Source organism: Homo sapiens, chromosome X, assembly GCF_000001405.40.
Source record: "Homo sapiens chromosome X, GRCh38.p14 Primary Assembly".
Taxonomy (NCBI): Eukaryota; Metazoa; Chordata; class Mammalia; order Primates; family Hominidae; genus Homo; species Homo sapiens.
In genome coordinates this window covers 140,231,083-140,303,171 of record NC_000023.11, presented here as the reverse complement: position 1 = coordinate 140,303,171, position 72,089 = coordinate 140,231,083, and the positions used below count along the sequence as shown (strand labels likewise).

The following is a 72,089-nucleotide window of genomic DNA, read 5'->3' as shown; positions in this document are numbered from 1 at the left end:
ATTTTTAGTAGAGACGGAGTTTCACCATGTTAGCCAGGATGGTCTTGCTCTCCTGACCTCGTGATCTGCCCGCCTCGGCCTCCCAAAGTGCTGGGATTACAGGCTTGAGCCACTGCGCCCGGCCTATTATGTTTGCTTCTATCTGAATAAAAATGTTATTTAATATATGATAATATTGAGTGAATGATAGCTGAAGTGGATGGCTATATGGGTCACCCAGAGTAAAATGTTCAGGATGTCCCTCAGAAGCCAAAATAGTTGATAAATTCATCATAGTTGATGGCATGGGATTGAAGAAAATTGTGTGGGGTAGATGGGAAGCAGTGGTGATTGAAGCCCGTGGGGAAATGGAATACCAACAGCATCTAAGATAGCCAAGATGTATATAGCAAATACTTTGTGCCAGACACTGGACAAGGGCTTTATGCTCATCATTTATTTCTTTCCTCATAACAACCATGTGAGGTAGTTTCTATTATTGTCCCTTCTTTTAAAAATGAAGAAACTGAGTCTCAGAGAGGTTAAGTAACCTTTCTAGTGTTACATAGCTAGTAAGGGTCAGAGCCAAATATTGAACCAGGTTTGTATGACTGTAGTCCATGCTGTCTACATGACACTAGAGGCCTGGATCAAGAATTAGGAGAGGCTTCTCTAAGGCCTGTAGACTTATTAATAGCATCAGAAGATAGAGTGACAGCAACATAGAGATAACACAGGAAGACAGGAAATGGGCTCAAACATCTAGCAGTCAAGTCCCTGTTACTCAGATCCTCCTGCCTCAGCCTCCCAAAGTACTGAGATTACAGCTGTAAGCCACCAAGCTTGGCCTATGACTAGCCTCTTTTACTTAGCATAATATTTTCAAGATTCATTAACTGCCAAACAATATTCCATTATGTGGATATAATATATGTTATTTATCCACTCATTAGTTAATGGACATTTGGACTATTTATTCTCTCTAGCTATTATGAATAATTCTGCTGTAAATATTTGGATACAAATTTTTATATAAGCATATGCCTTCATTTCTTTTGGGTATATATCTAGAAATGGAATTGCTGGATTATATGGTATGTTTAATCTTCTGAGGTAAGGTTTCCCACAGTGTTTGTAATATTTTACATTTCCATCAGCAATATATAAGGGTTCCAATTTCTCCACATCCTAGCCAACACTTATCTGCTTTTTAAAATTATAATAATCCCAGTGTATATAAACTAGTATCTCATTATGGTTTTGATTTGCATTTCTCTTATGAGCATCTCTGGGGAAACTATAGCAGCAGAGCACTGACCACTCTCATTCTGTTGTCATGATAATGAGAGCAGAAGCTCTGGTTCAGGTCAACCTGAATGTAAATCTGGGCTGTGCTACTTTCTCACTGTGTGACCTTGGGAAGGTTAAATTGCTCTGGGTCTCCATTTTCTCATCTGTAAAACAGAGATGATGAAAATAATGATGATGTTGATAAAAAATAATATTAATAATATAAAACATGCCTTAACAGAATGTTTATAGTAACTAAGTGAGCTAATGTATGTAAAATGCTTACCAGAATGCTTAGCAGATAGTAAATATTTTTAAAAATGTGTATGTGTGTGTATATATACATGTGCATTGTGGAAAGAAAGCAAGAGACAGAGAACATGCATGTACATGTGTCACTCATGTATCACTCGCTAGGGCTCTTTGGAGCATGGAGCCCTGTATAGCACATTTTGCGATACTAGACTCACCTGTATATAACTCTTCAGGGCTGAGAAGGATGCTAAGTTAAAAAAAGCAAGAGATGGAAGAAAGAACATCAGAGGGGTTGAACAGGGTTGAATCCTAGGAAATAATTGAGCTGAACGAATACCTTATTTGGGGGCAAGGGAAATCTGAGGTATGGGAAAAAGAACTGCCAAGAGATGGGTTTTATTTGAACTCAAGAGTCAGGCCTGAAGAACCAATCAGAAAGGGCACACCTTCCATAAAGTCCAAGAGCAAAAGACAATACTGTAGAAGACCATAAATCAAAAATTAAAAGCTCAGCCAGTCTCAGTGGTTCACACCTGTAATCCCAGCACTTTGGAAGGCTGAGGCAGGAGGATCACTTAAGCCCAGGAGTTCAAGATCAGCTTGGGCAACATAGTGAGACTCCCATATCTACAAAGAAAATTAAAAAGTTACAATTAAAAACTCAAGATTAAAAAAAGATGATAGTATAAAAAAGTATGAAGACTAGAAGAAGAAAGCTAGGTGCATACATGCAGCTCCAAAGGTTTTACATAACTGAAGTTTAGCTGTGAATTGGAAACTGTGCTTCCTAAGAAAGGGGAGGGGTAACTAAGCAAAGGGAACCTCCCTGCAAGTGTAGCTTGATGAAGCTTCATGACCATGCTTTGCGGTTTTATCCTTGGTTTGTGTTTATTTTCCTAATACCATAAAAGTTTCTTATGCTCCAAAACCAGGGTCAGCAAACTATGGCCTATAGGCCAAATCGGGGCTACCACCAATTTTTGTAAATATAGTTTTATTGGAACAGAGCCACATGATTTTTATGCATTGTCTGTGGCTGCTTTTGTGTAATAATAGGTGGGTTAAGTCAGACACTCTATGGCCTACAGAGCCAAAAATATTTATTACTGGCCCTTTTTAACAGAAAAAGTTTTCTAGCCCTGGTCTAAAATCACTGGCAGAATGTAATATTTTCCCCATGGTTAGGACTAAGAAAGAGTACTTAAGGAATTAAGGAAAGAATTACATCTCTAAAGTCATCATTTAAAGAACAGACCCTTCATCTTCCTAATTAGATGAGAACAGGCAATGAAAACATATAAACTCAAATGATGATTAACTTAAAACCAAAGCAAAAAGTTTTTAGATTCTATTATAGGACTCTTGATACCAGATATCACTCATTTTGGTTTGTCAAAGATTAAGATTAGTAGGTCTGTGAACTACTGACCTCATTTCATACAAACAAATATCTGTGATGTTGACCAGAATACCAAACTTCATTGAAATCTATATCACAACTGCTGAAGATCTTCCTCTTTGAAAATACCATCCTCTATTGGATTGCCTGACCATGTCACTCAATAGACAAGAATGACTTCCAATTTGTCCGCACATTGTTTATGGTTAAATGTCACTTCTGAAGCATGTGGACAATCTATTCTCTGCAGGTTAAACTCTTCCTGTATCCATCCATGCATACCCTCTCTCCAAAAGAAACTGTCATGCTAATCAATTGCTTAGTAAACTCTTGTTCACAGTGAGCAAAGGAGCTCGTCAACTCAATCCCACTCAAATAATCACATGGCCCATATTAGTGAGGTCAGATGGCTGAGGTTTGCCTAACTTGAAAAGGAGGAGCAACTAGGTTCTGGCAAGCAACCTAGGTGGCAATAGTGAAAAGAAGGGATGCCAGTGGGTAGCACTCTCCAAGGAGGCTCTGGCAGGATGTATTTGACACCATGAAGCTGAGGGGTACAAAACCAGGATGACAGTTCCTACAATGAGATAAATGAAGACACCCACGAGGGAGAGAACAACAATGGCTCCTGCCCAGGGCGGCTGCGGTCTGCCCACCGGATAGGAGGAGTGCCTGACTAATTGCATTGCTGCCTGTCTCCATATAGCACCGTTTGTTTATTGAAGGTCCCCTTCTTTGTCCTGAACAAATTGACCTATTTGCTTCACTTTGTGAATTTAATTTTCATCTGTACATTTGCAAAATACCCCATCGGTGTTCATTATGGTAAATTAATGTTAGTAGTTCTGTAAGACAACCATCAGACCTCATTTTCACTAACTCTTTCCAACCTCTCCCTCACCCCCGTTCTTTGACTAATAGATATCATTTCAACAGTTTGACTAACTGCCGTGTTATAGAAAAGGCAGTAATTTATACTGATGTAATGGCCGTGATAAAAATCATTTGTGTGCTGATTTTATAAATTAGGGTGGAAATGTGAGTGCCTCTGAAAAATGAAGTGCTACCACATGGATTCCACTGTTGCTAATGCTTCATACCTTTCTGCTTCATTAAACCAATTTCACGGGGAGATGAGTTAGAGGAAGAAGCTGTGCTGCTTATGAGACGCAACAATGGTTTATTGAAATCAATGGGGCTAAGATTAAATTAAGTGCTACTCAAGAAATATGGAAATATAAAAATATTCAGGCTTCTAGATGGGTAATTCAAAAATATGATAAGTTAGCTCTTTGATGCTCCCAAAACTGGCTCATCATAATTGCATAGAACTGGGTCCACAGCCTACTAATTAATATTGAAGAGTTTCTTGAAACTAGCCTTATGAGTGGGAGAACCCAAGAATGAATTTATCCCATTTCCATTTTGAAATAATGTCAATTCAAAATTTTCTTTCAGATCTATTCTGATGGACTTGGATCTTTAAAATGCTTCCTCACTGGTCTGCTCATTCTTGAGAAGTAAACACCAGTGTTAGATAAAAGGGGTGGAGCAGGGGCAAGATGAAGGCACGTGGCAGAAAGTAGGCCATTTATTGGCAATTGTCAATTAGCAAACCTCAGTAATTGTTCTGCTCTTTTGTTTAAGAATTTCAGGTGAGCACAACACCAGCCGAATACAGATTTATGCTGCTCAGCATTTTGCTACTCCTTTTTGGATAATGCCCTAAACTGGAGGTGGAGACACTGAAAAATAAAGGATTGCTTGCCATGCCCTTAGGAACAGGTACCAAGGAATTAAGATGGAGCAATTTCCACTGTTCATTTAAATTTCCTACTATTTCCCCCATGCTGATGAATTTAAAGTTTTCACTTTCTAGCAACTAAACCCTATTTGTTCCCTGAATTGTGAAGGATGTAAATACAAAGGGATTCATTCACTAAATAAGAGGCTTGTGAATACTTGCTGTTTTTTTTTTTAATGCAAAATTTCAAAGTGCAGCTGAGGAGCTGCCATTTTCCTCCCCCCTCACAATGAGATCTCTGTGCATAAGTGACCCAAGTCCCGGGGTTGGGTCCAGCTCTCAGATTAGCACAGAAAACACGTACAGACAAGACTTTCAACACACCCCCTCCCACTGATGATAAAAGGAGCTCCCAAAAGTGTTTCTCTAGGATAGGGGGAAAGGATTTTGTGATTACAATCCTGAAGACTACTATGTGCCAAGAGTCAGAGAACATATCCCCACTCAAAGGGGAAAATAATTGATGTGAGGTCTGCTGCTACCATCCTGGAATTCGAGGCTCTACAGACTTAGTTCAAATAGCTAACATAAGCTAACATAGCATGCCTACAGTTGTAACAAACACTTTTCATCACACTGTCATAGAGGGGATTGCAGCAATCCCCTTCAGAGGCTCACCCATTGCTATTAGTTGATAGGCATATCCACCAACATCAGTAAGGGAAAATGCGCTGTCCAAATGCCTGGACATTTTAAACTTTTGAACATTATAAAAAAGTATATACTAGCTCAAAAGTAAAGAACAAACTGAAAGAAAATTAACTTTTAAAGAAATGTCATTATTTGGCTTAGATGCGTCTGGAGCAGGGCATGGTTAAAACTTGGCCTTCAACTAACTGGTGACCTTAAGCCTCAACTTTCTGGTCCATAAAATGAGATCTCTAAATTCTGTTCTGGCTAGAAGTTTCTATTGCCTGATTTGTACAAACTCTCTTAGAAGAGGCCCACAACAAGCCAGATGTTAATAGTCACAGAGTTGTTCCCTACCTATGACTCAGAAAAATTACATCAGTGAAAAGTATTTCATGTTAATGCCACCAAACATGTTTTAATCCTCAGAGGTACAGTTTTAAGGATAAAAAGCATTATATTGGGGTGGGGGAAAAACAGCATTCCTCAAAAGATAAAGATGCCTCTACTCATGTCCTTCCTTTGACTAGTCTCCCCACCACTGAAGAATCGAAGTTTCTGTTACCCCAAATTCTGGTTCTCTCTGGGTCCAGCAGCACTTGGAGCCAAAGAACACTGCTTTCTGACAGAGCAATATGTTCCACTGTGGCTAGAGCTCTGGGGAGGATGGGCAGCACTGAGAACTAAGGAGAGATACTTCCCTGAGCAGACTATAGGGATAGAAGAGACTCGTTTCCATTATATATGTAAATTTAGGGAAACTGCAAACAAATTGAAAGATTTGCTAAAAGTCATGTCATGAGTTGGGAAGCAGATGATTGGGAAATAAGTTCCACAATTTCTTAACTTCATTCAGGCCAGGGTCTGGCCCCAAAAAGTGACACAGATGAAATGGCTAAGACTCACTGGTTAGTAAAAACTGACCAGTCCTGGGGACAAATATGCCAACTCACTCATATCATGTAATCATTATGGTTGTCCTTAGCCCTTCTGTCCATCTTCTACTAAGCACTACTTTCTCAAATCGCTTTTCATTTATCTCTGAGCTTGTGCTTCAAACTAAATGTTCTATTTAGTCTTTACCTCTGCTGCTTCCTTCTTCCCTTCTCTAATTTTTAATGTTATTTTCTTTCCCACTGCAGACTTTTTTTTTGTAAAAGTGAAAGCATGGTAGCAAAAAGCAGTGAAGTCATTTTATATGTTTATTTCCTACACTTATTTCATGTACTATGGCACATAAACATCAACAACTAAGTGCACTCAAATAGTTACCATCTCTAAGAAACTGAAATTGCTGAGGAAGGCTAACAGGCCTACTTTTAGATGCGTATTGTATTGGCCCATTCTCACACAGCTATGAAGAAATACCTGCGACTGGGTAATTTATAAAGGGAAGAGATTTAATTGACTCACAGTTCCACAGGGCTGAGGGCCTCAGGAAACTCACAATCATGGTGGAAGAGGAAGCAAGCACCTTCTTCACATGGTGGCAGGCGAGAGAAGAGTGCACGCGTGTGTATAAAGTGAAGGGGGAAGAGTCCCTTATAAAACCATCAGATTTCATGAGAACTCACTCACTATCATGAGAACAGCATGGGGAAAACCACCCCAATGATCTAATCACCTCCCACTAGGTCTTGCCCTCAACACCTGGGGATTACAACTCAAGGACTGGATGGGGACACAAAGCCTAACCATATCACATATTTACCCACTCAATTCTAAACCAGTGATTCTCAAACTGGAGCATGCATTAGAATCACCTGGTGGGCTTGTTAGAGAGTAGACTGCTACCCACTTCTCCAGATTCCTGATGCAGTAGACTTGGGATGAGGCTCCAGATTTTGCATTTCTAAGAAGTTCTCAGGGGATGTTGATGCTCTCAGTCTGGGGAACACAAGACAGACAAACACTATTGCTCTACCCAGTTGTTTTCCATCTTTGCTGAATACTAGAATCAGCTTGGGATCTTTTCAAAAACCCAAAGCCCATTCTGCATCTTATATCAATTAAATCAAAATCTTTGGGGGGTGGTACCAACAGATCAATACTTTTCATGGCTCCCCAGTTGATCCCAATTTACAGCCAAGTTTGAGAGCCAATGCTGTAGACAACAAAGGTGGGTTTTTTAAAAAAAGTTTCTGTTTCGTTTAAGCAAGTGAGGAGAATATAATAATTACCTCGTGTTTACTAGTGCTGATATTTTTTAAAGAGTGCCTTCCTATCCAAGTAATATTAATAAATGGCTTGTTACAGTTCCAAATATTTGTGTTCAATGTTAGGAAGGTGGTATGAGAAACAAGGACAATTAAAAGTACAGATAGTCTGAGAGAGTGGCCAGAAATTTGACAAGGCAAAGTCAGGCCTTGATGCTTCCAGAAATCTCAGATCAGAATATCCAAGAGAGGGCTGTGGAAGTATTTCTCTGACAACTGCCTGAGAATTTATGCTTTCTTTTAAGCCAAAGGAGGTTCCTTAGACCCATCTTCTTGGCTCTACCCCCTTGGCTCATTGTACAGAACTAATAAAAACTTTCATCTGTCCTTGACTAAGATGTCTCATTGCCAGTATTGGCACCAGAACAGTGGTTCCCAATTTTGCACATAAGCATCATCTGAAGAGCTTAAAAAATACTGATGCCCATTTCCCACCCTCAAAAATTGTGATTTAGTTAGTCTTAGGTGACCTGGACTCTGGAATTTTCAGTTTTCCTGGTGAGTCTAGCATGCAGAGATAATTTGGGAACTAATTAGAGCAATGAGTTCTGTTATAGCCCCCTTCTGTTAGAGGTTTTGATTGCCTGCTCTGTTCATTTTGGACCCCAGATGCTTCACTTGTCCTAGACACCTATTACAAAACTGTTTGAAGACATTCTTTCACTTGAGGTTTGGTATAATGACAGAAGGGATAGCTGATAATGAAGGAAATCTCACTGTACAATGAGAAAGTTAACCTAGACAACTAACTCCTTGATACTTAAATGATGGTCCATGACTAGCAACATCAGCATCACCTGGAAAAGTTTTAGAACTGCAAATAGTTGAGGCCCATCCCAGACATGACGGCTACTCAGGTGATTTGTATACCCATTAAAGTCTGAGAACCAGTCTGCTCCTTCAGCTTGGGTCTTGTCTCCTGAAATGGTAGCCCCAGCCCTTCTGTTCATATTCTATTAAGCATTACTTTCTTAAGTCAGTTTTCATTTATCTCTGAGCTTGTACTTCAAACTAAATGTACTATTTTGTTGTTACCTCTTCTGCTCCCTTTTTCCCCTCTCTAACTTTCAATGTTACTCTCTTTCACACTGCAAGGGATTTTTTTTTTTTGTAGAAGTAAAAGCATAGTAGCAAAAAAAAAAAAAAAAAAAGCAGCAAAGGCACTTTATAAGCCTGTTATATTTTCTACAATTATTTCATGTACTATGACATATAAAATCAACCACATTAGTTACACTCATATAAAACTAAGAGTGAATTCTAATGTAAATGATGGATTTGGTTGCAAAAGTTGTGTCAGTGTAGGCTCACCAATTGTAACAAATGTACTACTCTGGTGGGGGATATTGATAATGTGGAAGGCTATGCATGTGTTGGGGCAGGGAGTACATGGAAAATCTCTGTACCTTCTGCTAAATTTTGCTGTGAACTTAAAACTGCTGTAAACATAAATTCTACTAAAAAAGTTTTAAAAGACACAACATGCCAAAACACATGGAATGCAGCTTTGGCAGTGAAGAAAGGAAAATTTATAACAGTAAATAATTACATCAGAAAAGAAGACAGGTCTAAGTTTCTACCTCAAGAAATGAGAAAAAGAAGAGTGAAAGACACTCAAACAAGCATAAGAAAGGAAATGGCAAAGGTGCAAGCAGAAATCAATTAAACTGAAAACAGAAACAGTAGAGAAAATCAATGAAACACAGCACTGATTCTTTACGGGGAAAATCAATAAAACTAGCAAACCTGTAGCAACACTGACAAAAAGAAGACACAAATAAACATCAGAAATGAAGCGGAGATATCACTAAAGAACCTGAGTTTATTAAAAGGTAAATAAGAGATTACTACAAATAACTTTAGTACCATAAATTTGACAGGAGAAATAGACCAATCCCTCAAAAACTACAAACTACCAAAACTCAAACTAAGATAAAATACACATTCTGAATTGTCCTATTACCATAAAGAAACTGAATTTGTAATTAAAAACACCCAAAAAATAAAATATCCAGGCCCACGTGGTTTCACTGGAGCATTCTACCAAACATTTAAAGAATCACCAGCAATCTTATATATATTCTTTCAGAAAATAGAAGAGGGAACACATCACAACCCATTTTCTGAGGCAAGTATTACCCTGATTAAAAAAAACAAAAACAAAAACAAACAAACATAAAAACACCTACAGAAAAATAGTATTATATACTTTGATTCAAAAGTACTTAAAAAAAAAAGCAAATTAAATATAGCAATGTATTGACAGGGTTTAGGACACACAAACCCAAAATATGGAACTTTAGCATACTGAATATTTTAAGCTGAAGGAATTTGAGAAAGTGACAGAAGCAGGAAGGGCCCTCTCACCTACCTACTTCTGCTTTTCTCTTCTAAAGAAGGTCATAAAACCTAGAAAGAATTGTTTTACTCTCCCCTGAAGCAGGTCATAAGACTGTAATGTGACAGTGCGAACTTCACAGCCAGAGGAAAGGAACTTCCTTGTCTCTGAAAACAGAAACACAGAAGAATCTGAACAAACAGGACTTGTGAAGCTACCCCAGTTAATTACCTTTAGATCATACACCCTTTGTCCAATCATACTTCTCCACAACTGTCTACTCTTCATTTAACTTAAGCATAAAAATACACAGGTTTCCCTTTTTCTTTTTAGATCATCATTTCTGAAGGCTCCAATGTCACATAATACTTATGTTAAAATTTTTGTCTGCTTTTTTTTCCTTTTAATCTGTCTTTTTCAGTTTTATTTTTAGACCCAGCCAGAAACCTTGAGAGTTGATGAAAATCTTACTCCCCAACAGTATAAAATAATTATACACCGTGACTGAATTCTTTTTACTTCACCAAATTTGCTTCAATGTTGAAAAATCAACCATAAAAAAATCAACCAATGTAATCCACCCTATCAACAAGTTAAAGAAGAAAAAAATCAAATGTCATGTAAATTGACTCAGACAAAGCAGCTGACAATCCAACAGCCATTCATAATTAAAAACAAAACAGGTGGTTCAGTGGACTCAATCATTCTAGCCTGCTGGCTCTGGGGAGTACAGGTGGTCTGGATGAGGAGGAGTGCCCCACAACGCAGCACAGTTGCTGTGCTAGATCGTTGCCAGACTGCTGCTGTAAGTGGGACCCTGATCCATCCTTCCTTACTGGGCAGGGCTTCCCTGAGGGACTTTCACCAACTCCAGCTGTGGTTATAATTCTGATCTCTCCCTGGGATGGAGCCCCCAGGGGGAGGGACAGCCACTGTCTCTGTGGTTCAGTCAACTCAGCCTTTTCAGCCTGTGGCTCTGGAGAGACCAAGTGGTCTGGATGAGGAAGAGTTCCCCACAATGCAGCAAACCAGTTCTACCAAAAAGCAGCCAGACTGCTGATTTAAGTGGGTCTCTGATCTCATTCCTCCTGACTGGGTGAGACCTCTCAAGAGGGGTCTCCAGACACCTCCTACAGGAGCACTCTGGAAACAGGTCAGTATCCCCCTGGGATGGAGCACCCAGAGAAAGGAGTAGGCTGCCATCTTTGCTGTTTTGCAGCCTTCACTGGTGATATCTCCAGGTACAGAAAAAATGGAGGCAGCTAGGGTCTGGAGCAGACCCCCAGAAAACTGAAGCAGCACTATGGAAGAGTGGCCTCACTGATAAAAGAAAAACAAACAGAAAGCAACAACATCAACAAAAACAACCCCATAAAAAAAACCCCATTCAAAGGTCAGCAACCTCAAAGATCAAAGGTAGATAACCCCACAAAGATGAGAAAGAATCAACAGAAAAACGCTGAAAACTCAGAAAGCTAGAGTGCCTCTTCTCCTTCAAATGACCACAACACCTCTCCAGCAAGGGCACAGAATGAGACTCAGGCTGAGATGGCTGAATTGACAGAAGTAGACATCAGAAGGTGGGTAATAATGAAATTCACTGAGCTAAAAAAGCATGTTGTAACCCAATGCAAAGAAGCTAATAATTAAAATAAAACTATACAGGAGCCGATAACCAGAATAGCCAGTTTAGAAAGAAACATAACTGACCTGATTAAGCTGAAAAAACACAACATGAAAACTTAACAATGCAATCAGAAGTACCAATAGCAGAATAGACCAAGTGGAGAAAAGAATCTCAGAGCTTGAAGACTGTCTTTCTGAAATAAGACAGGCAGACAAGAATACAGAAAAAAGAATGAAATGGAACAAACAAAACCTCTGAGAAATATGGAATTATGTATAAAGACCGAACCTATGATTGATTGGAGTACCTGTAAGAGATGGGGAGAATGGAACCAAGGTGGAAAACACACTTCAGGATATCATCAAAGAGAACTTCCCCCAACCTAGCAAGAAAGGCCAAAACTCAGATTCAGGAAATCCAGAGAACCCCAGTAAGATACTCCATGAGAAGATCAACCCCAAGACAAATAATCATCAGATTCTCCAAGGTCAAAATGGAAGAAAACAATGTTAAGGGCAGCCACAGAGAAAGACCAGGTCACCTACAATGGAAGCCCATCAGACTAACAGTGGACCTCTCAGCAGAAACGCTGTAAGCCAGAAGAGATTGGGGGCCAATATTCAACATTCTTAAAGAAAAGAATTTCCAACCCAGAATTTCATATCTGGCCAAACTAAGCTTCAGATGCAAAGGAGAAATAAGATCCTTTTCAGACAAGCATAATGCTGAGGGCGTTCATCACCACCAGGCCTGCCTTGCAAGAGCTCCTGAAGAAAGCACTAAGTTGGAAAGGAAAAACTGTTACCAGCCACCACAAAAACATACTGAAATACACAGACAAGGGACACTCTGAAGCAACCATGAAACAAGTCTGCAAAATAACCAGCTACCATCATGATGACAGGACCAAATTAACACATAACAATATTAACCTTAAATGTAAATGAGCTAAATGCCCCATTTAAAGACACAGAATGGCAAGCTGTATAATGAGTCAAGACCCATCAATATACTGTCTTCGAAAGACCCATCTCACATGCAAAGACACATATAGGCTCAAAATAAAGGGATGGAGGAAAATTTACCAAGCAAATGGAAAACAGAAAAAAGCAGGGGTTCTAGTTTCTGATAAAATACACTTTAAACCAACGAAGATCAAAAAAGATAAACAAGGGCATTACATAATGGTAAAATGTTCAAGTCAACAATAAGAGCTAACTATCCTGAATATACATGCACCCAATACAGGAGCACCCAGATTCATAAAGCAAGTTCTTAGAGACCCACAAAGAGATTTAGACTCCCACACAATAACAGTGGGAAACTTTAACACCCCACTGACAATATTAGACAGATCATTGAGACAGAAAATTAACACAGATATTCAGGACCTGAACTCAGCTCTGGATCAAGTGAACCTTATTGATATCTATAGAACTCTTCACCTCAAAACAACAGAATATACATTCTTTTTATCACCACATGGCACTTTAAAATTAATCACATAATTGGAAGTAAAATACTCCCCAGCAAGTGCAAAAGAACTGAAATTATAACAGTTTCTCAGACCACAGCACAATCAAATTAGAACTCAAGACTAAGAAATTCACTCAAAACCACACAACTTCATGAAAATTAAACAGCCTGCTCCTGAATGACTCCTGGGTAAATAATGAAATTAAGGCAGAAATCAAGAAGTTCTTTGAAACTAATGAGGACAAAGAGCCAACATACCAGAATCACTAGGACACAGCGAAAGCAGTGTATTAGTCAGGGTTCTCTAGAGGGACAGAACTAATAGGATAGATGTATATATAAAGGAGAGTTTATTAAGGAGTATTGACTCACACGATCACAAGGTGAGGTCACAGAATAGGCCATCTGCAAGCCAAGGAGCAAGGAAGCCAGTCCGAGTCCCAAAGCTGAAGAACTTGGAGTCCAATGTTCAAGGGCAGGAAGCATCCAGCACAAGAGAAAGATGTAGGCCAGAAGACTAAACCAGTGTAGTCTTTCCACGTTATTCTGCCTGCTTTTATTCTGGACACACTGGCAGCTGATTAGATTGTGCTCATGCAGATTGAGTGTGGGTCTGCTTTTCCCAGTCCACTGGCTCAAATGTTAATCTCCTTTGGCAACACCCTCACAGACACACCCAGGAACAATACTTTGCATCCTTCAATCCATTCATGTTGACACTCAATATTAACCATCACAAGCAGTGTAAGAGGGAAATATATAGCACTGAATGCCCACATCAAAAGGATAGAAAAATCTCAAATTTACAACTTAACATCACAACTAAAAGAATGAGAGAACTAAGAACAAACAAACCCCAAAGCTAGCAGAAGGCAAAAATTAACTAAGATCAGAGCAAAACTGAAGGAGACAGAGACACAAAATGCCATTCAAAAAACCAACGAAACAAGAAGCTGTTTTTTTTGTGAAAAAAAAATTAGTAAAATAGACTGCTAGCTAGACTAATAAAGAAAAAAAAAGAAGAATCAAATAGACACAATCAGAAATGATAAAGGGGATATCACCACTGACCCCACCGAAATACAAGAAGCAACCATCGGAGAATACTGTAAATGCCTCTATGCACATACACTGGAAAATCTAGAAAAATTGATAAATTCCTGGACACATACACCCTCCCAAGACTGAACCAGGAAAAAACTGAACACCTGAATAGACCAATAACGAGTTCTGAAATTGACTCAGCAAAAAATAGCCTACAACCAAAAAAAAAAAAAAGAAAAAGAAAGCCCAGTACTAGATGGATTTAGAGCTGAATTCTACCAGAGGTACAAATAAGAGCTGGTACCATTTCTACTGAAACTACTCAAAACAATTGAAAAGAAGGGACTCCTCCCTAACTCATTTTATGAAGCCAGCATCATCCTGATACCAAAATCTGGCAGAGATACAACAAAAAAAGAAAACTTCAGGCCAATATCCCTGATGAACATCAATGGGAAAATCCTCAAAAAAAAAAAAAAATACTGGTGAACCGAATCCAACAGCATATCAAAAAGCTAATCTAGCACTATCAAGTTGGTTCCATCCCCAGGATGCAAGGTTGGTTCAACATAAGCAAATCAATAAATGTAATTTATCACATAAACATAAATAAAGACAAAAACTAAATGATTATCTCAATAGATGTAGAAAAGGCCTCCAATGAAATTCAACACCTCTTCATGTTAAAAACTCTCAATAACCTATGTATTGAAGGAAAATACTCAGAATAATAAGAGCCATTTATGACAAACCAACAGTCAATATCAAACCGAATGGGCAAAAGCTGGACGCATTCCCTTTTAAAACCAGCACAAGACAAGGATGCCTTCTCTCACCACTCCTATTCAACATAGTATTGAAAGTTCTGGTGAGGGCAATCAGGCAAGAGAAAGAAATAAAGGGTATTCAAATAGGAAGAGAGGAAGTCAAATTATCCTTGTTTGCAGATGATATGATTCTATATCTAGAAAACCCCATTGTCTCAGCTGAGAAGCTTCTTTCTGTCTGTCTTTCTTTCTTTTTCTTTTTATTATACTTTAAGTTCTAGAGTACATGTGCACAACGTGCAGGTTTGTTACATATGTAAACATGTGCCACGTTGGTGTGCTGGACCCATTAACTCATCATTTACATTAGGTATTTCTCCTAATGCTATCCCTCCTTGCTCCCTCGACCCCATGACAGGCCACAGTGTATGATGTTCCCCATCCTGTGTCCAAGTGTTCTCATTGTTCAATTCCACCTATGAGTGAGAACATGATGTGTTTGGTTTTCTGTCCTTGTGATAGTTTGCTCAGAATGATGCTTTCCAGCTTCATCCATGTCCCTACAAAGGACATGAACTCATCATTTTTTATGGCTGCATAGTATTCCATGGTGTATATGTGCCACATTTTCTTAATCCAGTCTATCATTGATGGACATTTGGGTTGGTTCCAAGTCTTTGCTATTGTGAATAGTGCCACAATAAACATACGTGTGCATGTGTCTTTATAGTAGCATGATTGATAATCCTTTCGGTATATACCCAGTAATGGGATTGCTAGGTCAAATGGTATTTCTAGTTCTAGATCCTTGAGGAATTGCCACACTGTCTTCCACAATGGTTGAATTAGTTTACACTCCCACCAACAGTGTGAAAGTATTCCTTTCTCCACATCCTCTCCAGCACCTGTTGTTTTCTGACTTTTTAATGATCGCCATTCTAACTGGTGTGAGATGGTATCTCATTGTGGTTTTGGTTTGCATTTCTCTGATGGCCAGTGATGATGAGCATTTTTTCATCTGTCTGTTGGCTGCATAAATGTCTTCTTTTGAGAAGTGTCTGTTCATATCCTTCACTCACTTTTTGATGGGGTTGTTTGATTTTTTCTTGTAAATTTGTTTAAGTTCTTTGTGGATTCTGGATATTAGCCCTTGTCAGACGAGTAGATTGCAAAAATTTTCTCCCATTCTGTAGGTTGCCTGTTCACTCTGATGGTAGTTTCTTTTGCTGTGCAGAAGCTCTCTAGTTTAATTAGATCCCATTTGTCAATTTTGGCTTTTGTTGCCACTGTTTTTGGTGTTTTAGTCATGAAGGCCTTGCCCATGCCTATGTCCTGAATGGCATTGCCTAGGTTTTCTTCTAGGGCTTTTATGGTTTTAGGTCTAACATTTAAGTCTTTAATCCATCTTGAATTAATTTTTGTATAAGGTGTAAGGAAGGGAACCAGTTTCAGCTTTCTACATATGGTTAGCCAGTTTTCCCAGCACCATTTATTAAATAGGGACTCCTTTCCCCATTTCTTGTGTTTGTCAGGTTTGTCAAACATGAGATCGTTGTAGATGTGTGGTGTTATTTCTGAGATCTCTGTTCTGCTCCATTGGTCTATATGTCTGTTTTGGTACCAGTACCATGCTGTTTTGGTTACTGTAGCCTTGTAGTATAGTTTGAAGTTAGGTAGCGTGATGCCTCCAGCTTTGTTCTTTTGGCTTAGGATTGTCTTGGCAATGTGTCAGCCCAGAAGCTTCTTAAGCAACTTCAGCAAAGTCTCAGGATACAAAATCAGTGTGCAAAAATTGCTAGCATTCCTATACACTGACAACAGGCAAGCCGAGAGCTAAATCATGAATAAACTCCCATTCACAATTGTTACAAAAAGAATAAAATACCTAGGAATACAGCTAACAAGGAAAGTGAAGGACCTCTTCAAGGAGAACTACAAACCACTGTTCAAGGAAATCAGAGAGGACAAACAAATGGAAAAACATTTCATGCTCATGGATAGGAAAAATCAATCATGAAAATAGTTATACTGCCCAAAGTAATTTATAGATTCAATGCTATTTCCATTAAACTACCATTGACATTCTTCACAGAATTAGAAAAAAAACTATCTTAAAATTCATATGGAACCAAAAAGGAGTCTGAATAGCCATGACAACCCTAAGCAAAAAGCACAAAGCTGGAGGCATCATGCTACCCAACTTCAAACTATACTGCAAGGCTACAGTAACCAAAACAGCACGGTACTAATACAAAAGCAGACACACAGATCAATGGAACAGAATAGAGAACTCAGAAATAAGACCGCACAACTACAACCATCTAATCTTTGGCAAATCTTACAAAAAAACAAGCATCAAGGAAATAATTCCCTATTTAATAAACGGTGCTGGGGGAACTGGCTAGCCATATGCAGAAAATTAAAACTGGATGCTTTCCTTACACCTTATGCAAAAATTAACTCAAGATGGATTAAAGACTTAAATATATAACCCAAAACTGTAAAAACTCTAGAATAAAATCTAGGCAATACCATTCAGGACATAGGCACGGGTAAAGATTTCATGATAACAATGCAAAAAGCCATTGCAACAAAAGCAAAAATTGACACATGGCATCTAATTAATCTAAAGAGCTTTTGCACTGCAAAAGAAACTATCTTCAATGAATAGACAACCTACAGAATGGGAGAAAATTTTTGCAACACTGCCATCTGACAAGGGTCTAATATCCAGCGTTTACAAGGAACTTAAACAAATTTACGAGAAAAAGCCAAACAACCGAATTAAAGTGGGCAAAGGACATGAACAGACAGTTTTCAAAAGAAGATATTTATGCAGCCAACAACCATGTGAACAAAAGCTCAACATCACTGATCATTAGAGAAATGCAGATCAAAACCACCATAAGATACCATCTTGTACCAGTCAGAATGGCTATTGTTAAAAAAATCAAGAAACAAAAAATGCTGGTGAGGTTGTGGAGAAAAAGGAATGCTTATACGCTGTTCATGGGAGTGTAAATTAGTTCAACCATTGTGGAAGACAGTGCAGCAATTCTCAAAGTTCTAGAAGCAGAAATACCATTTGACCCAGTGATCCCATTACTAAGTATATACCCATAGGAATATAAATCATTCTATTATAAAGATACATCCATGCATATGTTCATTGCAGCACTATTCACAATAGTAAAGACATGGAATCAACCCAAATGCCCATGAATGATAGACTGGACAAAGAAAATGTGGCACATATACACCATGGAATACTATGCAGACATAAAAAGGAATGACAACATGCCCTTTGGAGGGACATGTATGGTGCTGGAAGCGAATATCCTCAGCAAACTAACACAGGAACAGAAAACCAAACATTGCATGTTCTCACTTATAAGTAGGAGCTGAACAATGAAAACACATGGATACTGGGGGAACAATACATACTGGGGCCTGTCAGGAAGGTTGGGGAGGGAGAGTATCAGGAAGAACAGCTAATGGATGCTGGGCTTAATAGCTAGGTCATGGGATGATCTGTGCAGCAAACCACCATGGCACATGGTTACCTATGTAACAAACCTGCACATCCTGCACAAGTACCCCGGAACTTAAAATAAAAGTTGAACAAAACAAAACAAAACCTCTGCAAATTAGGAATAAAGAGGAATTATCTCAACTTGATAAAGAACATCTACAAACATCATACATAATGGTTAAAAGCTGAATGTTTTCCCCCTTAACATCCAGTGATGTTAGCTTTCACTACTCTTATTCATCATACTATTGGAATTTCTAGCCCTTTAATAAGGCAAGAAAATGTGATCAAAGGCATACAGTTTGGAAAGGAAGGAGTGAAACTGTTCCTATTTGTAAATGAAATTATTGTATACATAGAAAATCCCAAAAAGGGAGGCAGAGAAAGATGGTGAAATAAAAGGCCCCACTGATTATTCTCCCCAAAAGGACACCAATTTAAGAGGTATCTACACAAAAAAGCACCTTCATAGGAACCAAAAGTCAGGTGAGTGCTCACAGTACCTGATTTTAACTTCATATTGCCAAAAGAGGCACTGAAGGCGTACAAAAATCAGTCTTGAATCACCAATGCCACCCCTCACTCATCTTCCAGCAGAGGCAGCATGGTGCAGAAAGCATTTCTGGGCTCTGGGGAGAGGGGAAATGCAAAAATTATGAGACATTGAACTCAGTGCTACCCTAGTATAACAGAAAACAAAACCAGACCAAATTCAGCTGATGTATGCCCATGGAACGAGCATTTAAAATAGCCCTAGCCAGAGGGGGATCACTGATCCCAGTGGTCTAAACTTGACTTCCCACAAACGTCACCATCATGGGCTAAAGTGCTTTGGGGCTCCAAATAAACTTGATAGGCAGTTTAGGCCACAAGACTGAAGCTCCTAGGTTAAGTCCTATTGCTGAAAAGAGCCCAGAGACAGTGAGGTGGGGAACACGTGACATACTAAGACACCAGGCAGGGAGGCTAAGGGATTGATGGCATCACTCTCCCCCAACCCCAGGATGCACAGCTCATTGCTTCAAAGGAAACCCCTTTCTTCTGCTTGAGGAGAGGAGAGGGAAGAATGAGGAAGACCTTGTCTTGCATCTTGGATACCATCTCAGATAGACCAGGATACAGCACCAGTCAGAGGTGTGAGGTCCCTTTTCCAGGGCCTATTTCCCAAATAACATTTATGGACATACCCTGGGAAAGAAGAGGACCTGCTGCCTTGAAGGGAAGGAACCAGTCCTGGCAGGATTCACAACCTGCTAACTGAAGGGCTCTTGGGCCCTGAATGACCAACAGTGATACCCAGGTACTACACTGAGGGCCTTGGGTGAGACTCTGATACTTGTGGCTTCAGGTGAGGCTCAGCACATTTTCACCTGTGGTGGCTACAGAGTGAGATTCCTTGCACTTGAGAAGAGCAAAGCGAAAAGTACAGGGGACTTTGTCTTGCACCTTAGGTACCAGCTTGGCCATGGGTGAGGGGACAGTAAGAGGACCAAGGGGGCTCTTGGGGTCCTGATTCCAGGAATTGGCTCTTAGATGGCATTTCTGGACCTGCCCTGGGCCAGAGAGGAGCCTACTGCCCTAAAGAGTGAGTCCCAGGCCGGGCAGCATTCACCACAAGCTGACTGAAGAGTCCTTGGGACTAACGGAAACACAGATGGTAGTCTGGAAATATTCCCTAATGGCCTGTGGTGGCAGTGGCCATGGAGTGAGGCTCCTCTGCCTTTGGAAAGGGCAGGAAAGAATGGAAAGGACCACATCTTGTCTGAGTGCCAGCTCAGCAACAGTACAATAGATAACCAGGTAGACTTCTAAGGTTTTTGACTCTAGTCCCTGGCTCCTGGACAGCACCTCTGGACCCATCTGGGACCTGGGGAAACTCACCATCATAAAGGGAAGGAAAAGGGCCTGGATGGCTTTGCAATTTGCTGATTGTAAAGTTCCAGGGCCTTGAACAAACATAGGCCATAGCCGGAGAGTGGTCACGGCAGGCCTTGAGTAAGACCTGGTGCTATGCTGATTTCAGGTCTGATCCAGTCCAGTCCTAGTGATGGTGGCCACAGGAGTGGTTGTGTCATTCCAGTCCCTGCTGTAGGTGGCTCAGACAGAGAGAAAGACTCTGTTTCGGAGAAAGTAAGGGAAGAGAATAAGAATCTCTGCCGGTAATTCAAAGAATTCTCCTGGACCTTGTCCAAGACCATCAAGGCAGTACCTCTATGACTCTGGAAGAACTACAGTGCTACTGGGCTTGGGGTGACCCCTAAAGCAGATACAGCTTAGATTAAAACACCGAAGTCCTTTCAAATCTCTAGGAAGTCTTCCCAAGAAGGATGGCTACAAAGAAGCCCAGACAATGAAGACTGCAATAAATACCTAACTCTTCAATGCCCAGAAACCAAAGAACATCTACTAGCATCAACACCGTTCAGGAAAACATGAACTCAACAAATGAACTACATAAGTCACCAGGAACTAATTGTAGAGAAAGAGAGATATGTGACCTTTCAGACAGAGAATTCAAAATAGCTGGGCAAACTCAAAGACATTCAAGCTAACACACAGAAGGAATTCAGAATTCAATCAGACAAATTTAACGAAGAGATTGAAATCATTTTAAAAAATCAAGCAGGACTATTGGAGTTGAATAATGTAATTGACACAATTAAGAATGCATCAGAGTCTTTTAATAGCAGAATTGATGAAGCAGAAGAAAGAATTAGTGAGCTTAAAGACAGGCTATTTGAAAATAGTCAGAGGAGACAAAAGAAAAAGGAATGGAAAATGAATGAAGCATACCTACAAGATCTAGAAAATCTCAAGATGGCATGCCTAAGAGTTACTGGCCGTAAACAGAAGGTAGAGAAAGAGATAGGGGTAGATAGTTTTCAAATGGATAATAACAGAGAACTTGCAAACCTAGAGCAAGATATCAACATCCAAGTACAAGAAGATTATAGAACACCAAGCAGATTTAACTCAAAGAAGTCTACCTCAAGGAATTTAACAATCAAACTCCCAAAGGTCAAAAAAATTTCTTAAAAGAATCATAAAAGCAGCAAGAGAAAAGAAACAAATAACATCCAATGGAGCTCCAATACGCCTGGCAGGAGACTTTTCAGTGGAAAACTTACAGGCCAGGAGAGAGTGGCACGACATATTTAAAGTGTTGAAGTAAAACAGAAACTTTTACCCTAGAATAGTATATCCAGTGAAAATATTATTCAAAGATGAAGGAGAAATATTTTCCCAAACAAAAGCTAAGGGATTTCATCAATACCAGGTCTGTCCTACAAGAAATGCTAAAGGAAGTACTTCAGTCAAAAAGAAAACAACATTAATGAGCAGAAGAAATCAGCTGGAGGTACAAAACTCACTGGTAATAGTAAGCACACAGAAAAACACAGACTATTATAATGCTGTAACTGAGTTTTATAAACTACTATTATCTTAAATAGAAAGACTAAATGATGAACCAATCAAAAATAATAGCTACAAAAACTTTTCAATACATAGATGGTGCAATAAGATATAAATGGGAACAACAGAAAGTTAAATAGCAAAAATAATAAGATAGGGAGCAGAATTTTTATTAGTTTTCCTTTTGCTTGTTTGTTTATGCAAAATGCGTTAAGTTGTTATCAGGTTAAAATAATGGGTTAAGAGGGATAAGATAGTATTTGCAAGACTCATGGTAACCTCAAACCAAAAAACATACAATGGATATACAAAAAATAAAAAGCAAGAAATTAAAACATACCACCTGACAAAATCACCTTCACTAAAAGAAGGCAGGAAGGAAGGAAAGAAGGAAGAGAAGACCACAGACACACACAAAAAGAAAACAAATAATGAAGCAGCAGGACTAAGTCCTTATCAATAATAACATTGAATGTAAATGGACTAAACTCTTCAATAAAAAGACAGAGTGGCTGAATTGATTTTAAAATAAATAAGACCCAGTGATCTGTTGCCTACAAAAAACACATTTCACTTATCAAGACACACATAGACTGAAAATAAAGTGATGGAAAAAATATTCCATGCCAATGGAAACCAAAAAAGAGCAGGAGTAAGCTATACTTATATCAGACAAAATAGATATTAAGACAAAAACTATAAAGAGAGACAAAGGAGGTTACTAAGTAATGATAAAGGGGTCAATTCAACAAAAGGATATAACAATTTTAAAATATACACACCCAATATGGAAGCACATGGATATATAAAGCAAATATCATTCAAACTAAAAAGATAAATAGGCCCCAATACAGTAATAGCTGGAAACTTCAACCCCTCACTTTCAGCATTGGACAGATGTTCCAGACAGAAAATCAACAAAGAATCATGAGAGTTAATCTGCACTACAGACCAAATGGATCTAATATATATTTATAGAACATTTTATCCAAGAACTGCATAATACACATTATTTTCCTCAGCACATGAATCATTCTCAAGGATAAACCATATGTTCTTAGGTCACAACAAGTCTTAAAATATTTTTTTTAAAAAACCTGAAATAATATCAAGCACCTTCTCTGACAATAAAGGGATAAAACTATAAATCACTAATAAGAAAAATCTTGGAAACTATTCAAATACATAGAAATTAAACAATATTTGCCTGAATGACCAGTGGGTCAATGTATAAATTAATAAGGAAATTGAAAAAATTTATTGAAACAAATGACAATCTAGACACAACACACCAAAATCTATGGGATACAGCAAAAGCATTACTATGAAGGAATTTTATAGCAATAATGGCCTACATCAGAAAAGAAAAAATACTTCAAATAAACAACTTAATGATGCATCTTAAAGAACTAAAAAAGCAAGAACATAGCAAACCCCAAATTAAAGAAAAGAAATAATAAAGATCAGAGCAGAAATAAATGAAGTTGAAGAAAACAATACAGAAGACAAATGAAGCAAAAATTTATTTTTTGAAGTTAAACAAAACTGACAAACCTTTTGCCAGACTAAGAAAAAGAGAAGATTCAAATAAGTAAAATCAGAGGTGAAAAAGGAGACATTACAAGGGCTACCACAGAAATTCAAAGGATCATTAGTGGCTACTAGGAACAACTATATGCCATTGAATTGGAAATTCTAGAAGAAGTAGACAAATTCCTAGATACATACAACCTACCAAGATGGAACCTGGAAGAAATCCAACACCTGAACAGACCAGTAATGTGACAGAAGCTGTAATAAAAGTCTCAGAGTAAAGAAAAGCCTAGGACCTGATGGCTGCACTGCTGAATTCTAGCAAATGTTTAAAAAAGAACTAACATTAATTCTACTCAAACTATTCCAAAAAACAGAGGAGGATGAAATACTTCCAAACTCATTCTACGAGGCCAGTATTACTCTGATAGCAGAGTAATAGACAAAGTCACATCAAAAAAAGGAAACTACAGACCAATCTCTCTGATGAATATTGATGCAAAAATCCTCAACAAAATACTCGCAAATCAAATTCAACAATACAATAAAAACATCATTCATCATGACCAAGTGGGATTTATCCCTGGGATACAAGTTGAGTTCAATATATGAAAATCAATCAATGTGACACATCATATAAACAGAATGAAGGATAAAAACCATATGATCATTTCAATTGATGATGGAAAGTCATTTGATAAAATTTAATATCCTTTTATAATAACAATACTAAAAACACTAGGTATAGAAGGAACAAAACTCAATGTAATAAAAGCCATATATGATGGACTGACAGGTAGTATAACAAGAATGGGAAAAACTGAAAGTCTTTCCTCTAAGATCTGGAACACAATAAGGATGCCCACTGTCACTGCTGTTATTCAACATAGTACTGGAAGTCTCAGCTAGAGCAATAAGACAGGAGAAAGAATTAATGGGCATCCAAAGTGGAATGGAAGAAGTCAAATTATTCTTGTTTGCAAATAATATCTTATATTTGGAAAAACCCAAAGACTCCACCAAAAAAAGCATTAGAACTGATAAACAAATCTAGTGAAGTTACAGGATACAAAATCAACATACAAAAATCAGTAACATTTCTATATGCCAACAGTGAAAAATCTGAAAAAGAAATCAAGATATAATCCCATTTACAATAACTACAAATAAAATCAAATACCTAGGAATTAACCAAAGAAGTGAAAGAGCTCGACAATAAAACTATAAAACACTGTATAAAAACTATAAAACACTGATGAAATAAATTGAAGCAGACCCCAAAAAATGGATGTTCATGGATTGGAAGAATCAATATTGTTAAAATGTCCATACTACCAAAGTAATCTACAGATTCAATGCAATTTCTATTAAAATGCCAATGATATTCTTCACAGAAATAGAAAAAACGATCCTAAAATTTATATGGAACCACAAAAGACCCAGACTAGTCAAAGCTATCCTGAGAAAAAAGAACAAAATGGGAGGAGTCACATCACCTGACTTCAAATTATGCTACAAAGCTATAGTAACCAAAACACTATGGTAGTAGTATAAAAACAGACACATAGGCCAATGGAACAGTATAGAGAACCCAGTAACAAATCCACACACCTACAGTGAATGCATTTTGACAAAGGTACCAAGAACATACACTGGGGTAAAGACAGTCTCTTCAATAAATGGTGCTGGGAAAACTGGTTATCCATATGCGGAAGAATGAAACAGATCCCTATGTCTTGCCATATACAAAAATTAAATCAAAACGGATTAAAGGCTTAAATCTAAGACCTCAAACTATGAAACTACTACAAGACGACATTGGGGAAAATCTCTAGGACTTTGGACTGGGTGAAAATTTCTTGAGCAATACCCCACAAGCCCACAAGCACACACAACCAAAACAAAGGTGGACAAATGGGATCACATCAAGTTGTAAAGCTTCTGCACAGCAAAGGATATAATCAACAAAGTGAAGAGGCAACCCACAGAATGGGAGAAAATGTCTGCAAACTACTCATCTGGGAAGGGATTAACAACCAGAATATATAAGCAGCTTAAACAACTCTATAGGAAAAAAAAAATCTAATAATCCCATCAAAAATGGGCAAAAGAGTTGAAGAGACAGTTCTCAAAAGAAGACATACAAACGACAAACAGGCATATGAAAAGGTGATCATCATCAGTGATTATCAGAGGAACGCAAATTAAAACTACAAATATTATCTCATCCCAATTTAAATAGCTTATATCCAAAAGACAGGCAATAAGAAATGCTGGCAAGTATGTGGACAAAAGAGAACCTTGGTACAGTGTTGGTGGGAATGTAAATACAACCACCATGGAGAACAGTTTGAAAGCTCCCCAAAAATCTTAAACTAGAGCTACCATATCATCTGGCAATCCCATTGTTGGTGATATACCCAAAAGAAAGGAAATCAGCATGTTGAAGAGACATTTGCACTCCCATGTTTGTTGCAGCATAGATCACAATAGCCAAATTTGGAAGCAACCTAAGTGTCCATCAACAGATGAACGGGGCCAGGCACAGTGGCTCATGCCTATAATCCCAGCATTTTGGGAAGCCGAGGCAGGCGGATCACCTGAGGTCAGGAGTTCGAGACAAGCCTGGTCGACATGGTGAAACCCTGTTTCTACTAAAAATACAAAAATTAGCTGGGTGTGGTGGCGTGTGCTTGTAATCCCAGCTACTTGGAAGTCTGAGGCAGGAGAATTGCTTGAACCTGGGAGGCGGAGGTTGCAGTGAGCTGAGATCGTGCCACTGTACTCCAGTCTGGGTAACTGAGTGAGACTTTGTCTCCCAAAAAAAAAAAAAAAAAAAAAAAAAAAAACCAGATGAATGGATAAAGAAAATGTGGTACATATACATAATGGAGTACTATTCAGCCATAAAAAAGAATGAAATCCTATCATTTGCAACATGGGTGGAAGTAGAAATCATTATGCTAAGTGAATTAAGCCAGTCACAGAAAGATAAACATCACATGTTTTCACTTATTTGTGGGATCTAAAAATCAAAACAATTGAACTCATGGAGATAGAGAGTAGAAGGATGGTTACCAGAAGCTGAGAAGGGTAGTGGGGATGTTGGTGGGGAGAGGGAGGTGGGGATTGTTTACGAGTACAAAAAAAAAAAATAGTTACAAAGAATGAATAAGACCTAGTATTTGACAGAAGAATGGGGTGACTATAGTCAATTTAATTGTATATTTTAAAGAAACTAAAAGAGTATAATTGGATTGTTTGTAATACAAAGTATAAATGCTTGAGGGTGTGGATACCTCATTTTACATTATGTAATTATTATACATTGCATGCCTGTATCAAAATACCTTATGTACCCTATAAATATATACACCTACTATGTGCCCACAAAAATTAAAATTTAAATTAAAAAATCCCAAGGAAATAACACAAAAAGTCTTAGAACTTATAAATGAGTTCATTAAGGTTACAGGATACAAAATTAACACATAAATATCAATTATATTTTTACAATAACAATGAACATGTGGAAAACAAAATGAAAAACCGAATACCACTTACAAGCACTTCAAAGAAAATGATATAGTTATAAATCTAACAAAACATGTACAGGGCTTGCTTATATACTTAGAATTATAAAATGCTATTGAAAGAAATCAAAGGATACCTAAGTAATTGCAGATACATATTATGTTTATAGATTGGAAGACTCAACATAGAAGAGATGTCACTTGTTCCCAGACTGATCTATAAATTCAATGCAATTCCTACCAAAATACCAGTAAGGATTTTGGTAGGCATAGATAGACAAGCTTATTCTAAAATTTATTTGGAAAGCTACAGGCCCTAGAGTAGCTAAAACAATCTTTAAAAAATAGGAATTATGTGGGAATAGTCACTCTACCTAAAATTAAGCGTTAGTACGTAGCTATAGTAATCAACACAGTGTGGTATTGGCTGAGTAATAGACATTGATCTGATAGATCAAATAAATAAAATAGAGAACCCAGGAACAGATCCATATCAACATGTCCAAATGATGTTTGACAAAAGTGCAAAAGTAATTCAATGGAGGAAGTATAGTCTTTTCAACAAGTGATGCTGAAGAAATTGGGCATACATTGGCAAAAAAATGAACCTTGGCCTAAATCTCACATCTATTATGAAAATTAACTCAAAATGGATTGTAGACTTAAATATAAAATGTAAGACTTTCAGAAAAAATAAAAAGCATAAGAGAAAGTCTTTAGGACCAGGGGCTTTTAGACTTTATACCAAAAGCACAACCATAAAAGAAAAAAAAATTAAATTGAGCCTCATCAAAATTAAAATATTTTGCTCAGAAAATGCTATGAACTAGTTTAAAACACCACTCATTTATTTAAAAAAAGAAATGTTAACATGATAACATGTTTCCAAGTATGGCAAATAGAGATCCCATCTGATTTAGTTTATATGGAGTGGTGAGTCCACTGGTCAACTTTCCTTGGAGGCCTGGCTAAGTGTGAAGGATATGTGCTATTGTAATGCCTGAGTCACTTCCAGGGCATGCATTTCCTGTGGTTACGACTTTTCTAAAGGGTAAGTCAGCTGGAAACAACATACAATGAACGTGCACATAGAATGCTGGGCTTTGGAAAAAGAAATACATTTGGGGAAAAGTAAGTAAAGGACTTTACAGGAACCTCTTTTTTTGCAATTCTTACCTAGGACTTGGTTGTAATTTCAAAAACATGGATGATAACGTGCCTGGGCTTATTAAAACCCAGCAATATGAAGAACTGGCTTTGATTTTAGTTGCATTTAAAACTTCCACTGCACTGAAGAAGGAATCTAATACTCAGTGGCAGAATTTGAAACCCAAGGCTGACCTCTTTATGACAAAGTTGATGGCAATGAGCATTCTTGGCATCAACTCAAAATGTTTTGCTTGTAGATCCTGAAAGAAAAACTTTCTTAGGAGTCTTTCAGCCTACTGACTGGGTTGGTGTTAAGTAGTGAGGTGGGTGGGGAGAAGAAAAGCTACTGCCTGGCCTCTGGAGTTGGCCATGGCTGACATTTATCAAACCTACTATAGTAGGTGTGATCACTAGTTTTCTTATCTAATTCTCACCACAGTCTTGGAAAAAGTAAACTAAAGGAAGATTATTCAAAACTAAGAGAGGAGAAGTTACATCTATGGAATGATTATCATATGTGCCAAACATTCTGCCATGTACTTTTTTCCTTAGAACATGTTATAAGGTGAATGCTATTTTCATTCCCATTTCACAGATGAGGAAAAGGAGTCTCAGAAAGGTGAAGGGGCTTGTGGCTTCTTTTGTCAGTCCTATGCAGCTCAGCTCAAGTGTCTGTGTCTCTCTCTCTCTCGCCTGCATCCTGCAACACAAATATACCCCAATATGAATATCAGTTACAAAGATGGCTGAGCAGCCATCAAGTGTCCACCAAGGAAAGGCAGCAGGGACTGGTAGTGATCCCAGGAAGCCCAGCAACAGAGCTTGCTGTAGCTCTGAAGCAGAGAAAACAGCATGGAGATTGGCACAATATCAAGGGGTGAGGGAAGCAGGGACAGAACCAGAGTCCTAACTAACATTTTTGGCGCCCAGGGCAAGCAGTGTGAAACTCGCCTTCTCTTCAATGGAAGCTGCTCTTGATGGGGGAAGGGGCAGCCCTACGCACAAAAGGTCCCCTGGCTGGTGTGCTCTGAGCCCTTGACCTCAGGCCTCTCACTCCATCCATCTCTGCTGCTGCCAAGTGGGCTGGCCGGGGGCCAGGATGAGGCTTCCAACTGAGACCAGAGAGGTGGTGGGAGAAAAATGTGGTGCCCTGTAAATTTCTGTGCCCCAGTGACCCCACCCTAGCCAAGGCTCTGGAAAGAACAGAGCAGAATGTTGGACTGGGAAGGGAGGTGAGGGAAGTCAGAGGGGGACTAACTGAAAGAATAAGGAGAGGCTGGGGGCCATCAGTCACAAAGATGGAGTTGAACAAGTTCGCCAGAAGACAGAAAATTTTGGTAGCTAGAAGGCATTTCGGAGTTCGAGGTTTGAGAGGTGAAGTAGGAAACTGCAAGTAATAGCAGTGGTTGCTGAATAAAACAGGAGGCCCAAATCACAGGGTCAAAGAGGTCAAGGAAATGGGAGGGCTATTATTGATTCCACAAGTTTTCACTGAGCCTACTATGTGCCAGGCTTTGTGGCAGACACTTGGGATACAATGGTGAAGAAGACATGGTTCTCACCCATCTTCAAATGTGATGGGGCTAGTGGAGAGATGGGCAAAAGAGAGGCAGACAAATACAATATGATGTGGAAATGGTCCAGGGTTTACCCAGATGCTTAAGAACTGGCTCTCCTGCTTGAGAAAATTTCAGTTTACAGAGATCTTCTGTATATTCAAGAAGAAAGATGAACTTACTGTAAGAAAACACATATAAGCAAGTACTTTAGGAAGATGGAAGATGAAATTATTCACTCAGATTTCTGAGGGAGAGAGTGAGAGAAGTACAAACAGAGAGGTGAGGGGCCAAGATTGCAGAATAGGAACACCTCCAGTCTGCAGCTCCCAGAGACACCAATGCAGAAGGTGGATGATTTCTGCATTTCCAACTGAGGTACCCAGTTAATCTCATTGGGACTGGTTAGGCAGTGAGTGCAACCCATGGAGAGTGAGCAGAATCAGAATGGGGCAACGCTTTACCCAGGAAATGCAAGGGCCGGGGGGACCTCCCTCCCCCTGCCGAGGGAAGCCATGAGAGACTGTGCTACGCGGCCTGGGTACTACGCTTTTCCCATGGTTTTTGCAATCTGCAGACCAGGAGATTCCCTCATGTGCCTATACCAACAGGATCCTGGGTTTCAAGCATAAAACTTGGTGGCTGTTTGGGCAGACGCCAAGCTAGCTGTAGGAGTTTTTTTCATACCCCAGTGGCACCTGGAACCCCAGTGAGACAGAACCGTTCACTCCCCTGAAAAGGGGGCTGAAGCCAGGGAGCCAAGTGGTCTAGCTCAGTGGGTCCCACTCCCACAGAGCCCAGCAAGCTAAGAACCACTGGCTTGAAATTCTCACTGCCAGCACAACAGTCTGAAGTCGACTTGGGATCATCGAGCTTGGTAGGGGTAGGGGCATCCACCATTACTGAGGCTTTAGTAGGTGATTTTCCCCCGACAGTGCTAAGGAGGCTGGGAGGTTTGGACTGGGCAGAATCCACCACAGTGCAGCAAAGCAGCTATGGCCAGACTGCTTCTCTAGATTCCTTCTCACTGGGCAGGACATCTCTGAAGGAAAAGCAGGAGCCCCAATTAGGGGCTTACAGATAAAACTCTCATCTGTCTGGGACAGAGCACCTGGGGGAAGGGGCAGCTGTGAGTGCAGCTTCAGCGGATTAATTCATTCCTGCCTGCCAGCGCTGAAGAGAGCAGCTGATCCTGACAAGGGGGATTCTCTCCACACAGCGCACCAGTTCTGTTAAGGGGCAGACTGCCTCCTCAAGTGGGTCCCTGACTCCCATGCCACCTGACTGAGAGATACCTCCCAACAGGGGTCATCAGACACCTCATACAGGAGAGCTCCAGCTGGCATCAGGCTGGTGCTCCTCTGGGGCGAAGCTTCCAGAGGAAGAAGCAGGCAGCAATCTTTGCTGTTTTGCAGCCTCCACTGGTGATACCCAGGCAAATAGGGTCTGGAGTGGACCTCCAGCAAACTGCAGCAGACCTGCAGAAGAGGGGCCTGTTAGGAGAAAAACTAACAAACAGAAAGCAAAAACAGCAACATCAACATAAAAGACCTCCTCCCAACAAAAACCCCATCCAAAGGTCATCAGCCTCAAAGATCAAAGGTAGATAAATCCATGAAGATGAGGAAAAACCAGGGTAAAAACGCTGAAAATTCCAAAAACCAGAATGCATCTTCTCCAAATTATCATAACTCCTCTCCAGCAAGGGCACAAAATTGGATAGAGAATGAGATTGATGAATTGACAGATGTAGGGTTCAGAAGGTGGGTAGTAACAAACTCTTCTGAGCTAAAGGAGCATGTTCTAACCCAATGCAAGGAAGCTCAGAACCTTGATAAAAGATTACAGGAACTGCTAACTAGAATAACCAGTTTAGAGAGGAACATAAATGACCTGATGAAGCTGAAAAATGCAGCACGAGAGCTTCGTGAAGCATACACAAGAATCAATAGCCAAATTGATCAAGCAGGAGAAAGGATATCAGAGATTGAAAATCACCTTACTGAAATAAAGCGTGAAGACAAGATTAGAGAAAAAAGAATGAAAAGGAATGAACAAAGCCTCCAAGAAATATGGGACTATGTGAAAAGACCAAACCTACAATTGGCTGGTGTACCTGAAAGTGATGGGGAGAATGGAGCCAAGGTGGAAAACACACTTCAGGATATTATCCAGGAGAATTTCCCCAACCTGGCAAGACAGGCCAACATTCAAATTCAGGAAATACAGAGAACACCACTAAGATACTCCTTGAGAAGAGCAACCCCAAAACACATAATTGACAGATTCTCTGAGGTTGAAATGAAGGAAAAAATGTGAAGGGCAGCCAGAGAAAAAGGTCAGGTTACCTACAAAGGGAAGCCCATCAGACTAACAGCAGATCTCTCTGCAGAAACCCTACAAGCCAGAAGAGAGTGGGGGCCAATATTCAACATTCTTAAAGAAAAGAATTTTCAACCAAAAATTTCATATCCAGCCAAACTAAACTTCATGAGCGAAGGAGAAATAAAATCCTTTACAGACAAGCAAATGCTCAGGGATTTTGTCATCACCAGGCATGCCTTACAAGAGCTCCTGAAGGAAACACTAAATATGGAAAGGAAAAACTGGTACCAGCCACCACAAAAACACACCAAAATATAAAGACCAATGACACTATGAAGAAACTGCATCAACGAATGTGCAAAATAACCAGGTAGCATCATGACGACAGTATCAAATTCAGATATAACAATATTAACCTTAAATATAAATGGGCTAAATGCCCCAATTAAAAGGCACAGATTGGCAAATTGGATGAAGAGTCAAGACCCATCCATCGGTGTGCTGTATTCAGGAGACCTATCTCGCATGCAAAGACAAATATAGGCTCAAAATAAAGGGGTGGAGGAATATTTACCAAGCAAATGGAAAGAAAAAAAAAAGCAGGGGTTGCAATCTTAGTCTCTGATAAAACAGACTTTAAACCAACAAAGATAAAAAGTGACAAAGAAGGGTATTACATAATGGTAAAGGGATCAATGCAACAAGAAGAGCTAACTATCCTAAATATATATGCACCCAATACAGGAGCACCCAGATTCATAAAACAAGTTCTTAGAGAACTACAGAGACTTAGATTCCCACACAATAATAGTGGGAGATTTTAACACCCCACTGTCAATATTGGACAGATCAATGAGACAGAAAATTAACAAGGATATTCAGAACTCAAACTCAGCTCTGGACCAAGCAGATCTAATAGAGATCTACAGAACTCTCCACCCCAAATCAACAGAATATACATTCTTCTCAGTGCCACATAGCACTTATTCTAAAATTGATCACATAATTGGAAGTAAAACACTCCTCAGCAAATGTAAAAGAACTGAAATCATAACAGTCTGTCAGACTGCAGTGCAATCAAATTAAAACTCAACATAAAGAAATGCACTCAAAACCACACAACTACATGAAAATTGAACAACCTGCTCCTAAATGACTACTGGGTAAAGACAGAAATTAAGACAGAAATAAAGAAGTTATTTGAAACCAATGAGAACAAAGAGACAACGTGCTAGAATCTCTGGGACACAGCTAAAGCAGTGTTAAGAGGGAAATTTATAGCACTAAATGTCCACATCAGAAAGCTGGAAAGATCTGAAACAGGCACCCCAATGTCACAATTAAAAGAACTAGAGAAGCAAGAGCAAACAAATACAAAAGCTAGCAGAAGACAAGAAATAACTAAGATAAAAGCAGAACAGGAGATAGAGACACGAAAAACCTTTCAAAAAAAAAAAATCAATGAATCCAGGAGCTGGTTTTTTTAAAAGATTAACAAAATAGATAGACCACTAGCTAGATTAATAAAGAAGAAAAGATAGAAGAATCAAATTGACACGATAGAAAATGATAAAGGGGATATCACCACCGATCCCACAGAAATACAAACTACCATCAGAAAACACTATAAACACCTCTACGTGAATAAACTAGAAAATCTAGAAGAAATGGGTAAATTGCTGGACACATACACCCTCCCAAGACTAAACCAGGAAGAAGTCAAATCCATGAATAGACCAATAAAAAGTTCTGAAATTGAGGCAGTAATCAATAGCCTACCAACCAAAAAAAAGCCCAGGATCAGACAGATTCACAGCCAAATTCTACCAGAGGTACAAAGAGGAGCTGGTGCCATTCCTCCTGAAACTATTCCAAACAATAGAAAAAGAGGGACTCCTCCCTAACTCATTTTATGAGGCCAGTATCATCCTGATTGCAAAACCTGGCAGAGACACAACAAAAAAAGAAAATTTCAGGCCAATATCCCTGATGAACATCGATGCAAAAATCCTTAATAAAATACTGGCAAACTGAATCCAGCAGCACATCAAAAAGTTTATCCACCATGATCAAGTCAGCTTCATCCCTGGGATGCAAGGCTGGTTCAACATATGCAAATCAATTAATGTAATCCATCACATAAACAGAACCAATCAAAAAAACCACTTGATTATCTCAATAGATGCAGAAAAGGCATTTGATAAAATTTGATACACCTTTATGCTAAAAACTGTCAATAAACTAGGTATTGATGTAACATATCTCAAAATAATAAGAGCTATTTATGACAAACCCACAGCCAATATCATACTGAATGGGCAAAAACTGGAAGCATTTCCTTTGAAAACTGGCACAAGACAAGGATGCCCTCTCTCACCACTCCTATTCAACATAGTATTGGAAGTTCTGGCCAGGGCAATCAGGCAAGAAAAAGAAATAAAAGGTATTCAAGTAAGAAGAGAGGAAGTCAAATTGTCTCTTTGCAGATGACATGATTGTATATTTAGAAAACCCCATCATCTCAGCCCAAAAACTCCTTAAGCTGATAAGCAACTTCAGCAACTTCTTAGGATACAAAATCAATGTGCAAAAATCACAAGCTTTCCTATACACCAATAATAGAACAATCAGAGAACCAAATCATGAGTGAACTCCCATTCACAAGTGCTACAAAGAGAATAAAATACCTAGGAATCCAACTTACAAGGGACGTGAAGGACCTCTTCAAGGAGAACTACAAACCACTGCTCAAGGAAATAAGAGAGGACACAAACAAATGGAAAAAAAAATTCCTTGCTCATGAATAGGAAGAATCAATACGTGAAAATGGCCATACTGCCCAGAGTAATTTATAGATTCAATGCTATTCCCATCAGGCTACCATTGACTTTCTTCACAGAATTTGAAAAAAAAAACAAAAAACAACAACAACAACAACAACAACAAAAAACCTTTAAATTTCATATGGAACCAAAAAAAGAGCCTGTATAGCCCAAGACTACTCTAAGCAAAAAGAACAAAGCTGGAGGCATCCTGCTATCTGACTTAAAACTATACTACAAGTCTACAATAACCAAAACAGCATGGTACTTGTACCAAAACAGATATATAGACCAATGGAACAGCACAGAGGCCTCAGAAATAACACCACACATCTACAACCATCTGATCTTTGACAAACCTGACAAAAACAAGCAATGTTTTTGCTTGTTTTAGAAAGGATTCCCTATTTAATAAATGGTGCTGGGAAAACTGGCCAGCCATATGCAGAAAACTGTAACTGGACCCCTTCCTTATACACAAATTAACTCAAGATGGATTAAAGACTTAAATGTAAAACCCAAAATCATAAATACTCTAGAAGAAAACCTAGGCAATACCATTCAAGACATAGGCATGGGCAAAGTCTTCATGACTAAAACACCAAAAGTAATTGCAACAAAAGCCAAAATTCAATAATGGGATCTAATTAAATTAAAAAGCTCCTGTACAGCAAAAGAAACTATCATGTGAGTGAACAGGCAACCCACAGAATAGGAGAGTATTTCTGCAATCTACCCATCTGACAAAGGTCTAATATCCAGAATCTACAAGTAACTTAAACAAATTTACAAGAAAAAAAAACACACAACCACATCAAAAAGTGGGTGAAGGATATGAACAGACACTTCTCAAAAGAGGAAATTTATGCAGCCGACAAACATGAAAAAAGGCTTATCATCACTGGTCATTAGAGAAATGCAAATCAAAACCAAAATGAGATACCATCTGACATGAGTTAGAATGGCAATTATTAAAAAGTCAGGAAACAACAGATGCTGGTGAGGCTGTGCATAAATAGGAATGCTTTTACACTGTTGGTGGGAGTGTAAATTAGTTCAACTAATGTGGAAAACAGTGTGGCAATTTCTCAAGGATCTAGAACCAGAAATACCATTTGACCCAGCAATCCCATTACTGGGTATATATCCAAAGAATTATAAATCATTCTACTATAAAGACATATGCACACATATGTTTATTGCAGCACTATTTACAATAGCAAAGACTTGGAACCCACACAAATGCCCATCAATGATAGAATGGATAAAGAAAATCTGGCACATATATACCATGGAATAGTATGCAGCCATAAAAAGAATGAGTTCATGTCCTCTGCAGGGACATGGATGAAGCTGAAACTCATCATTCTCACAAACTATCACAGGAACAGAAAACCAAATACTTCTTGTTCTCACTCATGAGTGGGAGTTGAACAAGAAAACACATGGCCACAGGGAGGGGAACATCACACACTGGGGCCTGTCGGGGAGTGGGGGACAAGCGGAGGGAGAGCGTTAGGACAAATACCTAATACATGCGAGTCTTAAAACCTAGATGACGGGTTGATAGGTGCAGCAAACCACCATGGCACATGTATACCTATGTAACAAACCTGCATGTTCTGCACATGTATCCCAGAACTTAAAGTAAAATAAAAAATAAATTAAAATTAAAATTAAAGTTAAAAAAAGAAAAAACAGAAAGAACTTCATGAACTTTGTGGCATGTGAAAATGGGCAGGATTTAAAAGATGGAGGGGGATGGGGAGAGGATTTTAGGCTGGAGAAACAACAGCATACACATGAAGGCAGAAAAGCATAGAACACATCTAGGGACTGGGGAGCTGTTAACAGGCGTGTTTAGAGGTAAAGCTGCTGCTGGTGGTAGCAGTGGTGGGAGGGTGTGTTGGGGGAAGTGAGGGAGAGTTGAGTGTTGATAGCCAATAGAAATGAAGCTGGAAGAGTTGTTTGAGATCAGATAATAGAAAGCCTCCAATTACAGGTTTTAGCGTTCAGTCAAGATCCTATAAGTAATGAAGACCTAAATGAGATTTTTTATTTTTAAGGAAAGAAAGGTCATGATTTTTTCCCTGTGGTTTAAAAAGCAACTCCCTGGTACAAGGTCTGGGTAATGGCAGTGAGAGAAAAGAGGCAGAAATATCTCTTCAGAAAATGTTACAAAGATTCACGTGTGAGCTGAGATCCAGATATAGGGTAATGGGAATGGAAAAGGAAGCGGGGTGGTGGATTCAAGAAGCACTTGAGATGGGGCTCACAGCACTTGTCAACCAAATAAATGTGGGAGGGGCTAGAAATAACAATATAGCTATGCCGCACCTTTCTTTCCAGCTTAGGATTTTTTCTTATTGACTTTTGTGTTAAAGTGGAAGCCATATTTCTCATTTAAATTCATAAGAAAACACATAAAGATAAAGAGATTCAGTGAAATTGAAAATCAGCAAGATACCCCAACCATCTGTCTTGGCCCTGGAAGAATTGTCCTTAAGCAAAGCATGGGTGGGTTCCTAAGCAGTACAGCAGGTCCAGGAAGGAAGAAGTTGCTCCTTCATAATAATAATTTTTAAAATAATAAGATAATGCTTAACATTTATTGAGCTTTTCCTTTGTGCTCTCAGGGAGGTGTCTCATATGCACTATCTCACTTAACCCTTCTAATAATCTCATGTGGTATATATTACTATTTCTATTCCCCAATGAGAAAACAGGCTCAGTGAGGTTTAGTTCACACAGGTTTAGATAATACAGCTAGCATGTGACAAATTGGAGATTTCAACTCAGGACAATCTTCCATGCCACCAAGATTGCTTTTGAAATAAGTCTGCTTAGCTATGATGTCAGACATGAGAGTCCATTTCCAAAGCAGAAGAAAGCCAAGAAACCTTTTTTCTTAGGTAACCAGGACTTTTTTTTTTTTCACACAGCTGTTCCATGTAAAATCAAAATTCATGATTCCCAATGGACAGGCACCAAATCAACTGAGAACCTGCTAGAAATAATAAAACCTGACAGGGGATTCAGACACTAAGCAAATATACAGGAAGCAAGAACTTTCTTATATATCAAAGGTATCTGTTAGAAAACAATAAAAATAAATCCCATTCCCAACAGCTATAATAAATTTAAAACAACTAAGAATAATCCTATTAAGATGTGTGTATGGAATGGGCTATATGAAGACAATTACAATATGAGCAAGGTAGTACAGAAACGTTAAAAAGACCAAGCAAGCTGAAACCATACAAACCAGTCTTAATAATCAATGGGAAGAATTATGATTGTTCAGTGACCTTTAAAAATTTCTGCCAATACACTAAAAACTCTCTCACCATCCATTCCATTATAAAGGTATAAGAAAATGGAAAAAGTAAAATATTTAGTTCACTGTAATTTAAACATTAGAAATATTGAGAATTAAAGTGTTTGTTACTTTGTAAAAAATGTTATCAATGATAGTTCAAACAGTACTTGCCTTCTTCTTGTCTTCCATAAAAGCTAGTGTATTTTTATGCCTTGACAAATTGTAATACTCCTTTGTAAGTTTGCATCATCTTTCAATATTGTATCCTTTGCATTTTCAATGTTGCCAAATATCTCAAGGATTTCTCAAATATGTTTTTTTGTTTTGTTTTGTTTGTTTTGTTTTGGGTTTGGCTTTTTTTTTTTTTTTTTTTTTTTTTTTGCTGGTATCACTTCCTCTGGACCATGTTCATTCTTTTTGTCACAACAATTTCCCACATTTATGTCAACACTTTCACCCCCATTAAGCTCCTCTGGTTGCATTTCTAGGGTCTCTGGAATGGCGGCGGTGTCAACATTCCCACGGTTAATGATTTCTTCTGTAACTTCATTTATGTTTGATTCTAATTTCACTTCTAGCATTGTCACTTTTCGTTCCTTGCTGCACTTTCATCTTTGTTGGCCAACGCACTCTTTTGATTATCTATTTTCATAAAATATCACAGAGATTTATCGCTGAGAGACAAAGAGGCAACATGCTTTGTGCACAGGGACCAATCACCAATTGGGTTTGAAAGAAGTGATACCATTAGTCACCAATCATGATGCACTTCTGTTACTTACATAGTAAATTTGTGGACCAAAGAGATAGCACTGAAGTTTGTATTTTATGCAATTACTCATGCTTAAGATACTGTGGTGATTACATTTCAAACTGTGTTATTGGGGAACTGGTGTTATTTAATTAAACCATCACAAATGAAATTCATTAATATTAGAACCATGAAAAGAAAGGAATGTCTGTACCTTACATAAGGGCTCCAACATACTTTAATAAATGGAGATACATACTATACTTAACTTTTAAGGAATGCCTACTATGTGTCACATGCTGTTCTACATTTCTCTTTATGTGTTTATTTACTTAATCTAGCTGCAAACCCTACATAGAAGGCACTATTAATATCCCTATTTTACAGATAAAGAAACTAGGGTACAGAAATATTTAGTAACTTTCTAAAAGTCACACAGTTAGAAGTGGCAAAGCCAGAATTTGAATCCAAGCAGCCTGACTCCCAAGGCTGAACACTTTATCATGTGTTGCCTTATATACCAGAAGGCCAAGATGCTTATTTTCCCCATAATGAATTCCAGGAGGATTTTTGTAAGTAAAACTTGAAAGATTCTAAATTCACTTAGAAAGCAATGGGCTAGAGAAACTAAGAATTATCTTCTTATATTAAAACACAATTTAAGGCTGGGTGTAGTGGCTGATACCTGTAATCCCAGCACTTTGGGAGGCCGAGGCAGGTAGATCACCTGAGTCCAGCAGTTCAAGACCAGCCTGGGCAACATGGTGAAACCCCATCTCTATAAAAAATACAAAAAAAAATTAGCTGCGTGTGGTGGCATGCACCTGTAAACCCCAGCTACTTGGAGACTGAGGCCAGAGGATGGCTTGATCCCAAAAGGCAGAGGTTGCAGTGAGCCATGATTGTGCCACTGCACTCCAGTCTGAGTGACAGAGTGAGACTCTGTCTCCAAAACACACACATACACACCCACACACACAAACACACACAATTTAAAGCTACAGTAATTAAATACAGTAATTAAAACAGTGCAGCACTGGAACTAGAGTTGAGAGACACATCAATGGAATGGAGTAAAAAGCTCAAAAAATACTGTTCTATCTTTAAGTGTTTATGTTTTTCAATGGAAGAGTAAGTTATATCCCAAATCAGAAAGAAAATGAAGTGTATTATACAAGTGGTATTGAGTAAATTGGTTAACTACAGTAAAATAAAGTTGGACTGTTTTTTCATATTTCACATCAAAATTAATTTCAGGTGGCTTAAAGAGTTAATGGTAAAAATGAAACTATAAATGGATAGATAAAAATAAAAGTGAATATTTCATATAGCTTAGGGCTAGAGTAGGACTTTCGTAACACAAGAGCAATAGAAAAACTAAAAAAAATGAGTAAACTGTGCATATTCTCATTTAAAGAGATCATAAAAAGCAGTAGGAAAAACTTACAGCTCAATAGAGAATAAAATAGAAAAGGCCATAAATAGAGAAACCTAATCAATATATTTAAAATGTTAAACTCTACATGTAATAATACAACTACAAATTTACAAAGTAAGCATTTTTGGTCTAGTAATTAGCAAGATGTTTTTGTTTGTTTGCTTGTTTTATTACAGCATTACATTTGGTGAGAGTGAGATGAAACAGTGACCCTCAATACTGCTGCTGAAGGTATACATTGATACAGGTTTTCTGGAAAGCAAACTATCAATTATTTTTAATTCAGTTTTACCTGGTAATTTATTTTTTGGGAATATTTCCAAGTAATGCTAGTGCTACTTATAATATTGATAAAGGAGTGCAACGGAAAGCCTCACTGAGATAAAAATGGTTAAACAAATGTTTTACAGCCTTGTAATTGTGCAGCCATTAGTAGTAGTGTCATATATATATATGTGGAAATCCTCAAATACATTAAGCAAAAATCAAAAGTGGACCATTCAAAATTATACACTATGATCCCAATTTTTTTAAAGATAAAAGTAAATATATACACAGACAAAATTGGGTGGAAATACAGCCCAATGGTATCCCTGAGTGATGGGACTACAGGTGATTTTCATTTTCTTTTTAACTTTCTGTATTTTCCATTTTCTCTACAACAGATATGTATCATGTTTATAATTTAAAGGAATCACAAACATTATTTAAATGTTTTTCTCTGCATTCATCCATTCATTCACCCACCTATGCATTCCTCTCTTTCTCTTCTTCTGCCAAGTCTTATTAAAAAAAACCTGTGTTCCTTCTTTTGTCATAGGCTCACTTCCCTTATAGCCAAGGGGCATCACTTGATCAATTAATTATTGTTTTTTTACAGTTCTGCTTCTCTCTTCTCACAGACTCTCTTATCTCTCCTCAGAGACTTCTCCACCCTTACACAAGGTCACAGTCCTATTAGCCCTGAATCACTTTTACTTAACTCTGTGGTCACTCTGCCACCCTCATGTTTCACTATGAACACCTTTTCAGTGTAGTCTTATTCACTTCATCTTCTTCTTTACTAACTACTCCTTAAACCTTTACAATCTGGCTATCAAATCCATTATTGACATGCTCTCCTAAAGATCACCATTTTTAACTGCCTACTGCAAGTGCTTCCTACCAGTCCTTAATATCTCCACCCCCTCAGCAGCATGTGCTAGCACTCATGAAGCTCTCTTTCATGGAACCATGGCTTTGGAGACGTGGCTTTCTACTTTTTGCTTCCCCTCTCACCTCTCCCACCACCATTTTCTTCTTCCAGCTTTCCTTCTTCCACCCTATTTCTAAATGAAGTGATATTTCTGGCTTATGATGGTTAATACTGTCAACTTGATTGGATTGAAGGATGCAAAGTATTGATCCTGGGTGTGTCTGTGAGGGTGTTGCCAAAGGAGACTAACATTTGAGACAGTGGTCTGGGAAAGGCAGACCCACCCATAATCTGGGCAGGCACCATCTGATCAGCTGCCAGCACTACCAGGATATAAAGCAGACAGAAAAATGTGAAAAGGCTAGACTAGCTTAACCTCCCAGCCTACATCTTTCTCCCATGCTGGATGCTTCCTGCCCTCTAACATCAGACACCAAGTTCTTCAGCTTTAGGACTCAGACTGTCTTCCTTCCTCCTCAGCTTGCAGGTGGCCTATTGTGGGACCTTGTGATCATGTGAGTTTAATACTCCTTAATAAACTCATATATATATATATATATGTTTATTATATATATAAATAATTATATTATTAAATATAATAAATTAATATATATATATCCTATTAGTTCTGTCCCTCTAGAGAACTCTAATACAGATTATGGTACCAGGAGTGGTTCTAGAGGAACAGAATATTAAGGATAATGTTCTTTCATTGGTTTTGGGGTTTCTGGAGTTGGCTGCTTAATACGATTAGACCCCAAAATGCTAAGGACTCTACTTCTAAAAGTATGGAGAACACTGATAGTCCTTGGCATGAACTGTTTAGAGAGATATGCAAAATAAAGTCATTTGACATTCCTGATTCACTGCTCATAAGAGGCAAGTTACTCTATACATAATACCTTTGACTACATGTGGAGAACCAAGGAACATAATAAAGTTGGTTGGTTGCTCCTGAGTTCACTGGACAAAGTGTTGAAAGATGATGATGAACTCAGGGATTCTATGTTCCAGCTTCAGAAGCAGATACTTAGCCTCAAATCTGCTAAGATTGCCCTGAGTGAGAGTTTTATCTCCTGTATAGAAAGAGCTGAAATTGTGGAAAAACAGACACAAGCTCTTATCATGCAAGTGGCTGACCTGAAATGAAAGGTGCATGCACAGCCTCACCAGGTGTCTACTGTTAAAATGAGGCCATTGATTGGAAACAAATGGGACCCTGCAACTTGGAATGGGGACTTATGGGAGGACCCTGATGAAGCTGGGGACACTGAGCTTGTAAAATCTGGGTGTGACACTGAGCTTGTAAAATCTGGGTGTAAAATCTGAAGAACCATTTTTGCCAGAAGAAACAGCTTCCCCATCCCCAGTAGCGGCAACATCCCCTCCCTGACACATGCTGCCCTTTCCACCTTTGTCTGCGGAGATAAACCCTGCACTGCCTGAGGCAACAGTGATGGCCTCCCCTGAGGCAGTTGCCAAGCAAGATAATGCTGATTCTCCTCAGGAGCCACCCCCAACACCGCTGTTTGCTTCTAGATCTGTAACTAAAGTCCCAGTGGGCCCCTAGACGTGAGGTTCAGAGTGTGACCCATGAGGAGGTGCACTACACTCAAAAGTAACTAGTTGAGTTTTCTAATTTATATAAGCCTGAATCTGGAGAACAGGCATGGAAATGGATATTAAGGGTGTGGGATAATGGTGGAAGAAACAGAGTTGGAACAGGCTGAATTTATCGATTTGGGCCCACTAAGTAGGGACTCTGCTTTTAATGTTGCAGCTCGGGGAGTTAAAAAAAGTTTCTAATAGCTTATTTGCTTGGTTAGCTGAAATATGGATTAAAAGATGGCCCACTGTGAGTGAGCTAGAAATGCCTGATCTCTCTTGATTTAATGTAGAGGAAGGGATCTAAATGCTTAGAGAGATTGGGATGGTGGAGTGGATTAGTCACTTTAGACCTACTCATCCCAGCTGGGAGGGTCCAGAAGATATACTCTTGACCAGTGCTTTGCAAAATAGATTTGTGAGGCAGCACCTGCATCTATGAAGAGCCCTGTAATTGCTCTTCTCTGTATGTCAGATCTAACAGTGGGATCTGCAGTCACTCAACTACAAAATTTAAATTCAATGGGAATAATTGGATCCCGAGGTGGCAGGGGCCAAGTGGTGGCACTCAACCACCGAAGGCAAGGTGGGCATAGCTACTGTAATGGACAGCAGAGGCAAAGCAGCAATCAGAATAGTTTGACTTATGTAGAGCTCTGGCATTGGCTAATTAATCACGGTGTTCCCAGAAGTGAAATTGATAGGAAGCCTACTATATTTCTACTTAATTTATATAAGCAGAAATCTTCAGGTTGAATGGACAAAATACTAATTTGAATTATAGAAACAGAGAATTATGGCCCCTTAATCAATTTCCAGACTTGAGCAAGTTTACACACCCAGAACCCCTTGAATGAAGGGGAGGCTGGGTCCCCTTAAGGAAGGACCCCAATACAATACTGACAATTTATGCTGCTAATCTTTCTCCCATCCTTCCCCAAGGAGACCTCCGGCCTTTTATCAGGGTAACTGTGCATTTTGAGAAAGGGAAATGATCAGATATTTCGGGGACTACTGGACACTGGCTCTTAGCTGACGTGGATTCCAGGGGACTCAAAATGTCATTGTGATCCTTCAGTTAAAGTAGGGACTTATGGAAGTCAGGTAATTAATGAAGCTTTAGCTCAGGTCTGACTTACAGTTGGTTCAGTGGGTCCATGAACTCATCCTGTGTCATTTCCCCAGTGCCAGAATGCATAATTGGCATAGACATACTTAGCAGCTGGTAGAACCCCCACATTGGCTCCCTGACTGGGAGGGTGAGGGCTATTATGGTGGGAAAGGCCAAATAAAAGCCATTAGGGCTGCCTATACCTAGAAAAATAGTAAATCAAAAACAATATCGCATCCCTGGAAAGAGATTGCAGCAATTACTGCCACCATCAAAGACTTGAAAGACACAGAAGTGGTGATTCCCACCACATCCCCCTTCAACTCTTCTATTTGGCCTGTGCAGAAGACAGACGGATCTTGGAGAATGACAGCGGAGTATTACAAGCTTAAACAAGTGGTGACTCCAATTGCAGCAGCTGTACCAGATGTGGTTTCGTTGCTTGAGCAAATTAACATATCTCTGTGTACCTGGTATGCAGTCATTGACTTGGGAAATGCCTGTTTCTACATTCCTGTCCATAAGGCCCACCAGAAGCAATTTGCCATCAGCCGGCATGGTCAGCAATATACCTTTACTGTCCTACTTCAGGGGTATATCAACTCTCTGGCTTTGTGTCATAATCTTATTCAGAGAGACCTTGATCTCTTTTCGCTTCCACAAGATATCACACTGGGTCCATTACGTTGATGGCATTATGCTGATTGGATCCAGTGAGCAAGAAGTAGCAAGCACACTGGACTTATTGGTGAGACATTTGCATGCCAGAGGATGGGAAATAAATCTGACTAAAATTCAGGGACTTGCTACCTCAGTAAAATTTCTAGGAGTCCAGTGGTATGGGGCCTGTAGAGATATTCCTTCTAAGGTGAAGGATAAGTTGCTGCATTTGGCCCCTCCTACAACCAAGAAAGAGGCACAACATCTAGTGAGCCCACTTGGATTTTGGAGGCAACACATTCCTCATTTGGGTGTGTTACTCCAGCCCATTTATCGAGTGACCTGAAAGGCTGCCAGTTTTGAGTGGGGTCCAGAACAGAAGGGTCTGCAACAGGTCCAGGTTGCTGTGCAAGCTGCTCTGCCACTTGGGCTGTATGACCCAGCAGATCCAATGGTGCTTGAGGTGTCAGTGGCAGATAGGGATGCTGTTTGGAGCCTCTGGCAGGCCCCCATAGGCGAATCACAGTGGAGGCCTCTAGGATTTCAGAACAAGGCCCTGCCATCTGCAGATAACTACTCTCCTTTTGAGAGACAGCTCTTGGCCTGTTACTGGGCTTTGGTGGAAACTGAAGGTTTGACTATGGGTCATCAAGTCACCATGTGACCTAAACTGCCTATCATGAACTGGATGCTTTCTGACCTGTCTAGCCATAAAGTAGGTCGTGCACAGCAGCATTCCATCATCAAATGGAAGTGGTATATATGTGATTGGGCTCAAGCAGGTCCTGAAGGCATAAGTAAGTTACATGAGGAAGTGGCTCAAATGCCCATGGTCTCCACTCCTGCCACCTTGCTTTCTCTCCCCCAGCCTGCACCAATGGTCTCATGGAGAGTTCTCTATGATCAATTGACAGAGGAAGAGAAGACTAGGGCCTGGTTCACAGATGGCTCTGCAAGATGTGCAGGCACCACCCGAAAGTGGACAGCTGCAGCACTACAGCCTCTTTCTAGGACAGTGATGAAGGGAAATCTTTCTAGTGGGCAGAACTTCAAGCAGTGCACATGGCTGTGCACTTCGCATGGAAGGAGAAATGGCCAGATATGCTATTATATTCTGATTCACAGCCTGTAGCCAGTGGTTTGGCTGGATGGTCAGGGACTTGGAAGAAGCATGGTTGGAAAATTGGTGACAGAAATTTGGGGAAGAGGTGTGTGGATGGACCTCTCTGAGTGGTCAAAAACTGTGAAGATATTGGTATCCCATGTGAGTGCTCACCAACGGGTGACCTCAGCAGAGGAGGGTTTTAATAATCAAGTGGATAGGATGACCCATTCTATGGACACCACTCAGCCTCTTTCCCCAGCCACCCCTGTCATCACCCAACGGGCCCATGAGCAAAGTGGCCATGGTGGCAGGGATGGAGGTTATGCATGGGCTCAGCAACATGGACTTCCACTCAACAAGGCTGACCTGGCTGTGGCCACTGCTAAGTGTCCAATTTCCCAGCAGCAGAGACCAATACTGAGCTCTTGATATGGCACAATTCCTTGGGGTGATCAGCCAGCTACCTGGTGGCAGGTTGATTATATTTGAGCTCTTCCATCACAGAAAGGGCAGAAGTTTGTCCTCACTGGAATAGACACTTACTCCGGATATGGGTTTGCCTAACCTACATGCAATGCTTCTGCGAAGACTACCATCCATGAACTCATAGAATGCCTTATCCACTGTCATGGTATTCCACACAGCATTGCCTCTGACCAAGGCACTCACTTTATGGCTAAAGAAGTGCAACAGTGGGCTCATGCTTATAGAATTCACTGGTCTTACCATGTTCTTCATCATCCTGAAGCAGTTCGATTGATAGAACGGTGAAATGGCCTTTCAAAGTCACAATTACAACGTCAACTAGGTGACAATTCTTTGCAGGTCTGGGGCAAAGTTCTCCAGAAGGTCGTGTATGCTCTGAATCAGCATGCAATATATGGTACTGTTTCTTCTATAGCCAGGATTCATGGGTCCAGGAATCAAGGGATGGAAGTGAAAGTGGCACCGCTCACCATTACCCCTAGTGATTCACTAGCAAAATTTTCACTTTCTGTTCCTGCGACATTATTTTCTGCTAGCCTAGAGGTCTTAGTTCCAGAGGGAGGAACACTGCTACCAGGAGAAACAACAATGATTCCATTAAACTGGAAGTTAATATTGTCACTGGCCACTTTGGGCTCCTCCTACCTCTAAGCCAACAGGCTAAGAAGAGAGTTACAGTATTGGCTGGGGTGATCAACCTGAACTATCAAGAAGAAATCAGTCTAATACTCCACAATGGAGGTAAGGAAGAGTATGCGTAGAATACAGGAGATCCCTTGGGGTGTCTCTTAGTATTACCATGCCCTGTGATTAAGGTCAATGAGAAACTACAAAAGCCCAATCCAGGCAGGACTACAAATGGCCCACAACCTTCAGGAATGAAGGTTTGAGTAACTCCACCAGGAAGAAAACCATGACCTGCTGAGGTGCTTGCTGAAGGCAAAGGGAATATAGAATTGGTAGAAGAAGGAGGTCATCATCAATACCAGCTATGACCACGTGACCAGTTGCAGAAAGGAGAACTGTAATTGTCATGAGTATTTCCTCCTCCTTTTGTTAAAAACATGTTTGTGCCTGTATACACTTGTGCTATGAAAATACCTTCATTTTATTTCCTTTTTCCTTTATCATGTGACAGAAGATTTATTGACTTCATATCAGCATTTAAGTGTTGTTAACTGTATGTAATAGCATTTGGGTTGGGGATTGGTGCATTTCCGGTTGTATGAAGGAATAGTTGCATTATGTTAGGCGTAATTATGACCTTATTATTGTCTTTATTTGAAGATTATGTATGATCTCAGGAGATGTGTATGGGTTCAAGTTGACAAGGGGTGGACTTGTGATAGTTAATACTGAGGGTCAACTTGATTGGGTTGAAAGATGCAAAGTATTGATCCTGGGTGTGTCTGTGAGGGTGTTGCCAAAGGAGATTAACATTTGAGACAGTGGACTGGGAAAGGCTGACCCACCCTTAATCTGGGTAGGCACCATCTGATCAGCTGCCAGCATGGCCAGGATATAAAGCAGGCAGAAAAACATGAAAAGGCTAGACTGGCTTAGCCTCCCAGCCTACATCTTTCTCCCATGCTGCTGGATGCTTCTTGCCCTCCAACATCAGACTCCAAGTTCTTCAGTTTTGGGACTCGTATTGGCTTCCTCGCTCCTTGGCTTGCAGACAGCCTATTGTGGGACCCTGTGATCATGTGAGTTTAATACTCCTTAATAAACTCATATATATCTCCTATTAGCTCAGTACCTCTAGAGAACACTGACTAATACATGGTTCCTTTGTCTCTTTTTTCTTCTCCTTAGACTCTTTCAGTGCTTCAGGCTTCTAGTTTTACCTATTGCAGGCCTTACCTCTCTCCTAAATTCAAGTCCCACCTTTCCAAGGCCCTGCTCAAACTATCCACCCTGATGCCTGGCATGGATCTGTTGGAGAAATATCTTTCACCTCCCCAAACCTGCTCTTCTTCCATACCTGCGTATTTCTATAAATGGTGTCATCTCAGTTCCCCTTTAAAATATTCACATGACTTGGAGAAGCAAACTGTCTTTCCCACACCAATTACCAAAGCCTCAGCTTAGGTTCTTGGCATTTTTTTCTGGAGAGATGGAGAAGGCTGCATCCTGTATCTTTTTATTGGATTGATTCTCTGGTTAGGGAGGACCTCCTCCCTGTCTGTAGGAACTATAAGTGGGAAGTTTCCCAATAACCACTGCAAGCAACATTGGCAGCACATATTGGCAGCACAGACATCTTAAATCTATTCTAGGATATATTTTCTTCATTTTTCTTTAAATAGCCCACTTGGTTTCCAAAAGCCTACCACTGAGATGTAAAGTTGACAACCAGAAAACGTTTAAGGAAACAGAATGGAAGGGGCCAGAGCGATTTTGGGACAGAGGCAAACAGAGAGGAACAACCCTCAAATCAATTCCATAATTATGGCAGAACTCAGTTTATTGCCAATGTGTGCCATCAGGGAACTTTCCATTTTGCTTAGTAATTCTTGTTAACCAGGAGCTAAGCTTTGAAAAGCACTGTTTAAAATTGATGCACTCAGAATTTCATGGTCTTGGGCAAATCTATGGTCTCCATACTCTAGTGAAGGTTATACTTCATAGCAATTGGAATTTTCTTCCTCAGTCATGTGAGCCTGTTTTGCACATATGCTAACAGCTGCAGTCGCCATCAATAGGCCTAACAATGATTACCTTCTTTTGGGCTACACAGAAAAAGTTGCAAAAAACAAACAAACAAACAAACAAAAAAGTGCCTAGACTTTTCTTAAAGAAGAAAAATGCAAACATGCATGGGATTTTTCTTTAGTGTAGTCTCTGTGTTTTCCCCTTTTTTACATGGCTCACTTCTCTCCATCTTCTCCACCCACATCATTTACTCCCTACACCCCTTTCCACTCTACTACCCTTCCCACCTATGTTAAAAGCTTGGTATGTATCCTTTCATATCGTTCTTCATGGCCAAATAATTATATACAGGTTACATATACCATTTAAAATATGTATTAAAATGGGACATTTTTCTGCATCTTATTTTCATATTTAACAATTCTTCATAGAAACTCTTTCAAATCACCTGGTAGAGCTCTATTTTATTCTTTTTTATGTTTGCATAATATTTCACTGCATTGATGGCTTATCAATTTATTCAGGCATCTTCCCTATTAACAACATTCTCTTTGTTTTCATCTGTGTGCATGTGCATGACTACAGAAAATGCTATAATAAACAAACTTATATAGAGAGTATTGTACATTGGTGCTTATATTTCCATGGCACATATCCTCAAGAACGAGATTTCTGAGGTAAAGCATATTTCAGGATCTTTCAACATCTCTTCAGGAAGCAGCTGTATCACTTTTAAACATTTTGCCTGTCTGGTGGCTGTAAGGTGATATCGCATTATTGCTTTAATTTGAAACTCCTTGACTATTAGTGAATTTGAGCATTTTTCATAAGTTTGCTTAGCTTGTTAAATTACTATTCTGTGAAAGTGTCTCTTTACATCCTTTCTTGATTTTTTCTTTAGGTTGTTTTTTGCCTCCTTTGCCCAATTTACAAGAGCTCTTTGTGTATTTTAGACATACTTTCTATCTGCCCTTTGCATTACAAAAACATTTCTAAAATTATTATTTGTCTGTGGCTTTCATTTATGTTTTCATTTGCCATACAGAATTTTTAAATTCATATAATGTTTAGTAAGCCCCTCTTTCCTTTCATAGCTTCTGAGTATCCAATCTTGTCCTCTGTCTTGCACATATACTCCAGGATTTTTCTACAAGATTGTAATTTTTTTATATTTAAGTCTTCCTCTGGAATTTATTTTAGTATGTGATGAAAGATAGTATTTATGCAATATTATTTTTCTCTCAAAGGATGCCAGATGTATTATCACTTATTAAATTATCCATCTTGTTCCCACTGAATTAAAATATCATTTTGTAGTACCAGATATCCAACACATTATAATACCACCTTAATCTAATCAAATCAGTATATTATTAGCACTGTACTAAATAGATCAGTAGGACAGAAAAGAGAATCACATACTTGCTGTATTTGGATTTATATTGCTGCTATAAATTTTCAGAGGATTTTCTCTCCCTCCTTTTAGCCCCCAAAGAAGAACATGGTGACTAGCACCTAGGCCTAAGATATGGGTTTGAATCTAGGAACCAGCACTTGGCCTTGTGGAGCAAACCAAATTACCTTGCTTAGGCTCAGCTTCCTCATCTCAGAAAGGGATATTGTCAAAGGGATATTGTGAGGATATAGGAAACAAAGCTACATGAAGCACTTAGCATAATGCCTAGCACATAGTAAGCCTGTAGTAATAAAGGGTAGTTGCTACTTTGTCTACCCTCTTGACACCCATTCTGTCTTGTAAGCACCATGTCTTCTTTTTGTAACCCCACTGTGAGCTCCCAGAGGGCAGTCACTGTCTACTAGGTTCCTCAGCACTCAGACTGCCCTCAAAAAAGAATTAATCAGAATTGATCCTTGTAGACAATACTCTGTGCTTTGTCTGTTGTACCTTTCCCTACTATGCAGAATCGAGGCTGAGTGAGTCCTCCCTCCTCTGGGATGTACTTCTACCACTGGTTGCAAGAGTTGGCCCCTGTATGTCTCTCCTCTGCTAGGGCATGCTCATAGTCAGCTGTGGCTATTATTCGTTGTGCATTCTTGCACAGGGCACTTTCATTGATACAGTTACCTCAGCTTTGTCTCCCTAATGCCTAGCAGTCTGTGGCACAATGTAGGATACACAGTGAATTTTTCTGGGCAATTTTTTTCCACTTTAATTAAATCAATCAACTAGTGGGACAGGAATTTTTATACGTTATTTTAGAATTATTTAGTTTAGTTGAGAAAGCTTATAATATGGAAAAATAAAATTTTAATTAAGTTGAACCCTACTAACTAAGCCTTCAGTCAATCAGTTTCTCTCTGGTCTAAGCTTTGGAGGTGAGAAGAAAGTAATAGATAGCAACATCAAAAACCTCATCATCACATCAAGAATTCCTTTAAGTAGTGTTTCCAGATATAATATAGGGCTCCCAGTTAAATCTTAATTTCAAATAAACAATGAGAATTTTTTGTATAAGTATGTCCCAAAGATGACATGGCACAAATTACACCAAACAATTGTTTATTTCTCTAAAATTCAAATTGAAGAGAGTGCCTTATATTTTTATTTGCTAAATCTGGGAACCATATTAAAAATCCATGTTTCAGGGGACATTTGAGGAATTATAACTGATTCATTGGGATGCCCCAAGTTAAAGCCCTGGAGATTTCTCGTGTACACAGTTGGTGTTTAATAAATGTTGAATTGACTATAGAATAGTAATTATTAATAGTTACTTTTTGGTCATTGATTGTTTAAAGGCATGAAAACGGACAGATGTAAGCCTAGAAAGAATTTTGACAATAAGGAAGCCACAGAAAGGGAGTTTTTTAAATTAACCCTTTATTAACCAAATAGGGAAAACACACCCATTTGGGAGAGTGTCTCATGGTGCTGCTGGAAAGCACTTGAAATTTATCTTTACTTGTACATGTAAGGTTTCTAATTTTTTGGCTTAGGGCTTGAATATAACGATGTGTGTGTGTGTGTGTGTGTGTGTGTGTGTGTGCACGTGGGGAAATGGTTAGAGGCAGGGGGCAGGAGAGACAAGACAAGAAACGTAATGCCAATGAATGGAAAACAAAACACTTGAAAACTTTTCTTCTTGCTACATTTCATGGAGAGCTAATGGCTTTTTTAAAGTACTTTCAAAATCAGAATTGGTCAGTGCAGAGTAGCAGGCACAAATATGGCCTCTAGTGTTCTATTAATGATGGGATCAAATGAAGAAGCTCTTCTACATGCTATTTATGAAAGGGCAAGAGAACCAATGTAATGTTTAGTTTCTTGGAGGAAACTGAAAAAAAAAAATAATCCCATATTACCACAATACAGCATGAGTTCAATGCAAATGGAAAAGACTGGTGGCTTATTAATAGGCTCTCCCTGTAGCAAGCTGGCCTTCCCGGCTTCAGTTTGAAATTGATTATTTTAATACAGAATTCCTGAATGAAAGAGGTTCTTGGCCTTTTCCTGGGCTGTTGAATAATGTATGTGGGAGAAAGCAAATAGCAGCAGAGGGTCTCAGCTGCAGGAACAATGGCGCACACCCAGAGCTGAGGGGGCACGTTAGTTTATCATCGCCTTGTCAATCCTTCTAGCCTGGGAATCGCGGGGCAGCCTGGAAAGCAGCAGCTGCCCGACGTGTGGTGAACTGACCGGGGCACTTTAAAGAGACAACTCCATTTACCCATCTGAAAACAAGATATTGATTTTCCTCCAGTGCTGGAGAGAAAAGAGCCGTCCTGAAAATATATGGAGACCACCATTTATCCAGGCTCCTCCCCCACCAATCACACCACCCCAACTGCTTTCTTGGCTTCCTCGCCACAAAGTTCCATTTTTTCCTTCTTCACCTGGAGTGGGAAGAAAGCAACCCCCGCTTTTTTGCCTTCTGTGGACGCATCACTCTGAGTGATTTCAAGCTGAAACTAGAAAAGTACGTAATAACTGGAATTGGGGGACGTATTTTATAAATTAGAAATCAATTTTTTCCATCCACATGGAAATTACATATTACAGGAAACTTCAGACTGGCACTTTACAGGTTTCTTATCTCAAGCTGTGTTCATCTTAAGTCATTAAGGCAAATCTTGTAGCAACCTAGAACAATAACAACCTTCAACTCCTTAGATGGTTTTATCACAAGATAGTTTTTTCTTCATAAATAATAGCCCAGAAGATCTGAGGACCCAGATCAGATGAAAAAAAAATGTAGCTTATATTGCCACAGTAAGCCTCCATAAGTACTCCCTAGAATGGCAGGAGCTTGAAATCAACGTGCTACGAGCATGGGGAGAAGTGTAGCTCTGAATTGAGGCAGCCAGGAGGCCCGGCACCCGGAAGCTGACTTGAACTACTTCACAAGCTTCAAGAGACTGGAAGTGTGTTATTGGAGGTCAATTCTGATTTCTTTAATTGCTCATATCCACATGTGCTCAAAATTTCCACCATTCTGAGGAGAGTGGATGGTTGATACAGCACATCCTTCTTCAAAGAGGGAAAAGGAGCAGGTGAATGAAGGATGCCTCCCTCGCCTTCAACAAGATTCAGCCACTAAAAAATTAAGCAGGGACTCCAAATGCTGGATTTCCAAAATGGAATTTTTCCTCGAAAATTCCCTGTACTCACCACTACCATGAGAAGTCTCATAGAAAACCTGAGAAGTCCAAGGGAAAAAAATGGGGGTAGCGGGTGGAAAAAATGAGAGAGGAAAAACAACTCTTGAAAAGCAAATAGGAAAACCCACCCCTAGCTGCAGTAAAGGTAGGTCGGAAATGGCAAGTGCTGGCCTTAACCCTGTGTTTACCCCACCAGTATCCAGAAATGCAAGCTGAACATTGTGAGTGGGGCCCCAGTTGTTGAGCTCTCTGTTATGCTAAACAAGCACCCGAGGTGGACTGGCCCAACCATCTGCTAGAGACATGCATAAATCGAGGGAAGGTAGAGCAGTACAGCATGTGTATAATGCGGAATACATGGGAAAAAGCAAAAGCGCGTCATTAAAAAGCAGCAGAAAGCGACCAGAGAACAGAATGTGGTGGGCAGAGATTAGTGTTCCAATTATTATCAATGTTAATAACCACACGCAGGGAACTCCAGGTTCTCTTGTTCATCAGACATGAAGCCTCTGACAGTGCAGGGATTAGGAGGACTAGCTCAGCCATTAGAATTTTTGTTATTTATTTGATTTCATGACACTTTTCCCATCTGGACAAGTACTGGATGACACAGAGCTCTTCTTTCAAGTGTATGCTTTCCCCAGTATAACATTAAGCTTTACAAAAATATATAGGAAACCAAAAAATAGAGAAAAATTCACCTGGGCACAACCCCTGCTAATATTTTCATCTATGTTTTTCTGGTTTTTGTTGATTTTTCCCCCTGCCTTTACTGTTCTTACAAGTTATTGTCCATTTTTAACACAACATATAGACAGTTTTAAATTATTACATTTGAAATGTGCCCATTTGAATAACACATATATGTTTGAAAGTTTTAGTGAACTTTAAAATTAAGTCTACATTCTAGGATAATAAAATATGCCTTGACTATTTAAAAGCATCCTTATTTTGAAGGCAGAAGGCAGAGGGGGGAAAAGCAGAAACTGGGTTGGGGGAATCACTGGCCCAAATGAGGAGAGCACGTACCACAGTTGAACCATCCTGAGGGACAGCCTACACCTGGGGCTTGAAACTGGCAGCCCATTTCAGTCCTCATATATGCTTTGTCTGGCTTACAGAGCTTTTTAATTTATTTCTTTTCTTTTAAGAGACAGGGTCTTGCTCTGTTGCCTGGGCTGGAGTGCAGTAACATCATCACAGCTCATTTCAACGTTCAACTCCAGGGTTCAACTTATCTTCCTGCCTCAGCCTCCAGAGTAGGTGGGACTACAGGCACATACTACTCATTCCCAGCTAAAATTTTAAAATATTTATGCAGAGATGAGGTCTCACTATGTTTCCTAAGCTTATCTTAAACTCCTGGCCTCAAGCAATCCTCCTTCCTCAGCCTCCTAAAGTGTTGGAATTACAGGTGTGAGCCACCATGCCCGGCCAGAGAGCTTTTCTTTAAATGTTTACTTTGAATGCCTTTAAATAGGGCATACACCCTCCATTTTGCCACAAGCCCCACCACTCCTTATCATATTATACTCTTCTGCTTTCTGCATTTCCATTTCTGCCTGGTCCCTGAAGGCATTTGCACTTATAACCCCTGTGTCATTTAAGATATCCTGGAAGGCCCCACTTCCCTGCAGAATCCTCTAAACCAATGGATCATAATTATGCGTGATTTCTCTCCCCAGGGGATATTTAGCAGTGCTTAGACATTTTTGTCTTAACTGGGGAAAGCATTGTTGCACTACTGGCATTTAGTAAGTTGAGGCCAGAGGTGGTGCTAAACATCCTACAATGCACAAGTCCCCCAAATTAACTATCCAGCCCAAAATGTCCACAGTGCTGAGACTGAGAAACTCTGCTCTAAATCAGGGCTGGATTTGCCCCGCTAGAGTTTCCTCCTTTCAATTTAGGATTTTAGTCGCTTGGAAAATGCAAATCCCACTGAGAGTAGTAATATTTTATGCTGTTGGCCACTTACACCTGACTATGAAGCAAGGATCTGTGAATGGGATTGGATAAACGGCTGGGTAGGGAAGAAGAGGAAAAATAGGACATGGAGGACACAAAGCACACATCCTATTGGCAGGCTTTCACCATTTCACGATTAGGATCACTCCATGCAGGGAGCTCACACCAAATTCCTCTTAGTAACCTCGCCATTAATAATTATGTCACACTATATATAGTTGATTACTTGCTTCAGGAGAAACACTGAATTCAACCACTTTATATCTATAATCCCATTGCATCCTCATAACAATACTGTGAGACAGATAAGGAAACTAAGGCATAGAGGAGATAAGTAACGATCTCAAAGTCACACATATAGACAGTGATAGGACTGAGACTCCGAAACTTGCATTGCTCACTCCAGAGATCAAACTCTTAGCCAAGAGGAAGGGACAACATTTACTAAAAATTTTCACTGAGCCAGACACCATGTTAAGCACTTTGTCTACAGGATGTCACTTAATCTTTACAAAATCCTGAGGGGTAGATATTATTATCATCCCCATCAAACAAGTGAGGAAACTGAGGGTTAGACAAGTCTCACAATTAGACCTTTATCACAAGGTCTGCTTGACCTCCTAAGTTTAAAGTTAGTCAAAGCATTGCTTCAGTCCATCATGACTTCACTGACATTGGAGGGAATGATGTGGAATGGACAGAGCACTGACCTTAGACCAGAAGACCTAGTTTGTAGTCTTAGCTGTGTCACAATCTTAATGGGTGACCTCAGTCAAGACCCTGAGATCAGGTCCTCTGTCCAATTCCCAAGAAAAGAAAGGAGCCAGACCATTATGAGCCATGGTTTCCTATAGATAGCTTCAATATACTTAGAAGAAATGCTCCTGCCCAATGACAAAGCACTGGGGAAACCTAGTCAGTCTGGTGAGAGCATTTTCAATCAAAGAGGCTGAACCAGAAATACTGAGCTGCTCCAGCTCAAAGGGCAGCCATGAACCTTTAAGAACTTTCAATATGGAAATATGCACATTAATCATGACTCTATTATACCTCAATTTTCACATTGTGTTAACATAATCTGAGCATCTTTCAAAGTCAACTTCTACTAACATTGCCTAGCAAAGTCATGATTTTCTAAAACATAATTTGATGATGGTACCTACCCACTTTTATAGTAGTCTTTTCTGGGGATTTGGGGAACTTTTTCCTTGATAGTAAGAAGAATAGCCTCCTAGATCTTTTTACCTGAGCTGATAGGGCCTTTTCAGTCAGTTCAGAGGGAAGGTAAGTTAAATTGTAATGGAGTGTCATTTAGATGACCCAAAGGGTTTGTTACTTTATCATAGTAACTTTCCCAAAGCCAACTTCACAAAGATATAATATTATTGAAAGGCATGTGTTGTAAGCAAACAAAAACATAAAGTGGGGAGAGGACACCCTTTTCAACAAATAGTGCTGGGATAATTGGCTAGCCACATGTAGGAGAATAAAACTGGTTCCTCATCTCTCACCTTATACAAAAATCAACTCAAGATGGATTAAGAACTTAAACCTAAGACCTGAAACATAAAAATTCTAGAAGATAACATTGGAAAAACCCTTGGAGACATTGGCTTAGGCAAGGATTTCATGACCAAGAACCCAAAAGCAAATGCAATAAAAACAAAGATAAATAGCTGGGACCTTATTAAACTAAAGAACTTTTGCAAAGCGAAAGGAACAGTCAGCAGAGTAAACAGACAACCCACAGAGTGGGAGACAATCTTCACAATTGATACATTTGACAAAGGACTAATATCCAGAATCTACAATGAACTCAAACAAATCAGTAAGAAAAAAGCAAACAATCTCATCAAAAAGTGGACTAAGGACATGAATAGCAATTTTCAAAAGAAGATATACAAATGGCCAACAAAGGTACGAAAAAACGTTCAACAGCACTAATGATCAGGGAAATGCAAATCAAAACCATAATGTGATGCCACCTTATTCCTGCAAGAATGGCCATAATCAAAAAATCAAAAAACATAGATGTTGGCGTGGATGCGTTGATCAGGGGACACTTCTACACTGCTGGTGGGAATGCAAACTAGTACAGCCACTATGGAAAACAGTGTAGAGATTCCTTAAAGAACTAAAAATAGAACTACCATTTGATCCAGCAATCCCATTACTGGGAATCTACCCAGATGAAAAGAAGTCATTATACAAAAAAGATACTTGCACACACATGTTTATAGCAGCATAATTCACAATTACAAAATCGTGGAAGCAACCCAAATGCCCATCAGTCAATGAGTGGATAAAGAAACTGTGAGAGATATATATAATGGAATACTAGTCAGCCATAAAAAGGAATGATTTAATAGCATTTGCAGCGACCTGGATGAGATTAGAGACTATTCTTCTAAGTGAAGTAACTCAGGAATGGAAAACCGAACATCGTATGTTCACACTGATACGTGGGAGCTAAGCTATAAGGAAAAGCATAAGAATGATACAATAAACTTTGGGGACTCAGGGGGAAGAGTGGTAGGGGGTGAGGGATAAAAGACTACAAATATGGTGCAATGTATACTGCTTGAGTGATGAGTGCACCAAAATCTCACAAATCACCACTAAAGAACTTACTCATGTAACCAAATACCACCTGTATCCTCAATAACTTATGGAAAAATAAAAACAAAACAAAAACAAAAATTCCCTATAAAGGAAAAAATGAAAGGAATGTGTCATGATCTAATGTTGAAATTATAAACTATCTTGACTTAGTAGCTTTGGCAATATTTAATAGATTTCTAGTATCATTGTCTTTACCTTGAAATTTCATATTTCCTCCAGGAACACAGGGTACTTTGGTGCACAGTTTGGGAAAACAGGTATACAATAAAAATTACATGCCCTTCCTACTTCAAATCCCAACTCCTCATTCCCATTCCCTGTGGTATACAGTATTAACAGTTTCTGGTGTCTAGTTCCAGAAAATTTCTATGCATAATCAAATAGAAGCATATCATACATACTGCTTCGATTCCCACTTTTTCTGCTTACTATATTCTGGAGATCATTTCATTAGCAGTACATAACAATTCTTTGTTGCTTTTACAGTTTCATGGTGTAATTTATGCAATAAAATTATTGATGTACATTTAGTTGTTAGCATTACTAATGGTATTGTAGTGAATATCCTTCTACATATATCTTGGTGCACTTGCATAATGAATTCCTAGAAAAAGAATTTCTGGACCAAGGGATATGTACATTTAAAGTTTTGAGAGATATTAAATTTGTTGTAATTAATTTCAATTAATTTGTACACTCCCCCTAACCCCAAAAAAGTCTAGGCAAGAAAGAAGAAACTTGCAGCTGGCATATTAGAAAAGCTTAGATCAAAATACCCAAGTCCTTTCAAATGTCTGGAAAGCCTTCCCAAGAAGAATGGCTACAAATAAGCTGAGACAGTGAAGACTACAATAAATACCTAATTCTTCAATGCCGAGACATGAAATAACATCTTTAATTCATTTAGTGAGGTCATGTTTTTCTGGATGGTGTTGATGCTAGTAGATGTAACTTTTCAGATAGAGAAGTCAAATAACTGTATTGAAGAAACTGAAAAGAAATTCAAGGTAACATAGAGAAGGAATCCCGAATTCTATCAGATAAATTTAACAAAGAGATTGAAATGATTAAAAAGAATCAATCAGAAATTCTGGAGCTGAATAACGCAACTGGCATACTGAAGAATGCATCAAAGTCATTTAATAGCAGAATTGATAAAGCAAAAGAATTAGTGAGCTTGAAGACAGGCTATTTGAAAATACACAGCCAGAGGAGATAAAAGAATAAAAAAGAGTGAATAACACCTATAGGATCTAGAGAACAGATTCAAAAGGGTAAATCTAAGAGTTATTATCCTTAAAGAGGAGGTAGAGAAAGAGAGAGGAGTAGATAGTTTATTTAAAGAAATAATAACAGAGAACTTCCTAAACCTAGAGAAAGATATCAATATTTGAGTACAAGAAGGTTATGTAGAACACCAAGCAGATTTAACTCAAAGGCTACCTCAAGGCATTTAATAATCAAATTCCCGAAGGCAAAAATAAAGGATTCTAAAAGTAGCAAGAAAAAAAAGACAAATAACATACAGTGGAGTGCCAATAAGTTTGGCAGCAGACCTTTCAGTGGAAACTTTACAGGCCAGGAGAGGGTGGCATGACATATTTAAAATGTTGAAGGAAAAAAAAAAAAAAACCCTTTACCCTAGGATAGTATATCCAGTGAAAATATCCTTCAAAGATGAAGGAGAAGTAAAAACTTTCCCAGACAAACAAAAGCTGTGGGATTTCATCAATAGCAGACCTGTCCTACAAGAAATGCTAAAGGAAGCACTTCAATCAGGAAAAAAAGGGTAATGACCAGTAAATAATCACCTGAAGGTACAAAGCTTATCAATAATAGTAAATACACAGAAAAGCACAGATTATAACACTGTACTGTAGTGTATAAAGTATTTGTATTAGTCCATTCTCACACTGCTAATAAAGACAAACTCGAGACTGGGTAATTTATAAAGGAAGGAGATTTAATTGACTCACAGTTCAGCATGACTGGGAAGACCTCAGGAAACTTTTACAATCATGGCAGAAGGTGAAGCAAACACATCCTTCTTCACATTATGGCAGCAAGGAGAAGTGCAGAGCGAAGCGAGGGAAAGCCCCTTATAAAACCATCAGATCTCATGAGAACTCACTCACTGTCATGAGAACAGCATGGAGGTAACTGCCCCCATGATTTAATTACCACACACTAGGTCCTTCCCATGACACGTGGGGATTATGGAAACTACAATTCAAGATGAGATTTGGGTGGGGACGCAGCCAAACCATATCACTATTCTTGACCTAAGTAGAATGACTAAATAATGAACCAATAAAAAATACTAACTACAACAACTTTTCAAGACATAGTCAGTACAATAAGATAAAAATAGAAACAAAAATGTTAAAAAGCAGGGGGACAAAGTTAAGGCATAGAGTTTTCATTAGTTTTCTTTTTGTTCTTGCTTGTTTGTTTAAGCAAATAGTATAAAATTGTTATCAGGTTAAAATAATGGGTTATAAGGTAGTATTTTGCAAGCCTCATGGTAATCACAAACCAAAAAACATACAATGGACACATAAAAAATAAAAAACAAGAAACTAAATCATATCACCAGAGAAAATCACCTTCAGTACAGGAAGATAGCAAGGAAGAAAAGAAGCAAGAGACCACAAAATAACCAGAAAATAAATAACAAAAGGGCAGAGGTAAGTCCTTACTTACCAAAGATAACATGGAATGTAAATGGACTAAACTCTCTAATCAAATGACACAGACTGGCTGAAGGGATGAAACAAAAAAGACCCATTGATCTGTTGTCTATAAGAAACACACTTCACATATAAAGGCACACATACACTGAAAAGATGGAAAAAGATATTCTATGCCAATGGAAACCAAAAAAGAGCAGGAGTCACTATACTTAGACAAAATAGATAATCAAGACACGAACTATAACAACAGACAAAGAAGGTCACTATATAATAAAAAAGGTCCATTCAGCAAGAGTCCATAACAATTAAAAAATATATGCACCTAACACTGGAGTATCCAGATACATAAAGCAAATATTATTAGAACTAGAAATAGGTCCCAACACAATTACAGTTGGAGAGTTCTACATCCTACTCTTAGCATCAGACAGCATTTCCAGACAGAAAAATCAACAAAGAAACCTCACACTTAATCTGCACTATAGACCAAATAGATCTAATACATATTTACAGAACATTTTACACAAGAGCTGCACAATACACAGTCTTCTCAGCACATGGATCATTCTCAAGGGTAGACCATATGTTAGGTTGCAAAACAAGTCTTAAAACATTCAAAAAAACTGAAATAATATGAAGCATCTTCTCTGACTACAATGAAATATAACTAGAAATTAATAACGAGGAATTTTGGAAACTATACAAATGCATAAAAATTAAACAGTATGCTCTGAATGAGCAGTGTGTCAATGAAGAAATTAATGAGGAAATGGAAGAATTTCTTGAGACAAATGATAATGGAAGCACAACATACTAAAACCTATGGTATACAGCAAAAGCAGTACTAAGAGGGAAATAGAACTACAAATGCATACATTAAAAAAGATGAAATCTTCCAATAAACAACCTAATGATGCATCTAAAGAACTAGAAAGGCAACAGCAAACAAAACCCAAAATTAGTAAAAGAAAATAAATAAATAATAAAGATCAGAGCAGAAATATATGACATTGAAATAAAAAAATACAAAAGTAGTGAAATAAAAAGTTGTTTTTTTGAAAAATTAAACAAAATTGACAAACCATTAGCCAGACTAACTATGAAAAAAAGAGAGAAGATCAAAATAAATAAAATCAGAACTAAAAAGGAGATATTACAACTGATACTACAGAAAACTCAAAGGATTATTAGTGGCTACCAGGAACAATGTGCCAATAAACTGGAAAATCTAGAAGAAATGGACAAATTCCTAGGTATGTACAACCTACCAAGTTTGAACCAGGAATAAATCCAAAATCTGAACAGACCAATAACAAGTAATTACATCAAAGCCATAATAAAAATCTCCCAGTAAAGAATAGTCTGCAACCTGATGGCTTCACTGCTGAATTCTACCAAATATTCAGAGAAGAACTAATACCAATCCTACTTAAACTATTCTGAAAAATAAAGGAGGAGGGAACTCTTCCACTCTCATTTTATGAGACCAGTATTACCCTGATAACAAAACCAGACAAAGACACATTAAAAAAAAGAATACTACAGGCCAATATCTTTGGTGAATATTGATGCAAAAATCCTCAACAAATACTACTAAACAGAATTGAACAATACATCAGAAAGATCATTCATCATGACCGAGTGGTATTTATCCCTGGGATGTAAAAATGCATACACAAATCAATTAATATGATGCATCATATTAACAGAATAAAGGATAAAAACCATATTATCATTTCAATTGCTGCTGAAAAGCATTTGATAAAATTCAACATCCCTTCATAATACAAACCCTCAGGAAATTGGGGACAGAAGGAACATACCTCAACATAATAAAAATCATATATGACAGACCAACAGGTAGTATCACACAGAATGGGAAAAAACTAAAGCTCTTTCCTCTAAGATCTGGAGCATGAAAAGGGTGGCCATTGTCACCATTGTTATTCAACACAGTACTGGAAGTCCTAGGTAGGGCAAACAGACAAGAGAAATAAACGGCATCCAAAGTGGAGTGGAAGAAGTCAAATTATCATTGCTTGCAAATAATATGATCTTCTATTTGGAAAAATCTGAAGACTCCACAAGAAAGCTATTAGAACTGATAAACAAATTCAATAAAGTTATAGCATACAAAATCAACATACAAAAATCAGTAGCATTTCTATATGCCAATAGTGAACAATGTGAAAAAAAATTTAAGTAATCCCATTTACAATAGCCACACATAAAATTAAATACCTGGGAATTAACTAAAAAAGTGAAAGATCTTCCTAATAACAACTATAAAACACTGATTAAAATAATTGAAGAGGACACAAACAATGGCAAAATATTCCATGTTCATGGATTGGAAAAATCAATATTATTAAAATGTCCACAGTACCCAAAGCAATCTACAGATTCAACACAATCCCTATCTAAGATTTTTCCCACAGAAAAGAAAAACAATCCTCAAAATTTATATGGAACCAGAAAAGATGCAAAAGAGCCAAAGCCATCCTGAACAAAAAGAAGAAAACGCGAAGAATCACATTGCCTGATTTCAAATTATAATACATAGCTATAGTAACCAAAACAGCATGGTACTGGCATAAAAACGGACACATAGACCAATAAAACAGAATAGAGAACCCAGAAACAAATCCACACACCTACAATTAACTTATTGTTGACAAAGATGCCAAGAACATGCACTGGGGGAAAGAAAGTCTCTTCAATAACTGGTGCTGAAGAGAATATGCAGAAGAATAAAAGTAGACCCCTATCTACTGGCATATAAAAAATCAAATCAAGATGGATTAAAGGCTTAAATCTAAGACCTCAAACTATAAAACTCCTACAAGAAAACAATGAGAAAAATCTCTAGGACATTGCACTAGGCAAAAGTTTCTTGAGCAATACCCCACAAACACAGACAACCAAAGCAAGAATGGACAAATGGGATCACATCACATTAAACAGCTTCTGCACAGCCAAGGATACAATCAACAAAGGGAAAGACAACCCACGGAACAGGAGAAAATATATGCAAACTATCCATCTGACAAGGGATTAATAACCAGAATACATAAGGAGCTCAAACAACTCTGTGTGAAAAAATCTAATAATCCAATCAAAATGGGCACAAGATTTGAATAGACATTTCTCAGAAGAAGACATACAATGGTAAACAGGCATACAAAAAGGTGATCATCATCACTGATCATCAGATAAATGTAAATCAAAACTACAATGAGATATTATCTCACCCCAGTTAAAACAGATTATATTCAAAAGACAAGCAATAGCAAATGCTGGTGAGAGTGTGGAGAAAAGGGAACCCAACTACACTGTTGGTGGGAATGTAAATTAGTACAACGACTCTGGAGAACAGTTTGGAGGTTTCTCAAAAACTAAAAACAGAGCTGCCATATGATCCAGAAATCCCACTGCTGGGGATATATCCAAAAGAAAGGAAATCAGCATGTCAAAGAGATATCTCCATTCCCATGTTTGTTGTAGCACTGTTTACAATAGCTAAGATTTGGAAGAAACCTAAGTGTCCATCAATAGATGAAAGGATACCAAGCGGGCCTAATAGACATCTACAGAACTCTCCACCCCAAATCAACAGAATATACAATCTTCTCAGCACCACACCACACCTATTCCAAAATTGACCACATAGTTGGAAGTAAAGCTCTCCTCAGCAAATGGAAAAGAACAGAAATTATAACAAACTGTCTCTCAGACCACAGTGCAATCAAACTAGAACTCAGGATTAAGAAACTCACTCAAAACCGCTCAACTACATGGAAACTGAACAACCTGCTCCTGAATGACTACTGGGTACATAACGAAATGAAGGCAGAAATGAAGATGTTCTTTGAAACCAACGAGAACAAAGACACAACATACCAGAATCTCTGGGACACATTTAAAGCAGTGTGTAGAGGGAAATTTATAGCACTAAATGCCCACAAGAGAAAGCAGGAAAGATCTAAAATTGACACCCTAACATCACAATTAAAACAACTAGAGAAGCAAGAGCAAACACATTCAAAAGCTAGTAGAAAGCAAGGAAGTAACTAAGATCAGAGCAGAACTGAAGGAGATAGAAACATAAAAGACCGTTAAAAAAATCAATGAATCCAGGAGCTGGTTTTTTTGAAAAGATCAACACAACTGATAGACCGCTAGCAAGAATAATGAAGAAGAAAAGAGAGAAGAATCAAATAGACCCAATAAAAAATGATAAAGGGGATATCACCACCAATCCCACAGAAATACAAACTACCATCAGAGAATACTATAAACACATCTGCATAAATAAACTAGAAAATCTAGAAGAAATGGATAAATTCCTCGACACATACACCCTCCCAAGACTAAACCAGGAAGAAGTTGAATCTCTTCATAGACCAATAACAGGCTCTGAAATTGAGGCAATCAATAATAGCTTACCAACCAAAAAAAGTCCAGGACCAGATGGATTCATAGCCGAATTCTACCAGAGGTACAAGGAGGAGCTGGTACCATTCCTTCTGAAACTATTCCAATCAACAGAAAAAGAGGGAATCCTCCCTAACTCATTTTGTGAGGCCAGCATCATCCTGATACCAAAGCCTGGCAGAGACACAACCAAAAAAGATCATTTGAGACCAATATCCCTGATGAACATCGATGCAAAAATCCTCACTAAAATACTGGCAAACTGAATCCAGCAGCACATCAAAAAGCTTATCCACCATAATCAAGTGGGCTTCATCCCTGGGATGCAAGGCTGGTTCAACATATGCAAAACAATAAATGTAATCCAGCATATAAACAGAACCAAAGACAAAAACCACATGATTATCTCAATAGATGCAGAAAAGGCTTTTGACAAAATTCAACAGCCCTTCATGCTAAAAACTCTCAATAAATTAGGTATTGATGGGACGTATCTCAAAATAATAAGAGCTATTTATGACAAACCCACAGCCAATATCATACTGAATGGGCAAAAACTGGAAGCATTCCCTTTGAAAACCGGCACAAGACAGGGATGCCCTCTCTCACCACTCCTATTCAACATAGTGTTGGAAATTCTGGCCAGGGCAATCAGGCAGGAGAAAGAAATAAAGGGTATTCAATTAGGAAAAGAGGAAGTGAAATTGTCCTTGTTTGCAGATGACATGATTGTATATCTAGAAAACCCCATTGTCTCAGCCCAATATCTCCTTAAGCTGATAAGCAACTTCAGCGAAGTCTCAGGATACAAAATCAATGTGCAAAAATCACAAGCATTCTTATACACCAATAACAGACAAACAGAGAGCCAAATCATGAGTGAACTCCCATTCACTATTGCTTCAAAGAGAATAAAATACCTAGGAATCCAACTTACAAGGGATGTGAAGGACCTCTTCAAGGAGAACTACAAACCACTGCTCAACGAAATACAAGAGGACACAAACAAATGGAAGAACATTCCAAGCTCATGGATAGGAAGAATCAATATCGTCAAAATGGCCATACTGCCCAAGGTAATTTATAGATTCAATGCCATCCCCATCAAGCTACCAATGACTTTCTTCACAGAATTGGGAAAAACTACTTTAAAGTTCATATGGAACCAAAAAAGAGCTCGCATTGCCAAGACAATCCCAAGCCAAAAGAACAAAGCTGGAGGCATCATGCTACCTGACCTCAAACTATACTACAAGGCTACAGTAACCAAAACAGCATGGTATTGGTACCAAAACAGAGATATAGATCAACGGAACAGAACAGAGCCCTCAGAAATAATACCACACATCTACAACCATCTCATCTTTGACAAACCTGACAAAAACAAGAAGTGGGGAAAGGATTCCCTATTTAATAAATGGTGCTGGGAAAACTGGCTAGCCATATGTAGAAAGCTGAAACTGGATCCCTTCCTTACACCTTATACAAAAATTAATTCAAGATGGATTAAAGACTTAAATGTTAGACCTAAAACCATAAAAACCCTAGAAGAAAACCTAGGCAATACCATTCAGGACATAGGCATGGGCAAGCACTTCATGTCTAAAACACCAAAAGCAATGGCAACAAAAGCCAAAATTGACAAGTGGGATCTAATTAAACTAAAGAGCTTCTGCACTACAAAAGAAACTACCATCAGAGTGAACAGGCAACCTACAGAATGGGAGAAAATTTTTGCAATCTACCCATCTGACAAACAGCTAATATCCAGAATCTACAAAGAACTTAAACACATTTACAATAAAAAAAAAAAAAAACAACCCCATCAACAAGTGGGCGAAGGATATGAACAGACACTTCTCAAAAGAAGACATTTATGCAGCCAACAGACACATGAAAAAATGCTCATCATCACTGGCCATCAGAGAAATGCAAATAGAAACCACAATCAGATACCATCTCACACCAGTTAGAATGGCAATCATTAAAAAGTCAGGAAACAACAGGTGCTGGAGAGGATGTGGAGAAATAGGAACGCTTTTACAATGTTGGTGGGACTGTCAACTAGTTCAACCATTGTGGAAGACAGTGTGGTGATTCCTCAAGGATCTAGAACTAGAAATACCATTTGACCCAGCAATCCCATTACTGGGTATATACCCAAAGGATTATAAATCATGCTACTATAAACACACATGCACACGTATGTTTATTGTGGCACTATACACAATAGCAAAGACTTGGAACCAACCCAAATGTCCAACAATGATAGACTGGATTAAAAAAATGTGGCACATATACACCATGGATACTATGCAGCCATAAAAAAGGATGAGTTCATGTCCTTTGTAGGGACATGGATGAAGCTGGAAACCATCATTCTCAGCAAACTATTGCAAGGACAAAAAACCAAACACCGCATGTTCTCGCTCATAGGTGGGAATTGAACAATGAGAACACTTGGACACAGGAAGGGGAACATAACACACCGGGGCCTGTTGTGGGGTTGGGGGATGGGGCAGGGATAGCATTAGGAGATATACCTAATGTAAATGACGAGTTAATGGGTGCAACACACCAACATGGCACATGTATACATATGTAACAAACCTGCACGTTGTGCACATGAACCCTAGAACTTAAAGTATAATAAAAAAAAAAGAATGGATAAAGAAAATGTGGTACATATATACAATCGAGTACTATTCAGCTATAAAAAGTATAAGATCCAGTCATTTGCAACAACATGAAAGGAACTCGAGATGATTATGTTAAGTGAAATAAGCCAAGCACAGAAAGACAAACATTCCATATGCTCAGTTATTTGTGTTATCTAGACATCAAAACAATTGAATGTCTTAATTCAACTCATTACCAGAGACTGGGAAGGGTAGTAGGGGGTTGGGTGTGGGAGGAGGGGATGGTTATTGGGTACAAAAAATAGAAAGAATAAATAAGACCTAGTATTTGATAGCACAACAAGGTGACTATAGTCAATAATAACTTCATATTTTAAAATAACTTAAAGAATGTAATTGGATTGTTTGTAACTCAAAGGGTAAATGCTTGAGGAGACAGATAAAAATATGCTACAGAGCTATAGTAACCAAAACAGCACAGTACTTTTAGTGTGATGGGTGCACCAAAATCTCAGAAATCACCATTAAAGAACGTATCCATGTAACAAAAAGCCACCAGTACCCCATTACTTTTAAAATAAAATTTTAAAAAACAGATACATAGATCAGTGGAACAGAACACTGAACCAAGAAATAAATCCACATACCTACAGTGGACTCACTTTTTCAAAGTTTCCAAGAACATAAATTGGGCAAAGGACAATCTTTTCAATAAATGGTGCTGGAAAAACTGGATATTCACATGCAGAAATATGAAACTGGACTTCTACTATATCAGTCCATTCTCAGGCTACTATAAAAATACATGAGACTGGGTAATTCATAAAGAAAAGAGATTTAATTGACTCACAGTTCTTTATGGCTGGGGAGACCTCAAGAAACTTAAAATCATGACAGAAGGCACCTCTTCACAGGGCAGCAGGAGAGAGAATGAGTGCCAGCAAGGGAAATGCCAGACACTTATAAAACCATCAGATCTTGTGAGAGCTCGCTCATTATCACAAGAACAGCCTGGGGAAAACTGCCCCCATGATTCAATCACTTCCCACTAGGTCCCTCCCACGACAGGTAGGGATTATGGGAACTACAATTCAAGATGAGATTTGGGTGGGGACACAGAGCCAAACCATATCACCTACCTATTGCCATATACTAAAATCAAATCAAAATGAATTAAAGATTAAATCTAACACCTCAAACTATGAAACTACTACAAGAAAACATTGGGGACAATCTCCAGAACATTGTACTGGGCAAAGATTTCTTGAGCATTACACCAGAAGCACAGGCAACCAAAGCAAAAATGGAGAAATGGGATCACATTGAGTTTAAAAGCATTTGCACAGCAAAGGAAATAATCAACAAAGTGAAGAGACAACCAATGGGAGAAAATATTTGCAAACTACCCATTTGACAAAAGATTAATAACCAGAAAATATAAGGAGTTCAAACAGGTCTATAGGAAAAAAATCTAATAATCTGACCAAAAAATGGGCACATGATTTGAATAGACATTTCTCAAAAGAAGAGATACAAATGGCAAACAGACATATGAAAATGTGCTCAACATCATCAATCATAAAAGAAATACAGGCCGGGCGCGGTGGCTCACGCCTGTAATCCCAGCACTTTGGGAGGCCGAGGCGGGCGGATCACGAGGTCAGGAGATTGAGACCATCCCGGCTAACACGGTGAAACCCCGTCTCTACTAAAAATACAAAAAATTAGCCGGGCGTAGTGGCGGGCGCCTGTAGTCCCAGCTACTTGGGAGGCTGAGGCAGGAGAATGGCGTGAACCCGGGAGGCGGAGCTTGCAGTGAGCCGAGATCCCGCCACTGCACTCCAGCCTGGGCGACAGAGCGAGACTCCGTCTCAAAAAAAAAAAAAAAAAAGAAATACAAATCAAAACTACGATGACAAATCATCTCACCCCTGTTCAAATGCTTTTATCCAAAAATCAGGCAAAAACAAATGCTAGTGAGGATAGGGATAAAGGGAACACTTGTACATTGTTGATGGGAATGTAAATTAGTACAACCACTATGGAGAACCGTTTGGAGGTTTCTCAAAAAACTAAAAACAGAGCTGCCATATGATCCAGCAATCCCACTCCTAGGTACATTCCCCAAAAAAGGAAATCAGTATATCGAAGAGATATCTTCACTCTCATGTTTGTTACAGGGCTATGTATAATAGCCAACAGTTGGAGGCAACCTAATGTCCATTAGCAGATGAATGGATAAAGAAAATGTGGTACATATATAAAAGGAGTACTATTCAACCATAACAAAGAATGAGATCCTATTATTTACAACAACATGAATAGAACTGGAGGTCATTATGTTCAGTGAAATAAGCCAGTCACAAAAAGACAAACATCACATGTTCTCACTTATTAGTGGGAACTAAAAATTTAAAAACCAAACTGACATGGAAATAGAGAGTAGAATAGTTACCAGAGGTTGGGAAGGGTACTGGGGAGGGAAATGTGGGATAAGTGGGGATGGTTAATGGGTACAAAAATTAGTTAGAAAGAATAAGATCTAGTATTTGCTAGCATAACAGGGTGACTATAGTTAAAAATAATTTAATTGCACAGTAAAAATGTATCACTGGATTGTTTGTAACACAAAGGATAAATGCTTAAGGTGATGGATTCCCCATTTACCCTGACGTGATTATTATACATTGCATGCCTGTATCAAAATATCTTATGTAACAAACTATATTTTGTGGGTACACCTATTATGTACCCACAAAATTTAAAAATAAATAAAATAAAAAATAAATTCAAAAACTTAAAATTCAACAATATGAGAACAAACATCTCAATTAAATATTTGGCAAAGTTAAACATAGTTTTGCCATGTGATCCATCGATTGTACCTCTAGGTATTTACCCAAATGAGTTGGAAACTTATGCTCACACAAAAACCTGCATAAGAATGTTTGTAGTAGCTTCTATGGTCTAATCTGTCCCCCAGAATTCATATGTTGAAACTTAGTCATCAATGTAACAATGTTTAGAGGTGGGACCTTTAGGAGGTAATTCAGCCATGAGGGCTCTGCTCTTGTGAATGGATTGGTGTCCTTATGAAAAGGCTTGAAAGAAGGGAGTTTGCTCTCTTTTGTCCTTCTACCTTTCTGCCATTTGAGGATACCTAGACAACACCATTTTAAAAGAATGGGCCCTCACCAGACACTGAACCTGCCAGCATCTTGATCTTGGACTTCCAAGCCTCCAGAACTGTGAAAAATAAATTTTTGTTCACTATAAGCTACGAAGTCTCAGGTATTTTGTTATAGCAGCACAAACAACCTAAGATGAAAGTTTTACTTATAATTGCCAAAAACTAGAGGCAACCAAGATATTCCTCATCAGGTGAGTTGATAAACAAACTGTGATACATCCAGAAAATGGAATACTGTTCAGCAATGAAAAAGAATAAACAATCAAATCAGAAAAAGACGTGAAGGAACCTTAATTGCATACTGCTTAGTGAAAGAAGCCAATATAAAAAGGCTGTATAATTCCAACGATGTGACGTTCTGGAAAAAGGTGAAATTCTAGACAACAGAAAGATGAGTGGTTGCCAGGGGTTCAGGAGAAAGGAGAGAGAGGGTAATAGGTGGAGCACAGGTGACTTTTAAGGTGATTTTTATTTCACTTTAATCATAAGTGAACTTATTTTTTATGAACTATAATAGTAGATACATGACATTATGCATTTGTCAAAATGCATGGAATTATATAATACGGAGAGTAAACGCTAATGTGAATTTAGGACTTAATTAACAATGTATCAATATCAGTTCATCTGTTTGAACAAATGTACCACACTAATGCAAGATGTTAATAGTAGGGAAAATTGCAGTGAGAGAGAAAGAATATATGGGAAATCTTTGTACTTGCTGCTCAGGTTTTCTGTAAATCAAAAACTGCTCTAAAACTTAAGTCTATTGTTAGAAAAGACTCTACAGGATAGGACAAAACATTTATAAATGATATGTCTGCTAAGGGTCTAATATACAAAACATGTACAGGGTTCTTAAATTGAATAAGAAAAGACAAATAATCCAGTTTAAACGTGGGCAAAGGA

The 72,089-nt window shown here is 38.7% G+C and overlaps 3 annotated features.

Moving 5' to 3' along the window:
- Positions 27,867 to 29,066: an enhancer, noted in NCBI's record as "MED14-independent group 3 enhancer chrX:139356271-139357470 (GRCh37/hg19 assembly coordinates)". NCBI's record gives its function as "activates an origin of replication core promoter dependent on BRD2, BRD4, P300/CBP and CDK7 cofactors, and independent of MED14, by STARR-seq in HCT116 cells {active_cell/tissue: HCT116}" and the evidence as "EXISTENCE:reporter gene assay evidence [ECO:0000049][PMID:35650434]".
- Positions 29,055 to 29,555: an enhancer, noted in NCBI's record as "H3K4me1 hESC enhancer chrX:139355782-139356282 (GRCh37/hg19 assembly coordinates)". NCBI's record gives its function as "activates a minimal SCP1, AML or CMV promoter by ChIP-STARR-seq in naive H9 embryonic stem cells {active_cell/tissue: H9 hESC(naive)}" and the evidence as "EXISTENCE:reporter gene assay evidence [ECO:0000049][PMID:30033119]".
- Positions 51,961 to 53,204: an enhancer, noted in NCBI's record as "VISTA enhancer hs667". NCBI's record gives its function as "enhancer in: neural tube[9/11] | hindbrain (rhombencephalon)[9/11] | midbrain (mesencephalon)[9/11] | cranial nerve[8/11]" and the evidence as "EXISTENCE:transgenic organism evidence [ECO:0001131][PMID:17130149]".